The following is a 72,089-nucleotide window of genomic DNA, read 5'->3' on the forward strand; positions in this document are numbered from 1 at the left end:
TTTCTAGATGAGCTAAATAAATGGATAAACAAATGGAAATGGAGAGAAATTCAAATAATTTGAATAAAGCCTGAAAAATCCTGAACTGTAGATCTTGGCGTGCTCACAATCCAATGGCCCACGTTAAAAGCATCAAAACGATGCGTTCCACTTAATGACTCAGCATGCCTAATCAGCGTGTCAACACTTGCATGGCTTGGTCAAGCGAAACGGAGCCAATCACTCAGACACGGAGGCGCACACATGGCAGCCAGCAAGGACTAAACCCTAGCAAAACCAGACGCCGGAGTTGTAGCTCCGGTCGTCTTCTCCGACCAACCAGGCGGCGGCGGCACAGTGCAAAATCCCAGAAATCACTCTAACCTATACCGTTCGAACCGCCTTGCAACGTAGGTTCCAAATATGCTAATGATTCTTCCTAATTCTCCATGAATTCTTCAGATCGAAGCAAAACTTTTTTGAGATCCAAATTTACATTTCATCATACATGTTCAATTCTAAACCAAAATCAAATCCAAACATATGTACGAGCTCTACTACATGAGATCTACACATCTATGTACGTAAAACAGCAAAAGGAGATGACGAATTTCAACTCACCTTGAAGTGAAGCTTGCTGAATTCGTGCTCTCAAGCTCTCAAAAGCTCCAGATCTTCTTCTTTAACCTTGCCTTGAAGCTTTGTGCAAGAATCACCACTTGAAACCACCTGGATCTTCCTCAATTTCAAACTTCCATCAACTTGAGAATATGCTTGAACTACTCAAATTATGGATGAATTTCACCAAATGAATGTTGATTCTTGATCAATGAAGCATAAGGATCATGAATATGTGATAATTTTTGGTGTTTGTGTGAAGAAAAATGAAGATTCGAAGAGAGAGAAAGTTGAGAGAATTTCTTAAATTTTGATCTCAAAAGTTAGTTATGGTGGTTATGGCTAGGGTTTTTGTATTTATACTTCATGCTAATGATGCTGAGAAGCAAATTAGACCTTCACTAATCATGTTTAAGGAGATATTAAGCCATTTGCAAAAAAATGAAAATGACACTTCATGGCCATAATGCACGTATAGTTTCCCATGCAAGGCTTTTAATTCACTCAAATATGATATATGGTCATGATGGAATTGGTATTTTACTTGTATCATAAGCCAAATTTGAATTATGGAAATTCCCTCCAAAATGAACACATGAGAAATGATGAGCATACACACTTTTCCCATGCATGGCAAAGGCTATTTTGAGATGTCTTGATCATGAGAAGCATTTTGCAAAAAGAATGGACCAAATTGGAGCTTTGTATCAAAAGTTATGCCATTTTAAATTTCCATGCACACCTTGTGATCAAATGACCATAACTCCTTAACTATTCATCATATGGACATGAATTAGGGCTTTTTGGAAAGGGGAGACAAAGATCAACAACTTTCATGTTCCCCAAAAATCCATTTGAAACTTCTTTTATATTGAAAAGTCAAGTTGAATGTGGACCAAAAACTTGCCAAATTTGGAAACTTTGAATTATAGGTCACTTTCCATTTTTGGTAACTTTTGCCATGACCTTTGAATCTTCAAGATGAATGTTTAAAATGATAAATGGACCCCATTTGAACATGATTTAGGTGTCTCAACTCATTTCCCAACCTCATAGCCCTCAGTTGACTGCACAGTTGACTTTTTGGTCCTCAGATGACCTTGAAATGCCTTGATCCACTTGAGCCTCTACCACTTGGGGAAATTGCTCAAAAATGAAACCCTAGCTCATGTAAGCTCCTCATAACAATCATGTGATCCTCACCCCAAGAAAATACCTCATCTCCTTGAGAAGCCCTGGTTGGAAGAATTGCCTTGATTAGGGTTGACCAGAGGTCACAACCCTAATCCAAAGGAACTTGAGAATGAACTATGAAACCCTTGATGCTGATAGAACCATGATGATGGTAATATATCCTTGCAAACAAGATGATACTCAAGACCCTTAAAGAATCAAGAAACCCTAACTGAAGCCCATGCCCCCAGATGGTTTATCATCCATTCATAGAGACCCTCAGGCTTGAATCACTTAACTTCTCCATCTTTTGAAAAGACTTTGGAGGATGACCTTCTCATTGTCACATGAGATGCAAAAATGCAATGCCTAATGCCCTAAAATATGAAATGCAATGTGTCAAACTAGTCTCAAGAAGAGGAGGGCAAATTTTGAGGTGTTACAGCTGCCCCTATTTAATCCACTATGAACCTGTCGATATGAACAGCCTCGACTTTCAGATGATCAGAGTGAAGAGTGGTTGAATACCAAGAACAGACGAACAACTTGCGCTCTGCTGGGAATTATTATTATTTTTTCTTTTCTTGAACCCCAAAACTTCTTTGATTTTTTTTTTGAACCCCAAAACAAATGTTTTTCTTTCGCGTGAATGATCCCTGATCACCGCATTTGAACCCCGACAATTCCATGTCACTCTTGCTGCCAAATAATGAACCCCGTTCTCCATTTGAACCCCAGTCGCCTGATGATAGCTCTCGATCATCATTGTGAACCCCATTCTCCAGAAAACACCCCGTGTCTCCTTTTCTCCATTTGAACCCCGTTCTCCATTTTCCCGTGCTAATTCCGTTGGCAACTCCGGAAATAACACCAACCACCACTCTGATGGCGACATATCAGAGGGTACACCTTCACAACAGGAAGGTAACATGTGCATTTCTTCCCTTGAAGACACCCATAACGACTTCTCTTGGCCTCGCCAAAGTCTAAGGTGGCACATGATCAGAAGACAATCCTGAGGACCTCATCCCGGATACAATCTTCAACTCCCATCTCCAGTTGAACCTCGTTCTCCAGAAAATACCCAGCACTTCCTTTTCTCCATTTGAACCCCAATTTTCGCGCTGATCGCGTAACGTTCTCCGATCTTCATTTCCATCTCCGCCCGACGGAAATTTTTCCCCCAACATCGCGCTACTGGGGAATACGGTTGATCCAACGTCACGATGGCAAATTCCTCAGAGTAACATCTTCACCAACCCTGCTAAACCAAATCTCAAACGGTAACCACGGCTCGAGACTAGCCTATGCTTGCAATGTTGATGCATGAGTTTTACAGCGTAATGCTCCATAACCATGGAAATGCTACGCAATTAATTATGCAATATGCTATGCTTCTCTAGATGATGAATGCATAAAAAATGTCCCCCTCGGGGGACAGCATGAGCAACTCTATTGAGGAACTCGATATCACTCCAATCTCCAACCCTGCTTGGGATAACACTACTGTTGGGGAAAGGATAATCCTCACTGGGGATGACCTCTACTGAACTCGATCTGCTTGGGGACTTCGCCGGGGAATAACCACCAACGCACACCCCTGCCAGGGGAACAACAACCTTCAGACCTGCTGGGGAAATATCAATCTCAACCTCGCTAGGGGAAACACGGAATACCTAGCACGGAACACCCGTCGACTCGTCGAACCCTGGTATTCACCATCTAACCACAGTGTCAACATTCCACTTTTGAGAGCTCTCAAACTCATCCGGTCTTTTCTAATTCATCACCTTGTATTCTCGACTTCTTTCTACTTCAGGAAAATCGACCTCCTTAGATTCGTGCCAACTCTCCGGGCCTCAGACTTTGAAGAGTCTTCTTGATTAACCCTCTAGGATCGTTGCGATTCTTTCGCCGTCTTTACACCATTCCTCAACTCCTTGTCCCTGATCGAACCTCAAAGGAATCTTTTGTCAAAAAGAAACGCTTCACACCACCACCTGCAAGTGAGTGAAAATAAACCAACAACACCTATAAAAGAGATCGTTAGATAAAACGTACCCCAGGCGTGCCAAAATTTCAACACCCAGGTCACTCAACCTTCCGAATAAGATTTCAAGTTTTCAATCCTATAAACATGCATTGGAAGGGACCCCTATGTCTCAAAATGCAAAGATTCTTTATCAAAATAAACGGATGTTTTTGCAATCAAAGCGGTAATGAAAACAAAAACAAAATTATTTGACTGAATATGCATTTTATTGATTGAGAAAGGTGGCTCGTAACTGAGCAGTACACAGGAAGCAATCCCTGAAAAGAGGTAATTGCGCATAAAAGGAAAATTTATCCTAATGGAAATGTGAACCCGTGATCTCATCGAGTTCCAACCCGGTTACAACCCATATGTCCTCAAGACTCTCCGCATTTTCTGCCTTCCGAAATAAGACGCTTCTGATCGATCTCTGCCGGGGATTATCCTCTTGTCTTAACCAAAGTACAAACGATCATGCTAGATGCAGTTGTTCGTTTTACTCCCTCTTTTGCCTGGACTGCCCTTTCGGGTTTTCAGTCCACCGGGATACCCTTTTTTGCCCATGCCGCCCTTGTAGGGTTTTCGACCTGCCGGGTGTACAGGTTTTTTCCTTTTTATCCCTAATTTTTGCCCGAACCTTTTCATTTTCATTTTTTTTTGTTCGCCGGGATGCCCATTTTTGCCTGGACTATTTTATTCTTTTCTTCCAGCGGGTCTCTTATACGAAGTATTTTTTAATTGCGTCCGCATTCACAGGGGATGGAAAATCCTCACCATCCATGGTCGTCAACAACAAGGCTCCACCAGAGAAAACCTTCTTGACCACGAATGGACCTTCATAATTGGGTGTCCACTTGCCCCAACGATCGTTCTGAGGAGGAAGGATCCTTTTCAACACCATATCTCCCACATGGTACACACGAGGTCGCACCTTTCGGTCAAAAGCACGCTTCATTCGCTGCTGGTACAACTGCCCATGACAAATGGCTGCCAGCCTCTTTTCCTCAATCAGGCTCAACTCTTCATACCGAGTCCTTATCCACTCAGCCTCTTCCAATTTCACATCCATCAGGACTCTCAATGACGGAATCTGGACCTCAATTTGTAGCACAGCTTCCATCCCACACACTAGCGAGAAAGGCGTTGCCCCAGTAGATGTACGCACTGAGGTTCGATACCCAAGATACAAGCTTCGTATTCAGCCATATTGTTGGTGCATTCGAATGTTAGCCGGGCGGCAAAAGGAATATGGGATCCCTTCGACGTAACCAAAACAGCACCAACTCCGCTACCATTCACGTTAATGGCCCCATCAAACATCATAATCCATTCGGACTCAGGGTCAGGCCCCTCCTCCGGGATAGGTTCCTCACAATCTTTCGATTTGAGAAACATGATGTCCTCATCAGGGAACTCAAACTTCATCGGTTGATAATCCTTAATGGGTTATTGGGCGAGGTAATCAGACAATACACTCCCCTTTATCGCTTTTTGCGAAGTGCACTAAATATCGTATTCAGTCAAAATCATTTGCCATCTCGCAACCCGTCCGGTCAATGTTGGCTTCTCAAATATATACTTGATCGGATCCATCTTGGAAATCAATAAAGTGGTATGAACCAGCATATACTGTCTCAGTGGGCGAGCAACCCATGCCAAAGCGCAACAAGTTTTCTCGAGCAGTGAATATCTTGTTTCACAGTCGGTAAACTTTTTGCTAAGGTAATAAATTGCATGCTCTTTTCGACCAGACTCGTCATGTTGCCCCTGTACACACCCCATAGACCCCTCGAGGACTGTCAAGTACAGGATTAACGGTCGTCCCTCCACAGGATGCATCAGAATCGGAGGCTCCTGCAAATATTCTTTTATTCTTTCAAATGCCGCTTGGCAATCATCATTCCACCTGACCGTTTGATCTTTTCTCAACAACTTGAATATGGGTTCACACGTGGCTGTTAGATGAGATATGAACTGTGAAATGTAGTTCAGTCTACCTAAGAAACCACGAACCTCCTTTTCTGTTCTCGGTTCAGGCATTTCTTGTATCGCTTTTACTTTGGCAGGATCAACCTCGATTCCTCTTTCGCTTACAATAAACCCCAGCAACTTACCGGATCGCACTCCGAAAGTGCACTTATTCGGATTCAACCTCAATTTGAATTGTCTCAACCGGTCAAACAACTTGGCCAAGTCTACCAAATGCCCCTCTTCTGTTTGGGACTTTGCTATCATGTCATCAGCATAGCATTCGATCTCATGATGAATCATATCATGAAACAAAGTCACCATAGCTCTTTGATACATGGCACCAGCATTCTTGAGACCGAATGGCATTACCTTATAGCAAAAAGTGCCCCATGGTGTGATGAACGTTGTTTTCTCCATATCATCTGGCGACATTTTAATTTGATTATAGCCAGAAAAGCCATCCATGAAGGAAAACAACGAGAATTGAGCTGTATTATCTACCAACACATCGATGTGAGGTAATGGGAAATCATCTTTCGGGCTAGCTCTGTTCAAATCCCGGTAGTCCATACACATCCTCAGCTTTCCATCCTTCTTCGGCACCGGCACAATGTTCGTGACCCAAGGCGGATAATTAGTAACAGCGAGGAAACCAGCATCCAACTGCTTCTGCACCTCCTCTTTGATTTTCATGGCCATCTCGGGTCGAGTTCTGCGCAACTTCTGCTTTACTGGAGGACAATCTTCTCTCAATGGCAACTTGTGTACAATGATATCGGTATCCAACCCTGGCATATCCTGATAAGACCAAGCGAAGATATCAACATACTCTTTTAACAATGCTACCATTCTGCTCTTGACATTCACCTCCAAAGCAGCCCCAACCTTTACTTCCTTTCTGACCTCCTCGGTACCCAGATTAACAATCTCAACTTGCTCCTCATGCGGTTGAATCACCTTCTCCTCTTGTTTCAACAACCTGGCTAATTCTTCCGGCAGTTCACAATCTTCTTCGCCTTCTTCTTCGGCATGATAGATCGAATTGTCGAAGTCATATAGGGGTGCAACAGGATTGTTATCAATGAGATCCGGAGAATGATCGCATCTGCATGAATGTTGATTCATACATTTCTTTAGAGCCGGAACGAAGCAAATTAAAAGGAAGAAAATGAAAATAAACATTGCCATTTTTATTTATTTTTATTAAACTGCAAAAATAAATGAAAAACAGAGAACACCGCTTTTAATGTGAAAACTTCCGTTTATTAATGATGCAAATGTTGCAAAATGAAACACATGAGGTGGCCCTTACAATGAACCATTACGTTTCGGGCAAAACGTATGGCTTTCATGCAAACAGAACTAAAAACAAAAATATTAATCTTCACGCAGAGCGACAGTGATGATCTTTTCGGCCTTCCAGTTCTGGATCTCCATCCCTGGTACGCATGGTTTTATCCACGAGTCGAGCTCGCAGTCACTGTCAGTCTCTTCACCCACCGCACAGATAAGGCCTACATCCTCAGAAATTACACTCACCTCCATCTGACCATGCGCTGACATGGGATTAGCATTAACATTCGGCGTCGGTGCGAAATTGATGGCCTTGGAGTCCACCAGGTCTTGAACCACATGTTTAAAAGCTTTACAACCCTCAATGTTGTGCCCGGGTGCACCAGAATGGAACTCGCACTTGACGTTCTCATCGTAACTTGCAGGCCTCTAATCTGGTCTTACCGGAGCCAACGTCCTCAGCTGAACCAACCCGAGATCCTTCAACTTCTTTAACAGAAAGGCATACGTCACGGGTGGCCTATCAAACTGACAACCTGTCATCCTTCCTCTCACTTGGTACCCAACTCTCTGTGTTCTCTGTTGAGGTGGCTGCTGTTGCTGTTGTACAGATTGATTACCAGCAGGAATCGTTACTGCAGCAGTGTGCTGGTAGTAATGATCCCTACCGTGTCCCCTTTGGGCATACACAGCACTCGATTCACCCTCCTTCTTGCGCTGACCATTACCAAAGGGATTCTTTACTCCAGACGACGGAGCATTTCCCTGTATCTCTCCTATTTTTAACCAGCTTTCAATCCTCTCACCAGCCCCAAAGAAAAGAGAAAACTGAGTTTCCTTCAAAATGTTGCCAACATGTCACGGGCCATTGCCTGCAGCAAAACCAAGACCACGACCATTGTTGATGAATACCCCAGCATCAATTGCCTTCTTTCTGGGATCAACACCACCCCTAGAACCACCAGGACCATGGTTGGAGTTACCCTCTTGACTATTGCCATTATTGGCAACCGAAGCCTGCTCAATCTTCTCCACCTTCTCAACAAGTGCTTTCTGCCCCAAGGCGAACCCTTCCATGACGTTGATCAACTCACTCATCTTCTCTTTCAGCTCGAGAATGTCAGCGTTGGGTGGATCCATCAGTTTGGGTTTGTTGCGTCTGGTAGGGTATCTGTGCGGATGAGCTACGTGCAAAGGAATGATTTTGCGTGCGCGAGCAATGATTCTTAAAACATTCAAACACGTTAGAAACCGACACCTTCAAAATAGAACACAAGTTATTATGATTCATGCATGAATGCAATGTCCATCCATATGAGGAACACTTTGTCTTTCGATCCTGGTTTCATTGAGACGGATAATAATTTGACAGCAACATTCTGACATCAATCATCTGGCTTCACCGTATAGAACAGAAAGTTGTGAAGATGTCTCTCAACCAGGATCTCAATCAAGAATGTACCCTGCATATGGATAAACATGAGTTAGATGCAGATGAATGTGAAATGGGAATGATGCAGATGCATGTAAATGGATAAACAAATGGAAATGGAGGGAAATTCAAATAATTTGAATAAAGCCTGAAAAATCCTGAACCGTAGATATTAGCGTGCTCACAATCCAATGGCCCACGTTAAAAACATCAAAACGATGCGTTCCACTTAATGACTCAGCATGCCTAATCAGCGTGTCAACGCTTGCATGGCTTGGTCAAGCGAAACGGAGCCAATCACTCAGACACGGAGGCGCACACATGGCAGCCAGCAAGGACTAAACCCTAGCAAAACCAGACGCCGGAGTTGTAGCTCCGATCGTCTTCTCCGACCAACCAGGCGGCGGCGCCTCCGTGCAAAATCCCAGAAATCACTCTAACCTATACCGTTCGAACCGCCTTGCAACGTAGGTTCCAAATATGCTAATGATTCTTCCTAATTCTCCATGAATTCTTCAGATCGAAGAAAAACTTTTTTGAGATCCAAACTTACATTTCATCATACATGTTCAATTCTAAACCAAAATCAAATCCAAACATATGTACGAGCTCTACTACATGAGATCTACACATCTATGTACGTAAAACAGCAAAAGGAGATGACGAATTTCAACTCACCTTGAAGTGAAGCTTGCTGAATTCGTGCTCTCAAGCTCTCAAAAGCTCCAGATCTTCTTATTTAACCTTGCCTTGAAGCTTTGTGCAAGAATCACCACTTGAAACCACCTGGATCTTCCTCAATTTCAAACTTCCATCAACTTGAGAGTATGCTTGAACTGCTCAAATTATGGATGAATTTCACCAAATGAATGTTGATTCTTGATCAATGAAGCATAAGGATCATGAATATGTGATAATTTTTTGTGTTTGTGTGAAGAAAAATGAAGATTCGAAGAGAGAGAAAGTTGAGAGAATTTCTTGAATTTTGATCTCAAAAGTTAGTTATGGTGGTTATGGCTAGGGTTTTTGTATTTATACTTCATGCTAATGATGCTGAGAACCAAATTAGACCTTCACTAATCATGATTAAAGAGATATTAAGCCATTTGCAAAAAAAATGAAAATGACACTTCATGGCCATAATGCACGTATAGTTTCCCATGCAAGGCTTTTAATTCACTCAAATATGATCTATGGTCATGATGGAATTGGTATTTTGCTTGTATCATAAGCCAAATTTGAATTATGGAAATTCCCTCCAAAATGAACACATGAGAAATGATGAGCATACACACTTTTCCCATGCATGGCAAAGGCTATTTTGAGATGTCTTGATCATGAGAAGCATTTTGCAAAAAGAATGGACCAAATTGGAGCTTTGTATCAAAAGTTATGCCATTTTAAATTTCCATGCACACCTTGTGATCAAATGACCATAACTCCTTAACCATTCATTATATGGACATGAATTAGGGCTTTTTGGAAACGGGAGACAAAGATCTACAACTTTTATGTTCACCAAAAATCCATTTGAAACATCGTTGATATTGAAAAGTCAAGTTGAATGTGGACCAAAAACTTGCCAAATTTGGAAACTTTGAATTATATGTCACTTTCCATTTTTGGTAACTTTTGCCATGACCTTTGAATCTTCAAGATGAATGTTTAAAATGATAAATGGACCCCATTCGAACATTATTGAGGTGTCTCAACTCATTTCCCCACCTCATAGCCCTCAGTTGACTGCACAATTGACTTTTTGGTCCTCAGATGACCTTGAAATGCCTTTATCCACTTGAGCCTCTACCACTTGGGGAAATTGCTCAAAAATGAAACCCTAGCTCATGTAAGCTCCTCATAACAATCATGTGATCCTCACCCCAAGAAAATACCTCATCTTCTTGAGAAGCCCTGGTTGGAAGAATTGCCTTGATTAGGGTTAACCAGAGGTTACAACCCTAATCCAAAGGAACTTGAGAATGAACTATGAAACCCTTGATGCTGATAGAACCATGATGATGGTAATATATCTTTGCAAACAAGATGATGCTCAAGACCCTTGAAGAATCAAGAAACCCTAACTAAAGCCCATGCCCCCAGATAGTTGATCATCCATTCATAGAGACCCTCAGGCTTGAATCACTTAACTTCTCCATCTTTTGAAAAGACTTTGGAGGATGACCTTCTCATTGTCACATGAGATGCAAAAATGCAATGCCTAATGCCCTAAAATATGAAATGCAATGTGTCAAACTAGTCTCAAGAAGAGGAGGGTAAATTTTGAGGTGTTACAGCTGCCCCTATTCAATCCACTGTGAACCTGTCGATATGAACAGCCTCGGCTTTCAGATGATCAGGGTTAAGAGTGGTTGAATACCAAGAACAGACGAACAACTTGCACTCCGCTGGGAATTATTATTATTTTTTCTTTTCTTGAACCCCAAAACTTCTTTGATTTTTTTTTGAACCCCAAAACAAATGTTTCTCTTTCGCGCGAATGATCCCTGATCACCGCATTTGAACCCCGACAATTCCATGTCACTCTTGCTGCCAAACAATGAACCTCGTTCTCCATTTGAACCCCAGTCGCCTGATGATAGCTCTCGATCATCATTATGAACCCCATTCTCCAGAAAACACCTCGTGTCTCCTTTTCTCCATTTGAACCCCGTTCTCCATTTTCCCGTGCTAATTCCATTGGCAACGCCGAAAATAACACCAACCACCACTCTGATGGCGACATATCAGAGGGTACACATTCACAACAGGAAGTTAACATGTGCATTTCTTCCCTTGAAGACACCCATAACGACTTCTCTTGGCCTCGCCAAAGTCTAAGGTGGCACATGATCAAAAGACAATCCTGAGGACCTCATCCCGGATACAATCTTCAACTCCCATCTCCAGTTGAACCCCGTTCTCTAGAAAATGCCCAGTACTTCCTTTTCTCCATTTGAACCCTAATTTTCACGCTGATCGCGTAACATTCTCCGATCTTCATTTCCATCTCCGCCCGACAGAAATTTTTCCCCCAATATCGCGCTACTGGGGAATACGGTTGATCCAACGTCACGATGCCAAACTTCTCAGAGTAACATCTTCACCAACCCTGCTAAACCAAATCTCAAACGGTAACCACGGCTCGAGACTAGCCTATGCTTGCAATGTTGATGCATGAGTTTTACAGCGTAATGCTCCATAACCATGGAAATGCTACGCAATTAATTATGCAATATGCTATGCTACTCTAGATGATGAATGCATAAAAAATGTCCCCCTCAGGGGACAGCATGAGCAACTCTGTTGAGGAACTCGATACCACTCCAATCTCCAACCCTGCATGGGATAACACTGTTGTTGGGGAAAGTATAATCCTCACTGGGGATGACCTCTACTGAACTCGATCTGCTTGGGGACTTCGCCGGGGAATAACCACCAACGCATACCCCTGCCAGGGGAACAGAAACCTTCAGACCTGCTGGGGAAATATCAATCTCAACCCCGCTAGGGGAAACACGGAATACCTAGCACGGAACACCCGTCGACTCGTCCTTCCGAAGAAGATTTCAAGTTTTCAATCCTATAAACATGCATTGGAAGGGACGCCTATGTCTCAAAATGCAAAGATTCTTTATCAAAATAAACGAATGTTTTTGCAATCAAAGCGGTAATGAAAACAAAAACAAAATTATTTGACTGAATATGCATTTTATTGATTGAAAAAGGTGGCTCGTAACTGAGCAGTACACAGGAAGCAATCCCTGAAAAGAGGTAATTGCGCACAAAAGGAAAATTTATCCTAATGGAAATGTGAACCCGTGATCTCATCGAGTTCCAACCCGGTTACAACCCATATGTCCTCAAGACTCTCCGCATTTTCTGCCTTCCGAAACAAGACGCTTCTGATCGATCTCTGCCGGGGATTATCCTCTTGTCTTAACCAAAGTACAAACGATCATGCTAGACGCAGTTGTTCGTTTTACTCCCTCTTTTGCCTGGACTGCCCTTTCGGGTTTTCAGTCCACCGGGATACCCTTTTTTGCCCAAGCCGCCCTTGTAGGGTTTTCGACCTGCCAGGTGTACATTTTTTTCCTTTTTATCCCTAATTTTTGCCCGAACCTTTTCATTTTCATTTTTTTTGTTCGCCGGGATGCCCATTTTTTCCTGGACTATTTTATTCTTTTCTTCCAGCGGGTCTCTTATACGAAGTATTTTTTAACTGCGTCCGCATTCACAGGGGATGGAAAATCCTCACCATCCATGGTCGTCAATAACAAGGCTCCGCCAGAGAAAACCTTCTTGACCACGAATGGACCTTCATAATTGGGTGTCCATTTGCCCCGACGATCGTTTTGAGAAGGAAGGATCCTTTTCAACACCATATCTCCCACATGGTACACACGAGGTCGCACCTTTCGGTCAAAAGCACGCTTCATTCGCTGCTGGTACAACTGCCCATGACAAATGGCTGCCAGCCTCTTTTCCTCAATCAGGCTCAACTCTTCATACCGAGTCCTTATCCACTCAGCCTCTTCCAATTTCACATCCATCAGGACTCTCAATGACGGAATCTGGACCTCAATTGGTAGCACAACTTCCATCCCACACACTAGCGAGAAAGGCGTTGCCCCAGTAGATGTACGCACTGAGGTTCGATACCCAAGATACAAGCTTCGTATTCAGCCACATTGTTGGTGCATTCGAATGTTAGCCGGGCGGCAAAAGGAATATGGGATCCCTTCGGCGTAACCAAAACAGAACCAACTCCGCTACCAATCACGTTAACGGCCCCATCAAACATCATAATCCATTCGGACTCAGGGTCAGGCCCCTCCTCCGGGATAGGTTCCTCACAATCTTTCGATTTGAGAAACATGATGTCCTCATCAGGGAACTCAAACTTCATCGGTTGATAATCCTTAATGGGTTGTTGGGTGAGGTAATCAGACAATACACTCCCCTTTATCGCTTTTTGCGAAGTGCACTAAATATCGTATTCAGTCAAAATCATTTGCCATCTCGCAACCCGTCCGGTCAATGTTGGCTTCTCAAATATATACTTGATCGGATCCATCTTGGAAATCAATAAAGTGGTATGAACCAGTATATACTGTCTCAGTGGGCGAGCAGCCCATGCCAAAGCGCAGCAAGTTTTCTCGAGCAGTGAATATCTCGTTTCACAGTCGGTAAACTTTTTGCTAAGGTAATAAATTGCATGCTCTTTTCGACCAGACTCGTCATGCTGCCCCAGTACACACACCATAGACCCCTCGAGGACTGTCAAGTACAGGATTAACGGTCGTCCCTCCACAGGATGCATCAGAATCGGAGGCTCCTGCAAATATTCTTTTATTCTTTCAAATGCCGCTTGGCAATCATCATTCCACCTGACCGTTTGATCTTTTCTCAACAACTTGAATATGGGTTCACACGTGGCTGTTAGATGAGATATGAACTGTGAAATGTAGTTCAGTCTACCTAAGAAACCACGAACCTCCTTTTCTGTTCTCGGTTCAGGCATTTCTTGTATCGCTTTTACTTTGGCAGGATCAACCTCGATTCCTCTTTCGCTTACAATAAACCCCAGCAACTTACCGGACCGCACTCCGAAAGTGCACTTATTCGGATTCAACCTCAATCTGAATTGTCTCAACCGGTCAAACAACTTGGCCAAGTCTACCAAATGCCCCTCTTCTGTTTGGGACTTTGTTATCATGTCATCAACATAGCATTCGATCTCATGATGAATCATATCATGAAACAAAGTCACCATAGCTCTTTGATATGTGGCACCAGCATTCTTGAGACCGAATGGAATTACCTTATAGCAAAAAGTGCCCCATGGTGTGATGAACGTTGTTTTCTCCATATCATCTGGCGACATTTTAATTTGATTATAGCCAGAAAAGCCATCCATGAAGGAAACCAACGAGAATTGAGCTGTATTATCTACCATCACATCGATGTGAGGTAATGGGAAATCATCTTTCGGGCTAGCTCTGTTCAAATCCCGGTAGTCCATACACATCCTCACCTTTGCATCCTTCTTCGGCACCGGCACAATGTTCGCGACCCAAGGGGGATAATTAGTAACAGCGAGGAAACCAGCATCCAACTGCTTCTGCACCTCCTCTTTGATTTTCATGGCCATCTTGGGTCGAGTTCTGCGCAACTTCTGCTTTACTGGAGGACAATCTTCTCTCAATGGCAACTTGTGTACAACGATATCGGTATCCAACCCTGGCATATCCTGATAAGACCAGGCGAAGATATCAACATACTCTTTTAACAATGCTACCATTCTGCTCTTGACATTCACCTCCAAAGCGGCCCCAACCTTTACTTCCTTTCTGACCTCCTCGGTACCCAGATTAACAATCTCAACTTGCTCCTCATGCGGTTGAATCACCTTCTCCTCTTGTTTCAACAACCTGGCTAATTCTTCCGGCAGTTCACAATCTTCTTCGCCTTCTTCTTCGGCATGATAGATCGGATTGTCGAAGTCATATAGGGGTGCAACAGGATTGTTATCAATGAGATCCGGAGAATGATCGCATCTGCATGAATGTTGATTCATACATTGCTTTAGAGCCGGAATGAAGCAAATTAAAAGGAAGAAAATGAAAATAAACATTGCCATTTTTATTTATTTTTATTAAACTGCAAAAATAAATGAAAAACAGAGAACACCGCTTTTAATGTGAAAACTTCCGTTTATTAATGATGCAAATGTTGCAAAATGAAACACATGAGGTGGCCCTTACAATGAACCATTAAGTTTCGGGCAAAACGTATGGCTTTCATGCAAAAAGAACTAAAAACAAAAATATTAATCTTCACGCAGAGCGACAGTGATGATCTTTTCGGCCTTCCAGTTCTGGATCTCCATCCCTGGTACGCATGGTTTTATCCACGAGTCGAGCTCGCAGTCACTGTCTGTCTCTTCACCCACCGCACAGATACGGCCTGCATCCTCAGAAATTACACTCACCTCCATCTGACCATGCGCCGACATGGGATTAGCATTAACATTCAGCGTCGGTGCGAAATTGATGGCCTTGGAGTCCACCAGGTCTTGAACCACATGTTTAAAAGCTTTACAACCCTCAATGTTGTGCCCGGGTGCACCAGAATGGAACTCGCACTTGACGTTCTCATCGTGACTTGCAGGCCTCTGATCTGGTCTTACCGGAGCCAACGTCCTCAGCTGAACCAACCCGAGATCCTTCAACTTCTTCAACAGAAAGGCATACGTCACGGGTGGCCTATCAAACTGACAACCTGCCATCCTTCCTCTCACTTGGTACCCAGCTCTCTGTGTTCTCTGTTGAGGTTGCTGCTGTTGCTGTTGTACAGAGTGATTACCAGCAGGAATCGTTACTGCAGCAGTGTGCTGGTAGTAATGATCCCTACCGTGTCCCCTTTGGGCATACACAGCACTCGATTCACCCTCCTTCTTGCGCTGACCATTACCAAAGGGATTCTTTACTCCAGACGACGAAGCATTTCCCTGTATCTCTCCTATTTTTAACCAGCTTTCAATCCTCTCACCAGCCCCAAAGAAAAGAGAAAACTAAGTTTCCTTCAAAATGTTGCCAACATGTCACGGGCCATTGCCTGCAGCAAAACCAAGACCACGACCATTGTTGATGAATACCCCACCATCAGTTGCCTTCTTTCTGGGATCAACACCACCCCTAGAACCACCAGGACCATGGTTGGAGTTACCCTCTTGACTATTGCCATTATTGGCAACCGAAGCCTGCTCAATCTTCTCCACCTTCTCAACAAGTGCTTTCTTCCCCAAGGCGAACCCTTGCATGACGTTGATCAACTCACTCATCTTCTCTTTCAGCTCGAGAATGTCAGCGTTGGGTGGATCCATCAGTTTGGGTTTGTTGCGTCTGGTAGGGTATCTGTGCGGACGAGCTACGTGCAAAGGAATGATTCTGCGTGCGCGAGCAATGATTCTTAAAACATTCAAACACGTTAGAAACCGACACCTTCAAAATAGAACACAAGTTATTATGATTCATGCATGAATGCAATGTCTATACATATGAGGAACACTTTGTCTTTCGATCCTGGTTTCATTGAGACGGATAATAATTTGATAGCAATATTCTGACATCAATCATCTGGCTTCACCGTATAGAACAGAAAGTTGTGAAGATGTCTCTCAACCAGGATCTCAATCAAGAATGTACCCTGCATATGGATAAACATGAGTTAGATGCAGATGAATGTGAAATGGGAATGATGCAGATGCATGTATGCAATTCATGGTGCCATCCTCCAAGTCATCTGAACATCAACTATACTGGATTCCGGTCTCTGAACTGACCACAACCATCTGAGGGACTAAGTAACCACAGATCCAACTCGGGAGTTCCGAAATAAACGGAATCGGAGGATATATCACCATCATCACAGGAAAGCCACAGAACGGATAACCACAAAACCATCTGAACAAGCAACCCTTAAATTCAACCCGGGGATCCGAAATAAACGGAACCCGCTGATAAATACCACGGACAGAACTCCGGCGTCTCAGAAATAAATATCCATAAATCCGACTTATAGATAGAGGTCAAATCACAAACCAAACCAAAGTCACCATCAAAGAGTCACCAACAGAACCTGTACCTGTAGGAACTAAACCCCCCCCCCCCTCACAGGTGAATTCTAATAAGGTCATCCTAAGGCAGATAATGGCATCGACAATCGGACAAGATACTCAACGGGTTTGCCCTTTCGGGTGTGCCGTGCAGCTCTCATAAGATCATCTAAACCAAAGATCCGGGAAAGAGCGGTCACCGAAGTCAACAGCTCAAAAGAGATAACTCAACCATAGTGGAGACTCCACCAGGAAGAGCTCTCTCAAAAGAACCTCGTCCAGCTGTGGTATGTCACGTTGCAACAACATGTTGATCCAACATGTGAGGAGACGTGAGACCACGCTAATCCTAGGTGTATACTCGGGCTTTGGGTTTTAGCCCCACTCAGAACACCCACCCCAAATCAAAGGAACCACACCTGTCCAAAATCCAGCACAGTGATAATATGATGCATGCAAACATATATGCAAATATATATAGTCACAGTATAATAATCACAAATGCAATAAATAAGCAGTAAAAATAACCCAAACTACTCTAAAACTACGCTAGAGAGCGCTAGGATTGACTCGCTTATGGAATATGGACCAGCAAGAGGTCAACAATATCCCCAGCAGAGTCGCCAGTTGTCGCAACACAAAAAACAACCGGCGGAAAAAATACAGAGCCGCCACCGACGCTATTCATCCTATGACGAAAAGGGAGCGCAGGACTAACCTAAGAAAGGGAAAGGAACGGTCTTACGACCAGAGATTACAAGGTACGGGAGTCGGTTACGCAAGGGGAAGGTATTAGCACCCCTCACGTCCGTCGTACTCAACGGGATCCACACTCAAAAGATAGCTCAAAGAATAGGAAAAGGTTGCTAATAAAACTGCTCAAAGAAATTGCACAAACTGGAATAATAAACAGGTGGATGAAGAAAGAAAACGGAGGAAGTGGACTCGGCAGGATGTTGCATCTTGGGCCTACGTAGTTTGTCAGAAACAAACATCAGAGTCAACATAGTTCGGGGAAAGGGAGGCATGCTCGCTAAGACATCGCGTCCTATGCCTATGTATCTTCTCTATCCAGAGGAGAATCAGAGCACCCGTAGCTCGGCTAACGCACGCCAAAACAAGGCACCTAAAAGAGACGCTGAGACGTCAAAAGAAACACTCAATAGGAAACAGAATGCCAATACATGGACTTACGCCTGACTCCCGACAACGACAAACAAACAGGAAACAGAATGCCAATACATGGACTTACACCTGACTCCTAACAACAACAAACCAAACAGGAAACAGAATGCCAATACATGGACTTACACCCGACTCCTGACAACAACAACAAACAAAAGGAAACAGAATGCCAATACATGGACTTACATCCGACTCCCAACAATAACAGACGCTGACCAGCAAACACCAAAGTGACTACCAATCGTCACAAATGAACCCCAAGATGAACCCCAAGTGATAACAAACGTCACAAATGAACCCCAAGTGAGTGACAACCGTCACAAATGAACCCCAAAGATGATAACCATCATCACAAATGAACCCCAAGTGAGTGACAAACGTCACAAATGAACCCCAAAGATGAACCCCAAATTAGTGACAACCGTCACAAATGAACCCCGAGATGATAACCATCATCACAAATGAACCCCAAAGATGAACCCCAAATGAGTGACAACCGTCACAAATGAACCCCGGAACGATAACCATCATCACAAATGAACCCCAAGTGAGTGACAACCGTCACAAATGAACCCCAAAGATGATAACCATCATCACAAATGAACCCCAAGTGAGTGACAACCGTCACAAATGAACCCCAAAGATGAACTCCAAAGATGAAACCCAAAGATGATAACAATCATCACAAATGAACCCCAATATGGTAACAGAAGAAATCCCCAAGGTATAAACATACCACACACGCCCACGCTGAACAAACAGGTACTCACACCAAAGACAAGAAAGAAGGAGAACACACAAAAAAAGAAAAAGAAAAGGGTTCCCAAAGAGATTGCTTACAACCTCCTGCCTACGTATCTCATCTGGTATGAGAATCAGGGCGATGTAGTTCCCCTGAACAGGGTACAACACTCTCCTAACCAAAGACTAGGGAAACAACAAACTAATAGGGAGACTAAGACTCGAGCCTAATAGTTGTCATGCCATCAATATCCCTAAATTGAGGTCTCTAACATGCATTCAGCTTCCTCAAAAATCAATCATACAACTCCTACAGAAATGGAGATGAGAAGAGGAAAGCAGATAAACACACCAGCACAAGTGAACAAGCATCACACGTTATATCCATACAAGAGGCCCAAACAATGGGTGGGCTTTAGTCAAGAGGGGTCATGTCAACCTCAACAAATAAGCCAAACAGTAATGGGTAATCTGTAGCTCTTAACCACTAACATTGAGAGTTAGGGTGAAGCTGATTAAAATGGAAATGAGGATGAGACCTCATGCTCTTAACCCTGGCCTGGGTGAGCTCATGACAAAGAAAGTGTGGGGATCCAGAAAGAGGGACCCTATTCCACTTGACAGACACTGGACAAAGATCTTGGGTACATGTTCAGAAGCATCAGCACGTAGTGCGAGGATAATGAACGACTCACTAAATAACGGGGGATTGGCTACTAATCCCTTTTATCCGTCAATTGCCTCTACTCTTGGAGGTCTTATCAAATGTCACATGCCTCATCTTGGAGGTCTTTGGCACAATTGTAAACAAACGCAAACAGAGCCTCTTAAGGAGGACTTGCCAGCAAAATGCCTGCCAAAAAGGTGACAGGACTTCCAGACTACATGGAGTAAGAAGATAACTACCTAAGTGGTGTATCAACCACAATCCAAAGCTCAAGCAAGAGCTAAAAGCAAGCAACTAATGTACCTGTACAAAAGCTAAACGGTTAGTATTTCAGTCAAAAAACCAACATACAAACAGTGAAACCAATCACAGTTACACAATCCAATGAACAATGCTCAAGCACTCAAATGAACTTATGAGCTCAAGCATATCAATTAGAATCCTACAAAACCAACACAAGTTAGAATTCAAATCATTTGCATCTCACAAAGTGAGAACAAATCAGCCATTAATGCTAAATGTCCAAACCTGAAACACAAAGCACAATTAGTTTATGTACAAAACACTAGTACAAAGACTAAGTTCAAAACCAAACCAAATGATCAAAACAGAACTCAATCTTCCATATAAAGCACATTCAAACATGTCACAAAATGCCCTCAAAAGGACCAGCATCAAATCAAAAAGCAAGTATCTCAAATGATCTATGCTATGCAATGATCACAAAATGTGCACAAAATGGACTTCCAAATTAGAAAATCCAAATCAAAACAGAAATACATGCAAAGGCTTTGAAATATTTTATGCAAGCTCCTTATGTCATGAACAAACATTATGCAAAAAATCAAATCCAGAAAAGTTCAAATGATAGGTGAACAAAAATTCACAAATGCAATGTCAAAAATGTGAAACAAATTGTCACATTCATCTTCATGTGTCAAAAACAATGATAGCATATGAGAAAAATTCCAAACCAGTGCTCAAAAATCATATCATGAGTGAAGATCAAGCATACAAAAAATCAGATCAATTGGATCAAAGATGAAGATTCCACAATGCATTGAACACAACATATCAATTTAGCATAATGTTCAATCAAAAATTCACAAATCACAAACCAGACATCAACAATTCACAAAAGTAATACCAAAAAAACTAGAGATCAAAACAAAACTATGAAAAAAAATTGGAGTTAATTTGGATCATTTTTCAATTTTTAATGAATTTTCTAAATGAGCTAAATAAATGGATAAACAAATGGAAATGGAGGGAAATTCAAATAATTTGAATAAAGCCTGAAAAATCCTGAACCGTAGATCTTACTGTGCTCACAATCCAATGGCCCACGTTAAAAGCATCAAAATGATGCGTTCCACTTAATGACTCAGCATGCCTAATCAGCGTGTCAACGCTTGCATGGCTTGGTCAAGCGAAACGGAGCCAATCACTCAGACACGGAGGCGCACACATGGCAGCTAGCAAGGACTAAACCCTAGCAAAACCAGACGCCGGAGCTGTAGCTCCGGTCGTCTTCTCCGACCAACCAGGCGGCGGTGCTGCCGTGCAAAATCCTAGAAATCACTCTAACCTATACCGTTCGAACCGCCTTGCAACGTAGGTTCCAAATATGCTAATGATTCTTCCTAATTCTCCACGAATTCTTCAGATCGAAGCAAAACTTTTTTGAGATCCAAAATTACATTTCATCATACATGTTCAATTCTAAACCAAAATCAAATCCAAACATATGTACGAGCTCTACTACATGAGATCTACATATCTATGTACGTAAAACAGCAAAAGAAGATGACGAATTTGAACTCACCTTGAAGTGAAGCTTGCTGAATTCGTGCTCTCAAGCTCTCAAAAGCTCCAGATCTTCTTCTTTAACCTTGCCTTGAAGCATTGTGCAAGAATCACCACTTGAAACCACCTGGATCTTCCTCAATTTCAAACTTCCATCAACTTGAGAGTATGCTTGAACTGCTCAAATTATGGATGAATTTCACCAAGTGAATGCTGATTCTTGATCAATAAAGCTTAAGGATCATGAATATGTGATAATTTTTGGTGTTTGTGTGAAGAAAAATGAAGATTCGAAGAGAGAGAAAGTTGAGAGAATTTCTTGAATTTTGATCTCAAAAGTTAGTTATGGTGGTTATGGCTAGGGTTTCTGTATTTATACTTCATGCTAATGATGTTGAGAACCAAATTAGACCTTCACTAATCATGATTAAGGAGATATTAAGCCATTTGCAAAAAAAAAATGAAAATGACACTTCATGGCCATAATGCACGTATAGTTTCCCATGCAAGGCTTTTAATTCACTCAAATATGATCTATGGTCATGATGGAATTGGTATTTTGCTTGTATCATAAGCCAAATTTGAATTATGGAAATTCCCACCAAAATAAACACATGAGAAGTGATGAGCATACACACTTTTCCCATGCATGGCAAAGGCTATTTTGAGATGTCTTGATCATGAGAAGCATTTTGCAAAAAGAATGCACCAAATTGGAGCTTTGTATCAAAAGTTATGCCATTTTAAATTTCCATGCACACCTTGTGATCAAATGACCATAACTCCTTAACCATTCATCATATGGACATAAATTAGGGCTTTTTGGAAAGGGGAGACAAAGATCTACAACTTTCATGTTCACCAAAAATCCATTTGAAACTTCTTTGATATTGAAAAGTCAAGTTGAATATGGACCAAAAACTTGCCAAATTTGGAAACTTTGAATTATAGGTCACTTTCCATTTTTGGTAACTTTTGCCATGACCTTTGAATCTTCAAGATGAATGTTTAAAATGACAAATGGACCCCATTTGAACATGATTGAGGTGTCTCAACTCATTTCCCCACCTCATAGCCCTCAGTTGACTGCACAGTGGACTTTTTGGTCCTCAGATGACCTTGAAATGCCTTGATCCACTTGAGCCTCTACCACTTGGGGAAATTGCTCAAAAATGAAACCCTAGCTCATGTAAGCTCCTCATAACAATCATGTGATCCTCACCCCATGAAAATACTTCATCTCCTTGAGAAGCCCTGGTTGGAAGAATTGCCTTGATTAGGGTTGACCAGAGGTTACAATCCTAATCCAAAGGAACTTGAGAATGAACTATGAAACCCTTGATGTTGATAGAACCATGATGATGGTAATATATCCTTGCAAACAAGATGATGCTCAAGACCCTTGAAGAATCAAGAAACCCTAACTGAACCCCATGCATCCAGATGGTTGATCATCCATTCATAGAGATCCTCGGGCTTGAATCACTTAACTTCTCCATCTTTTGAAAAGACTTTGGAGGATGACCTTCTCATTGTCACATGAGATGCAAAAATGCAATGCCTAATGCCCTAAAATATGAAATGCAATGTGTCAAACTAGTCTCAAGAAGAGGAGGGCAAATTTTGAGGTGTTACAAATAGGAGACAAATCAGCCTGGCCTCATCCCATATAGAGATTATGCGAGGAGGATTTCAACATTCTTCACTGAGGTTGACTTCCATCATATTCCTCGAGATGAGAATCGGATGGCAGATGCTCTCGCTACACTTGCTTCAATGATTGTGGTAAGACTTTGGAATGAAGTTCCCAATATCACTCTGATGCGCTTGGACAGACCAGCTTATGTATTTGCAGTAGAGGAGGTGCGAGATGATAAGCCATGGTATTATGATATCAATTGTTTTCTTCAGAGCCAGATTTACCCGCCTGGGGCATCTGTAAAAGATAGAAAGACTTTGAGGAGATTATCAGGCAGTTTCTACCTCAATGGTGAAGTGCTTTATAAGAGAAACTTTGACATGGTTCTGCTCAGATGTGTGGATAGACACGAAGCAAACCTGTTAATGACTGAAGTCCATGAGGGTTCATTTGGTACCCATTCCAATGGACATGCCATGGCTAGAAAGATGTTGAGAGCAGACTACTATTGGCTGACAATGGAATCTGACTGCTGCAAATATGTGAAGAAATGCCATAAGTGTCAAATTTATACGGACAAGATTCATATTCCCCCGACACTTCTGAATGTGATTTCATCACCATGGCCTTTCTCCATGTGGGGAATTGACATGATTGGCATGATAGAACCGAAAGCGTCCAACGGTCACAGATTTATTCTCGTAGCAATTGATTACTTCACCATGTGGGTTGAAGCGGCGTCATATGCAAATGTGACCAGACAGGTGGTTGTGAAGTTTATCAAGAATCAACTCATATGCCGTTATGGTGTGCCAGATAAGATCATTACTGACAATGGATCTAACTTGAACAACAAGATGATGAAAGAGTTGTGTAGCGAGTTCAAGATTGCACATCATAATTCTTCTCCTTATAGACCCAAGATGAATAGGGTTGTTGAAGTTGCTAATAAGAATATCAAGAAGATTATCCAGAAGATGGTTGTTAAGTACAAAGATTGGCATGAGATGCTGCCATTTGCTTTGCATGGTTATCATACATATGTCCGCACTTCAACAGGGGCAACCCCTTTCTCTCTTGTTTACGACATGGAGGTTTTGCTCCTAGTAGAGGTGGAGATCCCATCAATGAGAGTCTTGATGGAATCCAAGTTGACTGATGTTGAATGGGTTCAGAGTCGTTATGACCAACTGAATTTGATCGAAGAAAAGAGATTGACTGCTATGTGCCATGGTCAGTTATATCAGCAAAGGATGAAGAAAGCCTTTGATAAGAAGGTCAGGCCTCGTGTGTTCCGAGAAGGTGTCCTTGTGCTCAATAAAGTCTTGTCTTTCGCACCCGATTCCAGGGGTAAGTGGACTCCAAACTACGAAGGTCCATATATTGTCAAGAGAGCCTTTTCAGGTGGTGCTTTGGTACTTACAACTATGGATGCGGAGGATTTCACTCGTCCTGTGAATTCAGATGCAGTCAAGAAATACTTCGCCTAGAAATAAAAACAGAATAGCTCGCTAAGTTGAAAACCCGAAAGGGCGGCTTAGGCAAAAATGAGCGTCTCGGTGGATTGAAAACCCGAAAGGGCGATCCAGGCAAAAGTTAGAGACATAAAAAATGAATATGCATCCCTCTAGATTGAGTACCTCACCCCAAGGCAATCTAGGAAAAAATTAGGGATTTGGCAAGTAACTGCATCTTGACAAGACTTAATTCTACAAACTGTAAGCTGTCAGAAATTCTCGCTCAGTCATCGTCAACTGAAGCGTCAAATACATTGGATTCAGAGTTGGTGGAGAAATGGTCATTATGTTCAATGTAGCCCTTTTCCAATATATATCACCAATTTCAAATTTGTAAAGATCTATGGAGTCTCGCCATTTGCAGACTACTATTCCATCAAATAAATTTGAGTCTTTATCCAATTGTTTTGCACTCTTATTTGGTTCTATTCAACAAATGTTTTGCATGTTTTAATTGAGAAATATCATTGTTTTATCCCAAAGGAGGGAAAGGAAACGCTCGAAGTGAATATTCACAATTGTCGCAACCTGAAAAAGGAGATGCGAAAAAACAACCGGCGAAAAAGAAATGACAGAAGAGTCACCACCGTGCGTTATTTATCCCAAAGGAGGGAAAGGAAACGCTCGAAGTAAACCTGGAAAAAGGAAAGGAAAAGACGAGGTCTCGCAACCAAATCTTGGGTTCGGGAGCCGATTTTGCGACGGGAAGGTATTAGCACCCCTACGCATCTGTAGTACTCTACGGGATCCACTCTTGTTGTTCTTGTCTAAAGGGTGTGGGTTTATCTAATGTACTATTTACTAAAAGAGGGGTCAAAAGAAAATGGCTCGCACGGATGTCGCATCCACTGCATACGTATCTCATCTGAATATGAGAATCAGAGTCTTCGTAGCTCGGCTACCTATGGGTTAAAGAGGAGTGTGCTCGCTAAGAAATCGCGTCTTATGCCTACGTATCTCATCTGGAATGAGAATCAGAGCAAGCCGTAGTTCGGCTAACTACGGGTTAATGGTTGTGTTTTTGGATGAACGACGTTACTACGCAATCTACCGGATGCTCGACCTTTGGAGACTTACTCGCCTGTAGTAGAAGGAGTAAACGTGTTCTTAGGAGAAGAAAAATCGATGAGTTGTTGGTGTTTCAGGGATGCTCATGCAAAAGGGAAGTCCTAGACGACGGATCCGTGCTACCTAATTGACATGCAAACGAGAGACTATACGAAGCCTAGCAATCTTATAGGGAAACGATCACACCACACAAAACATGTATCTTAAAGTAAACGCGCCAATAGGAGGGCTCAAACATACATGGGTAGGGCTTTAGTCAAGAGGGGTCATATCAACCTCGACAAACAAACCATGGAAAGGTAATCAAATGGGCTCTTAACCACTGACATTGAACGTCAGGGTGAGCAGATCAAAAGGGTAATGAGGATAAGACCTCATAGCTCTTAACCCTGGACAGGGTGAGCTCATGACAAAAAGTGGGGATTCAGAAAGGTGGAACCCTCTCCACTGACTGACCGGACAAAAGATCTTGGGCTTTTGTTCTGAAGCATCGACACGTAGTGTGAGCATAAAGAACGACACACTAAATAACGGGGGATTGATTACTAATCCCTTTTATCCGTCAATTGCCTCTTCAGGGAGGTCTTTAGCACTGATGCCTCTTCTTGGAGGTCTTTGGGCACAAAAGTAAACAAACAAAAGAAAACATTGCCTCCTATTGAGGTCTTCCAGCTAAGAAAGCGGTAAAATACGGGAAAGATAAAGGATCAAGAGATCTACCACACGGATAAAGATCCGAAGTAATAACAGCTAAAGAAATAAGAAACCCAGAGATCTCTCGAGCTGGCACCATCAAAGAAAGCAAGTCAATACAGGTAATCGGAATAAATCTCCAAATGGTATCCCACAAATAAAGTGGACTGCCAAGCAAGCTATCCTTTCAGAAGTCATGTGAGCCCTCACAAAAAACTCAACAAACAGGTTAGAGTGACAAGATGGGGCGCAATCAAGAGTTGACCCAAATCAAAATGTAACCACATGAATCATGCCATTAAAATTCACAAAAAGCAACCAAGGGTAGGAGGCCTATACCTCTTGTCAAACACATGCATCAAAAGGGTATCAAAATTCAAAGTCAGGGGGCAAGGATCCACACATCAAGGCATGACATACATACTAAAACATGTGCCCACATACAAAACCTAACGATAATACCTCATACATTCAGAGCATTCAAATTGAAAGTATAGAGTAATGGAAATAGGGCAAACCTTATTGGAGAGATCGAATGAAATTGAATTTCCCCGTTGGCTTTGCAGAACAATCTTAGGGTTTATATGAGAGGGAATTGGTTCTTTGCAGATGAGTTCCCTTCAGTCTCTAGAGGTTGCTCTGAACTCTGTTAGCTCTTCTCTCACTATCTTTTTCCCAGGGTTTTTTGGGAAATGGAAGTCTAGAATTTATAACCTGATTTTTGTGACTTTGTGGGCTCAAAAGAGAGAGGTCCAAGTCCAAGATTTTTCTGTTATACCTTATTTATTTATTTTATTTATTTATTTATTTTCGTTTTTTTTTTCAAAACGCGTGGGCTTCGCCTAGCGAGCATGACAGTTCAAGAAATTCCTCTGAGCGTAGGTGATTCTGGTGGCTTTTCTTGGGACTCGCTAGGCGACCCATTCTGCTCGCCTAGCGAGCATGACAGCTCATGAACAAACTTTTGCTCCTTCAAGATTAACGTTTTTACTGATGAATAGACCCCATTTAAACATGTTGGAAGTATCTCAAGCCATTCCTTTGTGTTGACTGATCACCCAGATAGGACCCATAAAGTGTCTTGGATGATATTCAAGCTTCTTGGATCTAATTCTGATTTACATGATGAAATGCAATATGAAATGTTAAATGACCTAAAAATGAATGCATGAATGAGGGGGGCAAATTTTGAGGTATTACAGCTGCTCCTATTCAATCAACTAGAGACCCGAAAAGAAGATAGCAGCGGCTTTCGCACTTTCGAGGTATCAAGGGATTGAATACAATAAAAGCCCGAAAATTTGCACTGAAGTGAAGTGAAGTAACAATGCCTGTCAGCATCGGCAAAGAGGTGGTCTTGAAAGAAGAATCTGTCTGGTACGGTGAGAGTCAGTCTGAATACCGAAAAAGAATGTTAACCTGGATACCAAAATAAATGATAACACAGAAATAACCATGGCCTGAATGCCGCTCATCAGTCTGAATACTGGAAATGACTTCGATCCGAACATCGGAAGATATGAGATTATTAATATCAGTCTGAACACCGAGAGGCTGGCCTGAATGCCACAAGTTGCGTCGACCTGAATGTCGGAAACTTCTTCGATCTGAACATCGGAAAATTGGCCTGAATGCCACTTCGATCTGAATATCGGAAAATTGGCCTGAATGCCACAAGTTGCATCGACCTGAACGTCGGAAACTTCTTCGATCTGAACATCAGAAAACTGGCCTGAACGCCACTTCGGTCTGAATACCGGAAACTGGCTTGAATGCCACTTCGGTCTGAATACCAGAAACTGGCCTGAATGCCACAAGTTGCATCGACCTGAATGTCGAAAACTTCTTCGATCTGAACATCGGAAAACTGGCCTGAACGCCACTTCGGTCTGAATACCGGAAACTGGCCTGAATGCCACAAGTTGCATCGACCTGAATGTCGGAAACTTCTTCGATCTGAACATCGGAAAACTGGCCTGAACACCACTTCGGTCTGAATACCGGAAACTGGCCTGAATGCCACTTCGGTCTGAATATCGGAAAATTGGCCTGAATGCCACAAGTTGCATCGACCTGAACGTCGGAAACTTCTTCGATCTGAACATCGGAAAACTGGCCTGAACGCCACTTCGGTCTGAATACCGGAAAAACTTCATGCCTGTCAGCATCGACAGAAATAGGGAAAGATAATAGTGGCGGCGCATGGGCCAATGACACTTTTTGGGGATAATAAAGGTAAGTCATGAACAATCTTCAGTCTGAGTACTAGAAACAACTTCTGGCTTATCACTTGGGATACCGAGAATGTTTTATGCTTACATGCGTATGTTTGAATTTTTCAATGGCGTAATGCTCCATGAAAATGGAAATGCTACGCGATTTGGGAGGATGCAATGCAATATGATTCTACATGCAGGGATGCGAAATGCTGGGTAGAATGCCAAGCCGAGGAAAGGAAATCTGCTGGGGAAATGATCACCATCTTCTGGACCCTGACAAGGCTGTTGGAGATGCACAACGCAAAGAACTCTGTGGGGAAATGACCCGCCACACGGTGTTCTAGCAATGACGAAATACCGAGACTCTGACTGGGGAGAGAACGGCACTGAAAACCTGCTGTTGGGGAAAGCGATAGTGGTTCTGGCAACCATAACGAGAGAGACGACTTAGTAGGGGAAGCAAACACCGATACGGTACCGAGATTCTGCTTCAAGGAAAGAGACCATGGATCTGGCATCGAGATCATCGATCTGGCATCGAACCCTGATGAGCAGCCGCTTCTGTTGGGAAGATACAGTCTGGCACTGTCAACTCCGCTGGGGATATATAGTCTGGCACTGTCAACTCTACTGGGGAGTGTATATTCTGAAACAACTGCTTAGGGGAGTACAGTAGTGAGAACCTGCTAGGGATTGAAGAATCCAATGCTCTAATCAGCTCTGCAGGGATAAGATACCAACTTCGACTGTTGGGGGAAAACATTCGCGATCATCGGCTGGGAACCTTAAGGAAATGCCCCGAGGGTACCTGTTCTGAATAGACGATCTAAAGCACTTAACATTTACAACAATTTTAAATGTTTATTAAGCATGTACCTGTAAAGCTCTTATGTTTCATGATGCAATGTTTATCAAAAATTCGGACGTCATTTTTGCAAACAAAACAATAAAATGAAAATGAAAATAGAGATATACTGAATAACATGATTTTATTGATTGAATGGCCTCTGAATGGGCATTTATATCAGGAAGCAATCCCTGGAAAGAGGTAATCGCACAAAAGATAAAAACAGAAATTAATCTAATGGCAATGTGAAATGGATTTCTATTGGGTTCCAATTCTGCTATGACTTGCTCGTCTTCAAGATCCTCCAGATGATCAGCTTTCTGAAAAGAGTGATTGGACTGTTTCCTATCCTTCAAAAGTTTCCAGTCATTGACACGAGATGAGATTCAGAACTACTCAGAACGCAGTCATTCGTTTAATCCCTAACTTTTTCCTGGATCGCCCTTTTCGGGATTTCAATCCACCGGGATACCCATTTTTGCCTAAGTTGCCTTTTCAGGTTTTCAACTTACCGGGTGTACGATCTTTTCATTTTTAATCCCTAATTTTTGCCCGAACCTTTTCATTTTCTTGGTTCGTCGGGATGCCCATTTTTGCCTGGACTATTCTTTTTACTGTCCAGCGGGTCTATTTTATGCGAAGTATTTTTTAACTGCGTCTGAGTTCACAGGGGAAGTGAAGTTTTCACCATCCATAGTTGCAAGCATTAAGGCTCCACCATCAAAAACCTTGGTGACAATATACGGTCCATCATAGTTAGGAGTCCACTCGCCCCTGTGATCTGTCTAAGGAGGAAGGATCCTTTTCAACACCAAATCTCCGACCTGGAAGTATCGAGGACGCACTTTCTGATCAAAGGCTCTCTTCATTCGACTCTGATACAACTGCCCATGAAAAATGGCTGTCATTCTTTTCTCTTCGATAAGACTCAACTCGTTGAACCTTGTTCGAATCCATTCAGCTTCGTCTAACTTGACATCCAACAGGACTCTTAGAGAAGGAATCTCCACTTCAACAGGTAGGACTGCTTCCATGCCATACACAAGGGAATAAGGGGTTGCCCCGGTCGATGTACGTACTGAAGTACGGTACCCATGTAAGGCAAAGGGTAGCATCTCATGCCAATCTCTGTACGTGACGACCATCTTCTGCACAATCTTCTTTATGTTCTTATTTCTTGCCTCAACAGCGCCGTTCATCTTAGGACGGTAAGGGGAAGAATTGTGATGCTGAATGTTGAAGTTCTGGCACAACTCCTTCATCATTTTGTTGTTGAGATTAGAACCATTATCAGTAATGATTCTTTCGGGAATCCCATAGCGACAAATGATTTCTTTCTTGATGAAACGGGCAACCACATGTCTGGTGACATTCGCAAATAATGCTGCTTTGACCCACTTGGTGAAATAGTCAATGGCAACAAGGATGAAGCGATGCCCATTGGAGGCGGTCGGCTCAATCTTTCCGATCATATTGATGCCCCACATAGCAAAAGGCCACGGTGAAGACATCACATTCAAAGGATTTGGCGGCACATGTACCTTATCAGCATAAATCTGGAATTTATGACACTTCCGAGTATATTTGAAACAATCAGATTCCATGGTCATCCAGTAATATCCCGCTCTCAACAATTTCTTAGCCATTGCATGTCCACCGGCATGAGTACCGAAGGAGCCTTCATGAACTTCCTGCATTAACATGTCTGCTTCGTGTCTATCCACGCATCTAAGCAGAACCATGTCGAAGTTCCTCTTATACAGCACATCGTCTTTGTTCAAGAAGAAACTGCCTGCCAATCTTCTCAAAGTCTTTCTATCATTGTTGGATGCCCCTGCAGGGTACTCTTGATTCTTCAGAAAGCGCTTGATGTCGTGATACCAGGGCTTGTCGTCAACTACCAGATCAGCAGCAAACACATACGCGGCCCTGTCGAGGCGCATCACATTGATCCTGGGAGCATGGTTCCACCGAATCACGTTAATCATGGAGGATAGAGTAGCAAGAGCATCTGCCATCTGGTTTTCGTCACGAGGTATATGATACAACTTTACTATCGTGAAGAAAGTCAACAACCTTCTCGTGTAATCTCTGTAAGGGACCAGATTGGGCTGGAGGGTGTTCCAATCACCATTCACTTGATTGATCACTAGAGCTGAATCTCCGAAGATGTCCAAAGTCTTGATTCTCAAGTCAATGGCTTGCTCAATACCCAAGATACAGGCTTCATACTCAGCTTCATTATTTGTGCACTCAAAAGTCAGACGAGCGGTGAAAGGCATGTGGGCACCTTTCGGAGTAGTAATGACAGCACCAATTCCACTTCCTCTGGCATTGACAGCCCCATCTAACAACAAAGTCCACTTTTCATCTGGATCAGGTCCGTCCTCAACAACTGGCTCTTCGCAGTCTTTCATCTTGAGGAACATGATGTCTTCATCTGGAAAATCAAACTTCATCGGCTCGTAATCTTCAACCGGCTGTTGAGCAAGATAGTCTGACAGAATACTCCCCTTGATGGCTTTCTGGGATGTATACTGGATGTCGTACTCTATCAGTACCATTTGCCAACAAGCAACCCTTCCGGTGAGAGCTGGCTTCTCAAATATATACTTGACTGGATCCATCTTGGAGATCAGTAAGGTTGTGTGAGTCAGCATGTATTGTCTCAAATGCTTAGCAGCCCATGCAAGTGCACAACATGTCTTTTCAAGCATCGAGTATCTCGACTCGCAATCTGTGAATTTCTTACTCAGGTAGTAGATGGCATGCTCTTTCCTACCTGTCTCGTCGTGTTGACCGAGAACACAACCCATGGAATTGTCTAGTACTGTCAAATACATAATCAGCGGTCTCCCTAGGACCGGAGGCATAAGGATTGGAGGATCCTGCAAGTACTCTTTTATCTTCTCGAAAGCCCTTTGGCAATCATCATTCCACCTGATAGCCTGATCTTTTCTCAGCAATTTGAATATTGGCTCGCACGTGGCTGTTAGGTGAGAGATGAACCTTACAATGTAGTTCAACCTCCCTAAGAAACCACGGACTTGTTTTTCTGTTCTTGGCTCAGGCATTTCCTGTATCGCTTTCACTTTGGCCAGATCCACCTCAATCCCTTTTTCACTAACAATAAAACCCACCAGTTTTCCAGATCTCACCCCGAAAGTACACTTGTTCAGATTAAGCCTCAGCTTGAATTTTCTCAAACGCTCAAACAATTTCTGCAAATTCATCAAATGTTCTTCTTCCGTCTGAGATTTGGCAATCATATCATCAACATAAACCTCGATTTCATGATGAATCATATCATGGAACAAAGTCACCATCGCTCGTTGATATGTTGCCCCGGCATTTTTCAGACCAAACGGCATCACCTTGTAGCAGAAGGTGCCCCATGGGGTTATGAATGTTGTCTCCTCCATGTCTTCTGGTGCCATCTTAATTTAATTATAGCCAGAAAAGCCATCCATGAAGGAGAATACCGAGAACTGAGCTGTGTTATCCACCAAAACGTCGATGTGAGGTAATGGGAAATCATCTCTAGGACTAGCTCTGTTCAGATCCCGATAGTCAACACATATCCATACCTTTCCATCCTTCTTAGGTACTGGAATGATATTTGCAACCCATGGCGGATAATTTGTGACTGCTAGAAACCCTGCATCCAACTGTTTTTGCACTTCTTCCTTTATCTTGACAGTCATCTCTCGTCTTGTTCTTCTGAGCTTCTGCTTGACTGGAGGACAACCTTCTTTGAGAGGCAAACGGTGTACCACAATGTCTGTGTCAAGCCCTGGCATGTCCTGATAAGACCAAGCGAAGATGTCAACATATTCTTGCAGCAATTCAATCAGCCCTTTCTTCACATTATCTTCCAAAGCAACCCCTATCTTGATTTCTCTCTTGGCGTCCTCGGTGCCGAGATTAATCACTTCAACAGACTCTTGATGTGGTTGAATGACCCTTTCCTCCTGTTTTAATAACCTGGTAAGTTCTTCCGGGAGTTCACAGTCTTCATCACCCTCTTCTTCAGCTTGAAAGATTGGATTTTCAAAGTCGAAGCGAGCCATAGCAAAACCGTTATCAATAGGATTCGGTGACGTGCATCTGCATGAGTGATGGTATGTGCTTATGAGTGTGAACAAGGAGTGAAAACTAAACAAAACATTGCCAAATATTTTTTTATTTTTGAAAACTGCAAAAATAGAAAGACAGTGAACAAAATATTTGAATGCAAAAAGACGTCCTTTATTTATGATAAACAATGTAGGTATCCACATAGATGAGCCCTACAATGAGTCATTACGCCCTGGGCGGAACGTAAGACTTGGATATGCATGAATAAACAAAGAAAATTACTCCTCCAGAAAAGTGACTTTGACAATCTCCTTAGAGGACCAATTGTTGAGAACTTCACCCGTGACCCTCGGACGCACCCAGTTATCGATGTCGCAATCACTATCCCCATCTTCTTTATTTATTCCTTCGGGTACCATATCGGTGAATTCCTGAGTCATCTATCCTAGTGGAGCACCAAACAAAGTGAGGACACTGCGGCAGTACCTGTTATGCAAGACATGATATGCAAATGCAATGACATGTTTATCAATTCCAAAGGGTATTCTAACCCCCTTGATTCCAGTCTCTCATCAGATAAAATATCCCTTTTAAAAAGTACCAGAAAACCCCGACTAGAATCAAGAAGAAGATATAAACCCCACAGAAATGGATAAACATGTGTTAAATGATATGAATGCAGAATGATGTGATGCAATGCAGTGATGTGCAAATCAAGGTTGTTATATCTGCTTGAATATCTGTTGGGTTGCACTATCTGAAGAGAAACCCACTGAAGAATGTAATACGAGATCAAAACTCTGCTCCAGAAAACCGGGTTGGTTGTATATCACGAGGCACAGGATCAGAACTTCAGCATGAATTCTGAACCGGGAACCATAGAACACAGTCATCGAATTAGAACCCATACTTCAGAACCAACGGTCACCAACAAGAACCAAACAAAAGTCACCAATAGGACATGGTCACCAACAGAACAAGTCACCATCAGTACCTGTAAATGATCATTCCCGCCCCTCTCACAGGTGTAATCTAGGCCAGGGTAAGGTCAAGAGAAACGCAGGATAAACAATCCTTTCAAGAATATCATCATATGCATACCAGGTGTATGCAACGATAATACCCCATCAGAATCTGAATTGCTCGTGATACCATGTTCCGCTAAGTGGTGCCATACCACCCGCTTCCCATGAATCACTCTTTTCCTAGGTGTCCTAAAGTTTACTCATAGCCTGTGTATTGGGCATTTTACCTCTTGTGACTCCCACCCAACAGCGAAACAGATACACAGCCAGCACAGTATGCATGAAACAGTAAAGCGCACATAGGATGCAATGCAGGCAGATAAGTATGCAAAGCAATAAATAAATAACACACCATAGACAATAACCAAACAAACCCTAGGAAAGGCCCACTAGGGAAAATGTATCCCCAGCAGAGTCTCCAGCTGTCGCAATCTGAAAAAGGAGATGCGGAAAAACAACCGGCGAAAAAGAAATGACAGAAGAGTCGCCACCGTGCGTTATTTATCCCAAAGGAGGGAAAGGAAACGCTCGAAGTAATACTGGAAAAAGGAAAGGAAAAGACGAGGTCTCGCAACCAAATCTAGGGTTCGGGAGCCGATTACGCAACGGGAAGGTATTAGCACCCCTACACATCCGTAGTACTCTACGGGATCCACTCTTGTTGTTCTTGTCTAAAGGGTGTGGGTTTATCTAATGTACTATTTACTAAAAGAGGGGTCAAAAGAAAATGACTCGCACGGATGTCGCATCCACTGCATACGTATCTCATCTGAATATGAGAATCGGAGTCTTCGTAGCTCGGCTACCTATGGGTTAAAGAGGAGTGTGCTCACTAAGACATCGCGTCTTATGCCTACGTATCTCATCTGGAATGAGAATCAGAGCAAGCCGTAGTTCGGCTAACTATGGGTTAAGGGTTGTATTTTTGGATGAATGACGTTAATACGCAATCTACCGGATGCTCGACCTTTGGAGACTTACTCGCCTGTAGTAGAAGGAGTAAACGTGTTCTTAGGAGAAGAAAAATCGATGAGTTGTTGGTGTTTCAGGGATGCTCATGCAAAAGGGAAGTCCTGGACGAAGGAACCATGCTACCTAATTGACATGCAAACGAGAGACTGTACGAAGCCTAGCAATCTTATAGGGAAACGATCACACCATACAAAACATGTATCTTAAAGTAAACGCGCCAACAGGGGGGCTCAAACATACATGGGTAGGGATTTAGTCAAGAGGGGTCATATCAACCTCGACAAACAAACCATGGAAAGGTAATCAAATGGGCTCTTAACCACTAACATTGAACGTCAGGGTGAGCAGATCAAAAGGGTAATGAGGATAAGACCTCATAGCTCTTAACCCTGGACAGGGTGAGCTCATGACAAAAAGTGGGGATTCAGAAAGGTGGAACCCTCTCCACTGACTGACCGGACAAAAGATCTTGGGCTTTTGTTCTGAAGCATCGACACGTAGTGCGGGCATAAAGAACGACACACTGAATAACGGGGGATTGATTACTATTCCCTTTTATCCATCAATTGCCTCTTCAGGGAAGTCTTTAGCACTGATGCCTCTTCTTGGAGGTCTTTAGGCACAAAAGTAAACAAACAAAAGAAAACATTGCCTCCTATTGAGGTCTTCACGCTAAGAAAGCGGTAAAATGCGGGAAAGATAAAGGATCAAGAGATCTACCACACGGATAAAGATCCGAAGTAATAACAGCTAAAGAAATAAGAAACCCAGAGATCTCTCGAGCTGGCACCATCAAAGAAAGCAAGTCAATACAGGTAATCGGAATAAATCTCCAAATGGTATCCCAAAAATAAAGTGGAATGCCAAGCAAGCTATCCTTTCAGGAGTCATGTGAACCCTCACAAAAAACTCAACAAACTGGTTAGAGTGACAAGATGGGGCGCAATCAAGAGTTGCCCCAAATCAAAATGTAACCACATGAATCATGCCATTAAAATTCACAGAAAGCTCACAAAAAGCAACCAAGGTTAGGAGGCCTAAACCTCTTGTCAAACACATGCATCAAAAGGGTATCAAAATTCAAAGTCAGGGGGCAAGGATCCACACATCAAGGCATGACATACATACTAAAACATGTGCCCACATGCAAAACCTAACGATAATACCTCATACATTCAGAGCATTCAAATTGAAAGCATAGAGTAATGGAAATAGGGCAAACCTGATTGGAGAGATCGAATGAAATTGAATTGCCCCGTTGGCTTTGCAGAACAATCTTATGGTTTATATGAGAGGGAATTGGCTCTTTGCAGATGAGTTCCCTTCAGTCTCTGGAGGTTGCTCTGAACTCTGTTAGCTCTTCGCTCACTATCTTTTTCCCAGGGTTTTTTGGGAGATGGAAGTCTAGAATTTCTAACCTGATTTTTGTGACTTTGTGGGCTCAAAAGAGAGAGGTCCAAGTCCAAGATTTTTCTGTTATATCTTATTTATTTATTTTATTTATTTATTTATTTATTTATTTATTTATTTATTTATTTATTTTCGATTTTCGTTTTTTTTTTCTTCTTTTTTTTTTTTCAAAACGCGTGGGCTTCGCCTAGCGAGCATGACAGTTCAAGAAATTCCTCTGAGCGTAGGTGATTCTGGTGGCTTTTCTTGGGACTCCCTAGGCGACCCATTCTGCTCGCCTAGCGAGCATGACAGCTCATGAACAAACTTTTTCTCCTTCAAGATTAACATTTTGATTGATGAATAGACCCCATTTAAACATGTTAGAAGTATCTCAAGCCATTACCTTGTGTTGATTGATCACCCAGATTGGACCCATAAAGTGTCTTGGATGATATTCAAGCTTCTTGGATCTAATTCCGATTGACATGATGAAATGCAATATGAAATGTTAAATGACCTAAAAATGAATGCATGAATGAGGGGGGCAAATTTTGAGGTATTACAACAATGATGAAAGGATACTTGCGATGTCTTCAGTGCTTTCCCAAAGATGGTACGACTCCCAACAGGGTGAGACATTGGGTCCTATTGCCAACGTGATTGTATCCTCTTTTTTCGGAGCCTGTTTGTGTTTTTCCTCCTAAGCAGAGTGGTTGGTAAAGGTGTCCACCCTTCTTTCTTTCAGCGGAGTAATGATTCTTCCTCCTCATCATACGTGATCTCTTTGGTGGTGCAGTATGTATAGTGGTGACCCTGAAGACTTCTGATTGGTGGTTGTTCCCCGTAGAGTTCCATTATCTCCTCTGATAATTTCCCCAGTAAAGTTGCTTCTACGGCGGATCCTATCTGTGTGTTGATCTTGTCCCCAGCTGGAATGACTGATGCTCATTCCCCTGCAGAGATCTTTGTTTCCTGGTATCTTTGGTCCCCGTCAGATAGGATGTTCTTCAGTGGGCCTGGCTTTCTCTTTCGAGATGTAGTAACAGATGTTTGTTCATCGATCGTTAGACCTGTTTGTGTTAGATATGTCTATTTTATCAGCATTCATCATACACAAACCACGCATATATGCATATAATTTTAACATTCAAACATTCATGTCACTTTATTTGTCATAAATACCTTTGTTTGTTGTCTCTTGCTATTCGGTGATACATATTTCACCAAAGCAGACGTGATGTCTGATCTCACCATGTAGAGTCAGCCCCATAAGCAGAAAGTGTTTATCCTTTCTTCCATATTCCCCACTGAGTTATGTCCTCGTGGATGATTGTTGTTTATGTTCCCTCCCAACACATATATTGGGATGGAATTCCCCCTGAGTTATATCCTCATAGGGATGAGTCTTGTTTCATCGTGCCTCTCTAGTTTGTTCCTAGATTGGCTTCTCGCGATTTTCCCTACGCTTCCCCGTAGTTTAGATGAATGATTGCTCAGTAACCAGTAACCATCCAATCTTTTCCCCGACGAAGTCTGTGGTTTTCTACCCTCATACCGGTAGTTGTAAACCCTATTTCTATCCCCTTGCAGAGTTAACCTTATTATTGTTTATCCTAATCGATGACGGTTACTCTCCCGAGGTTTTCTACCCAGTATCCGGTAGATGTAATCCCCTCCTTGACGGTCATCTTTATCCAATATTCGGTATCGATGTTCCTTCACCTTTTAAGTATGACTCCCAGTAACCGGTGATATATCTCCCGGATCATTGCCTTTGTCAATGAATCCCCCAGCGAGTCATCTTTCATTAACCCTGGGTTGGTAATGATCATTTCTCCCTTTGATTTGGTCATCATTTTATACCTAGTTTTCGGTATCCCAATGCCCTTTTCTTTCGGTAGATTTATCCTTTATTAACCCAGTAACCGGTTGTGGATAATCTTCCATGCGAGTATGTTATCTACGTTCCGACGGTAATAGATGATATATCTCATGCGCTTCTTGGTCGAAGTCTTTTGCTCTTCCCCAGTCGAGTAAGATTCGTATCCCCTTTGCGGAGTCGAATGTCCATCCTATAATCGAGTTTGTTTTTTAGCCCTCTTTTGGATGATGAGTGTCTTGGAAATATTCCCCAATTCACGCTTGGTTGGTCACCTATTATATACCTAGTAACCGATGTCCCTGGTGTTCCTTCCTCTCTGCTCCCTATTATGACTTTTGTCCCCTGTGGAGTCAGATTTCCTGAGTTGAAATACACCTTTTTAGGTCTTCCTCAGATGATTTTGGATGTTTGATATCTCTCACCTTTGTACCGGTATTAGATACTCATTCTCCCTGAGCGTGTTGTTCTCTCACCCTTATACCGGTGTTTCAATCACATGTCTCCTCGAGCTTATTACCCAGTAACCGGTAATACCTCATCCTGTTGTTTCCTCAGATGATTCCTGGTTGGACCTTCCCCAGTGAAGTCCCTTAGAGGATGTTCCCCTTTTGAGTCCGGATTTTCATCCGAAGTATCTTGTGTGGATAATTTTATTGTATTAGCACGTTCCCCAATACATGCGCCTTTGAGTCAGCTCGAGTCTCTCCATTGATTTGTTTTCATGGAACTCTTCTCTTGTCTCTCAGCAAGTTCTAACTCGTGACCTGCTCACGCATTTTATTCCCTTTCTTATCCCCATTAGAGTCCCCAGAGTCTCTATTCCGTTGAGTGTATTACTCATATGGATTGTCAGTTTCTCCTGTTTTCTTTTCTTCTTTATGGACACATATCTCCACGGAGTATTATCTTTTGCATACATACATTTGCATTATGAGGTCTCTTAGGGACCAAAATTCGTCTCTTTGTTATTATTTAAGTCCATTCTACCTCGTCGAGACGAAGATTTCAACCTTCACTTCTCCGGCTAGAATGACCTTAAATAGGGGCATCTATAAGACCCTAATTTTGACCCTAAGATCCCTCATGGCATCATAGCATTGCATTTGCATAGCCTCAAGGATCATAAGCACCTTGGTTCCCTTTGCCTTTGGGTGGGACCTCTTGTGAGTTGGTTTGAGATCACCAAGCATGTTTGAATTGTATATTATTGCTTTTCTCATTTTATTTACTAACCAAAAGCACAAAAATATGTGACTAACATCTCTTGTTTGTAGCTTGAGCAGTCACAAGGTCAAAAGCTTCTAGGAGATCCCATGTGCATTGATATGGCCAAGAGAAGATGAAGGCAAACATGGCAATGATTCCCAAATCTCTCATTCATCAAATATTCCTTCCAAGTATCTCAATTCATCATTTTGGTCAAAGCAAATTAAAGGGTTTGAGGTTTCTTTCCCAAGGAAACCCCAATTCATCTGCTCATCATCTGTGCCTTGCTCATGAAGCAACCTCAGCCCATGGTCAAATACAACCAAGGGAAGTTCTTTAATTCATCATTTCATGCATATTTGAACTTATTTGAGTGTCCTAAATCATCAATTCATCAAGATATGAGGTTTGGACTTGAGAAGTTGATCAGTCAATTCATCTGACTATTTTGAACCACATTGAGACCTAACATTTTATGTGTTTGTCAAATGGAGATGACCCCAAGAGAAAAATTGTTCTTAAGGATGATATGAACAACTTTCATGTTCATCAAAAATTGGTTTGAATCGTGGAAGCTCATCATCCATTCCAAGACATTATAGGTCATTTTGACTGAAACCCTAATTTTGGGTCAACTTCCCAAGGACATAACTCATTCATTTTTCATGATTTTAAAGTGAGACAAAATGCATTGGAAATCTTAAGATGTATACTTCAAATTTTATGTTGAGAAAAATTTCAAAATCTCAAAATAAGTACATGTGATAATGCAAAACATTATAGGTCACTTTGGATCAAATGCATTGAAATATGAAAAAGTCCAACTTCAAGTGCCCATAACTTCTTCATCAAAAATCCAAATGATGCAAAATTTAAGTCCAAATTGATTTCCTTGAAAATCTCTACAACTTTCGTGTTGAAGGTTTTGTCATTTGGAGCTTTCATCATTAAGACAGAAGGGCTTGAACTTTGGCCAATTTTGAAATTTTCACTTATGCATGTTTTGCACCCTACACTTCAAGTTCAATTTTCATTAATTTACAAGGACCAAATGGAGTTTTGATCAACATAACATTTGTTCCTAATGAAATAAGCTTTCCAACCATTACTCATAAGGTTGCATTTTAATTTTGGACATGGCATTTTCGAAGACTTGAATGTAATAGTGCATTTTGTAAAAATCATTTCAATTGCCATGCATGAGCTCATACAATCCAATCTGCACGTCCATTCTACTTACATCATGCATAAGCTTTCATTTCCAGTTGGAATTGGGCCCTCCATGCGCCTGTACAGGCCCATGCATGGAGGCCCTTTCCATTCATGCAAGTTTTGATTCATGCATTCAGCATTGCTTCAGCTATAAATACAATGCCTTGGCCTCTCATTTTAGCAACCTGAAGGCACCCCAATTGCTGCTTAATTGAAATCCTAGCCATTACTAAAGGAACTATTTCATTTCTCTTCCAATTTTTCAGATCTGAATTTTGATTTCATTGATCAATCTTCAGATCTCAAAGTTCCTAAACCTTCTCTACTTGATCCATAGTGCTTACTGTTTGCAAAAGAATCCAAAGATCTTGACTCAAACCCTTGCAATTCAAAGGTTTACTTCAACTGTTATTTGCTTTGAACCAGCTTGTATATTGCTCTATTTGCTTTGTTCTTGTGTGATCTGAAGTCCTCTACATAGAGGCAACATTGCTATGCTTTCAATTTTTGAAAATCATTAAGTTCATATGAACACCACAGAATTTCCACTTCTGATTTCTCTCAATCTAGAGATCTAGAATGGAATTGAGTGGTACAGGGGTGATGTACATCACCCCAGCATTCGAATGATACCTGGATCGTGCATTTTGGTTAACATTTTTTCCTCTGCAAATTTTGAACCTCGCCGGAGCTGGCCGGAGAAGACGGTGGCGCTGGTCACCGTCTGGTCTCCAGATGCAATCAGGACCTTCCATTTGTTTTTCCAGATTGAATCTCGTAAATCCATTGTTATGACTTCATTAAAGGCTGGGTGTATCTCGTTTGACTCACGTGTTTGGTGAACGCGTCCTTCTAGGCCGTGTGATGATCCACGTCAATTAATGAAGGATGATCCAATGGCTCACGCTTTTTCCTATTTTCTAATTTCTGATTTTATTTTCTTTTATTTCTTTTAATTCCATTTTATTTCTAAAATTCATATCTCTCTCATTATTGGTCCAAAAATTATGGGACCAATTTCATTCTTCTCCTTTTATTTTCTACTTTCTAAAAATGATTTTTAATGTTTTTTATTTTATCATTTGATATTTTTTAGTAATTTTCTCTTTTCTGGTTATTTTTAATTCATTTAAAATAGTTTTTGATATCCAAAAAATACAAAAATATTTTTCCAACCTCTTTGAATGATGATAGATCTATGAAACATATTCTCATCAATTTATTAATTGATTTGAGATTTATTTGAGATTTTAGTTTAATTAAGTTATTTTTATGCATTTTTAATTGATTTAAAATAGTTTCTGACTTTTAAAAATGCTAAAAAAAATTGTCAAACTTTGTTTGACCTTGTTGAACTTGGGATAATTCACTTGGACTTTTCAAAGTTGATTTGAAGTGAATTTGAAGTTTGACCTTTCTTTATTATTTTAATTAAAGTTTTATTTTAAATATTAAAAACGCCAAAAATATTTTATTTGTTTCTTGACCTCTAATTCTCATTTTGCTTCTGTTTTCTATTGTTTGACCTTGATCTTCTCTATCTTTGGTCAACACTTGTTGATTAGTACATACCATTTCCATTAATGCACTTTAATTCTTCTTCTTCTTCTTCTTCTTCTTCTTTTTGATCAATGAGTTAAAGGTTGATGGTTAGCATTGATACATGGAGGTTTAATCTTCCTTGATTCAAATCTAATTCATCTTGATCATGGATCAAGTGAGTGGCTTTGCATTAAGGATAGATTGCTTCCTAAATCATGCAAAGGACCTAAATCAATACAAGATCATTTCTCATCTTCTTTTTTGGCATGACAAGTTGTTGGAGTTTGATTCACTAATCAAGACCTCTAACTTATGTTGTTTCCTATATTATTATTGACCGGCCTCAGATAGTTGTGACTTCTACATAAGTCCAATTACGATTGCTTAACATAGCGCTAAATTTGCCTTATGGCACACTAACTCTTAACACTAACTATTAACCATTAACATTTAATTCTTGATCTTTACATTTATGCAATTTACTATTATTGTCCATATTATTCATTTGCTTTTTTTCCTTTAATGCAATTTGCCTTTTGCTCACTTGAGCACATAATTGTGTATATATTATTGTGTTTGTGTTTTGTTTTGTTTGTTGTGGACCAAATGCAAAGAAATGGACAAATGGACTTAGTTTCTAGGATTTTCCCTATGCAAAATTGGAGTAAAAGGACCTTAATGTTGAAGATGGATTAGGAGGACCAACTCTCTAAACTCACTCTTGTCCATTCTTGATTTGCTTCATAAAACTCTTTGATGTGTGTGCTTTTGTGCTAGGGGGTCCTATGAAAGTTCAAATTGAAGAACCATTGCCATGTTCATCCAAAAGTGAAAGATACAAGAGCCATTGGGGATCTTCTAAAAGCTTGTTTGATTATGTTGATTGCTTGAGCTTACAATTATTTTGCTTGCATATTCCAAAGGATGAGAGCTACTTGGATCATCCATATGATCTCAAGAGAGGAACTTCATTTGTGGTCTTGTTTCTTATCCCTCATCTCTTGTATGATTAGGACTTTAGCCATTCTTCTTCTTCCCTCCACTCTAACCCAAGTCAAAACTTTTTGTGCAAACATTAACACTTCTTTGCAAACATTAGAAACCTAAGCCTTATGCTTTTGATTTTCAAACTTTATTTTCATAATACTTATTTTGAATTGAACTTTTAAATCAACTTTAACCATATTTTGTAAATACTTTTCATGGGTAAATATAACTCATTCAAATACTTTTGTGGTTTCAATGGCCACTTTCTTATCAAAAACTTTTCATAACCTTTAGCTATTAGGTTTGAGTTATCCTTGAGGTAGATGTAATACTCACCTATATCCTTAGTGATAGACCCTTGAGTCTTCCATGCTTATTATAGGGTTAACCCCTCACTAGCATGTTGAAGCTATCCTCACATGGTGGATTTGTGGTTTTGGGTTGAGTTTTCTCCCTTGGATAACAAAAGACCTTAAGGCTTTTGGACCAATCGATTCACCAACTTTTTTTGAGATTTTCTACCCCGAACTACGAGGTTTTGATCCTAATATTTTTTAAGATGGTACGTAGGCAATGGGTTTATCCATCCAAACACAAAATGTAAATAACTTGTATATTCTCTTCTCATCTCTTCAATCATGTTTCACGAACAAATTTTCATAAAATACCAACCTTACAACAAGTATGAAAAGGGCTCCCTAGGAGTACCTAGGATGTTTTGGGTGCTTAAAACCTTCCAATTGCATAACCAACCCCCTTACCCCGATCTTTGACATTTTTACTAGTTTTTGATTCGATAAAACTTTTAGGTTTTTGTTCGCTTTCTAACCATTCCTTTGGATAAATAGAAGTGCGGTGGCGACTCGACTTGTATGGTTTACCTTGGATTTAGTCAATATCTCTAATGGTAACGAATACCTCGCTACACCTACGTACCAACATAAAAATGAGGGATCAAAACCTCGTAGTTCGTGTTATAAATTTCCAAATGAGTGTGTTAGTTTTAACAAAATTTAAGTTTGAAAGGCACAAAGGCCTAAAATGGTTTGAATGAGTTAGTTCTTTTTGGCTTTTTTTGAAAGTTTAAGTCAAGCATATTTATGTTTATTTACAAGTTTGATTTAAGAAAATAAGTTTGAAAATGCAATGGCATAAGGCCGAAGTTTCTATCATTTGCAAAAGTGGTCAAAGTTTAAAACAAAAGTAGTTCACACAAAGAAGGTTTTGAAAATTGAGGGAGAGATTTTGAAATTAAAGGAATGGGGAGAAGATGAAGAGACTACCCTATATACAAGAATTTAAAAGTTTAAAGTTGAAAAGATCTGACCAAGTGGGAGTAATCCAATAGACACATATGTCAATAGAAACCCAGAATTCCCTTGGACTTTTAGATTTAAGCAACACACGAATGCACAATTATATCAATCTTGAATAGAAAAGGCATCAAATAAAGATGGCATCATCCAATCTTATCCACTTCAATGATCTTCCTCAAAATAGCCTATGTAGCAAATGAATTCCACAAGTCACAGGTTCAACATAACAGCTTCACAATGATCAATGTTGCAGATGAATCTGGAGAGATCTTGAATGATGTATCAGATGACTTCAAATTGCAAGCACTTGGTTCTTCATAAATTGGCATTGGCCAAGTCCATTAGCAAAGGAATGTTGCCTAATTTCTAAGTCCAATTGGGCAAGATCAAAGCAACAGTCCACTCAAAAGTCTTTTAGGGTTTTTGTTATTGTTATGTGCATTAATGGTCAAAGACCACACAAACAATAAAGGTATACACAAACAAAATAATATCACACAATATGGTCCAAGTGGACAAAGTGAAAATTACATTAACATAAACAATTAGAATGATATGTATAATGGAAAATGAAATGAAGTGCTAAAAGTAAATTACGTTAAAGTAAAGACTTTGAAATTAAAAGTTAATAATTAGTAAGTTAGTAGTTAGTTTTGTTTTGCTTTTTGATTTCAAGACATTCTTTGAGAACACTCAACTCACTTGCCACAAGCATGGATCTTGAACCAAAACATCTTCCAAAGGAAGGAAAGAAGGCCAAGTTTCGACACAATACCATGGAAGAGGGTAGACTTACAATCTCACTAACTAGAATGCTTATGCCTTTTATATCACAAATTTCGCGCTATGTTAAGCAATCGTAATTGGACTTATGTAGAAGTCACAACTATTTGAGGTCGGGCAATAGACTTTTAGTGTTAATGCATGTTGGAGACATAGTATTATGAACTATGCTCATTAAACATATCACACACAAAAAATATGCAAAAGGTGTGGCCTAATCTCATCCATACTCATGTTAATCTTTCAATCAACTAGCATTAGGACTTTGAGATGTCATTGGCCAATTGAAATGAATGGATGAAGAAGGGGAATTAGATGAAGAGGGAAAGGGATGAATGAGATCACAAATTGGTCAAAGGAGGACTTTTACCAAATTAATATTATTCATTCATTTTGGGAGATGGAGTGTACATTCCATTAATCCCCTAAATCCAATAATATTAACTTGACAAAGTCAAATCGACCTTGACCAAGGCCGAACAACAAATAAGAAACTCAATTAAGTCAATACAAATGGCCAACACAACTAAAATGGCATTTATTCAATTAAAAATAATAAAATAATGCATTAAATTCAAATATGTTTTGTCCAAATCCTAAAATTTCATCAAAACACCAAATAAATGGCCATGAGATTTATCATAGGTCAAACAAGGTCAAAGGACCTTGGAGAAAAAATTTCATAATTTTTGGACACTTGAAAATATTTTTAAACAATTAAAAACAAATGAAAAATCAATTAATTCATGAAAAATATTAATAATGATCCAAAAAATAATTTTAATTCAGAATATGAAAGAGAAAAATATTTGAAATTTTTTAGTGAAAGTCTCATATTTTTTGGATCAATATTGAATTTAATATGAATTATTGAATAAAATGGAATTAAAATGAAATTTAGAAAATTCAAAAATACGTGGACCATCATATCTCCCTCATTAATTGAGGTGGCAGATCTGATGATCCAAAATACAAAACAGGGACATGATTCTCTGGTGAGCTTCACCGGACTGGTTAACATGAACCATCACCAAAATACAAAACAGGGACATGATCTTAAAGAAAAAACATCACTGAGCACGAATATCACCTCCAATTCATCCAATTCCAACTATATTAAGAGATATGTTGAATTGAAAAATGAGGTTCATGATTTGAGTCGCTTCGATTTGGCCTCAAAGCAACTCAATCTTCTTGCCTACATTGGTAGGACTTCAGACAACTCAAGAATCAATGGAATTGAGCAACAAATTGAGAGAATCGAAGAGTTTAAAATTTCTGCAAATTAACTTCAATGGAGGTCTGAGCTTACTAGATCTTGATCTAAATTATGCTTGGCTTCACTTCAATTGCTTGTAGGAGAGGAATGGAAAGGTTTAGAAGCAATGGACTCCTGGAGAATTGAATTCCAAAATAGTGGAGATTCAAGCTCAAATTCAAATGAATTTATTAGGGTTATCCTCTTAGAGTGAAGGGTTTTCAATGGGGATTCAAAGCTGGCCCAATGTGTGTGTTAATTCTGAGCATAAGGGCCTCAATTTATAGGGAAATCAAATGATATTTGCACACTCTTTCCACTTTCCAAATTTGTTAAAATGATGATGCCATGTTGCATTGGCGCGCAGAGGCCCATGGAATGATGGTTTGAAAGTCCAAATTGAAGATCAGATGCTTTGAAGATGGATTGGATTGCAAGGTACATGTGCATTGTCACTTGAAGATTGATCCATGCCAAATGATATCAGCATGTTTAAGCCATGCGCAACCTATGCATTTCTCATCCAAAATGAATGAATTTTAGATCTTTGGAAAGGTGAGATCAAGAGGAACAAGTTTTATGTTTAACACTTTTTCATTTGGAGCTTGGATCTTGGAGATATTTGAGGTGGAAGTTTGGAAAAAATTGACATATCAAAATTTTTCTAAGTGTCAAGCCATACGTCTCAATATTCCACCTTGCTTAACATTTTATATGAGCTTTAAATGAGAAAAGTGTCTTCATCAAAGTTTCATATCTCTCAAAGTCATTCAAAATGGTCACCAATTTCATGTCATTTGGATTTGAAATGATAGAGTTATGCATTTTTTAAGTTTGTAAAAATCACTTGATCAATGGTATAGGTCAAAAGTGACCTATAATGTAGCCTCATATCACATGTTCAAAGAAGTTGAATTAGCTCCCACTCCAAACATCAAAGTTTAAGTAGACACGTTGAATTTAATTGTGAAACTTTCAAATCTTTCATGTCATAAAAATTGAGCAAGTTATGGCCTTGGGAAGTTGACTTTCAAATTAGGGTTTAGACAAAATGACCTATAATGTTTCAACATAGAAAATGATTTTATAAGCAAAAATAGCTCTATGTCTCAACACGAAAGTTGTTTATAATGTCATTTAGAGTAAGTTTTCTCTTGGAATCACTTTCATATGGTGAAAATTGTAGGATATAGGGTCTAGGGAGACCCAGTTTTGATCAGATGAATCCATCTGGCCAACCACCATCAACCAACTTGCTAATTTCCAATTCTCTTGACTTTATTGGATCATGGTAGATCATATATGCATAAGATGATGAAATTTGAAGTGTCCCTTGAGAAATTTGATCAATTGGTGAGATAGCTTGTTGGAGAAGTTACTCAAGATACCCAGTCAAACTAGGGTTTCCAAGGCAAATCACCCTCAAACTCTTGAAGCAAACTTGATCAATATAACATGTAAAGAACATTGGGACTCATATTTGATGTTCATAACCATTGTTGAATCAATTCTTGGTTGTGCTCTTTGTTCATGAGGGTCTCAAACCCTAGATGTGATCAATGAATCAATGAGATCATGCCCTACCTACAAAAGAGTTAGATAGATGCAAAGACATATTTTTGGCATTTTAGTTAGTAAAATGATAATATACAAGTATAATATAATCACAAAGTGCTTGTGATCTCTCCCCAAACAAACCCAATGGAGGAGGGGTAAGGAGAATGCCAAGGTATGGTCCCAATGCTTATGCTTATGATGGAATTGCATGAGGGATCTAAGGGTCAAAATTGGGGTCTTACAGAATGCGTCGAATCTCGGTCTCAAAAGAAGCCTTCATCTGAGTCTTCTCGAGGACAAGCTGATCAACAATCTTCTTCCAAGCAACGGAAGGTTGAGGCATGCTAGAGGAAGATGAGACCTCCGACACTCTCTATCTCTTTATCACTTGGTCAAGTAGCTCAATAAGTGCATCTTTGTCCTTAGACTCCAAGTGCAACTCTTCATGCTTGTTGCCTAAAGCACGGAAACGCTCTTCCCACATATCTTTCTCTTTCTTCATCTTGGCGAGTGCGTCTTCCAACTCCTCTACATCTTGGTTAGGGAGAGTTAATGGCTCAACCACAACCATAGACATAGGTCTCTCACAAGGATAAGGCATCTTCAACTCCAAATCTCTCATGTTCACCCAAAGAGTGTAAGCTTCCAAAGCTACACAATTGCGCGGACCAAGCTCGGATCTTCCTTTCCTATGCACATTATGCCAAGCATGCACAATCTTCTGCTTCAAATGTTAGGGATATTTACCCTCTTGATAGAAAAGACCTTCTAACGAAGTGTTATTAGGTTTGTCTCTCAAGGGTAACCCAAGTTGACAGTGAGCCAAAGCAGGATTGTAGTTAATTCCTCCTTGTGTACCAATGAGAGGCACATTAGAGAATTCACCACAACTGTCAATAATATCCAAATTGCTCAAAGAAGGATCATACCAAACTATATCGTCATTAGTGAGAGACATAAGTCTCTAAGACCACCATAGACATTGTTTGTTCTCTACAAAGCAGGTGCCTGAGGCAAGTGCGAAATAAACCACTTGTACAGAAGAGAAATGGAACAGACAATAGTTCCACCACCCTTAGAATTCCTTAGATGCAAAGAGAAATACATATCACCCAACAAAGTAGGCACATGGTTCCCAATCAAGAAAAGTCTAATGGCGTTAACATCAACAAAATCTTCAATGTTAGGGAACAAAGCTAATTCATAAATTAGCAACACAAAGATAGCTTCAAAAGCATCCACACTACCGGCTTGAGCAAAAGCAGTAGCTTCCTTGATGAGGAAATTAGACGACAACCCAAATAATCCTCCTTTCTTCACCCAATGAGCCTCTATCTCAGACTTCTTCAAGTGAAGAGCTTAAGCAATGAGATTAGATCGGGGAATCTCTTCCAAGCCATTAAAAGGCAATTTGCTAGAAACAGGTATCCCCAAGAGATGAGAATACTCCTCCAATGTAGGCACAAGCTGATAATCTGGGAAAGCGAAACAACGATAGAGAGGATAATAGAACTACACTAATACACTCAAGAGTCCTTCAACCACATCAGCATACAAGATAGAAAAAAGCTTCCCATGGCGTTGTTTAAAGTCCAAGGGATCTAATACAAAAGATGCTAGCTTCCTTAACTCTTTCAAGTCGGGACATCTGAAACTGTACTTAGTGTTCCTTCGTCCATAATCCATGGTCTGAAAATATTTGTAAATAATACCTCAGTTCCTTGAAATTTTCGTGTGATGAATGTTATGATGCACATGAATGCATGAATGCAACAATCACAAATAAGGGATCACACACAAGGCAAACAAACAAAGATCAAGGGATGAATCAAGTCATTGTCAAGATCAATCATCCATTTTGGTGGATTATGGTTTACACCTTATCAACACCCAAGTTCCATTGATATTAACAAGACTTGATTGGATCAACCAAGAATCAAGGGTTTGTTGTAAGTCACGAGTATGGAGTCTGGGTAAGAACCATCCCAAAGGAGTGTACTAAGGATAAAAACCTGTAGATCATGTTCTAAAAAGTTCCCAGAGGCTTAATTCCATCTATCGAATATTACAGGTTAAGATGACTGACTCATCGACCCATAATATTCTCAAGAGAAACTCGTATGAGTGTAGTATCACGTAACAACTGTTATGAAGTCTACACTTGAACAGTTTTCGCACTATGTCCTAAATAGGCCAAGAGGGGGTAAATGTTCTACGATCCTCAACTTCTCGGACCCAAATTAGAGATAGTAATGCCTAACCATAAATACTTGTGTGACATTTCCAAATCTAAAAGAGTCTCCACTAAGCAGATGGATCTCAAGCCAACTTGTTAAGGGCTACTCCACACAAGTCGAACATGACTATACCATCCTCCTATCTTAATAGCACTCAAGTTCGGGTTAGAACTTGTCTCACCACTCAGAGATCACCAAGCACAACAAGCAGATTATATCATACAAACAAATATACATACATCACATATATACAATTATATACACACACAAAAGTAGGCTAAACCCACTAGAGACTACTCCCCAGTAGAGTCGCCACTTAATTTTTGTATCAGTAAATTCATGATCATCAAGCTATGGATAAGCTAGACATCAAATAACAAGAGTCACCACCGTGCTTTTATTGTTTCCAAGGGAAAAGGGAAAAGTACGTACAAAACCCAAAGAAAATAAGAAGTTTTCAAATCAAAACTAAATAAATGTCAGAGATTACATGTAAGGGGGTTGGTTACACAGAGGGAAGGTGTTATAACCCAAAGTGTCCTAGGTACTCCTAGGGAGCCCTTTTTTGTGTGCATATGTATTTTGGTACAAATGGATGTATACAAACAAATAGAATGTGGGGATGAGAAAAGAATTCATTAATTATATTTTTGTGTTTGACAAGACCTTCGGACTTGTGTCTACGTACCAACATAAAAATGAGGGATCAAAACCTCGTAGTTCGTGATTCAAATTTCAAAGTGGATGCATTGCTTTTAACAAAAATTAAGTTTGAAAGGCATAAAGTCCTAAATATGGTTTGAATGAGTTAGTTCTTTTTGGCTTTTTTGAAAGTTTAGGTCAAGTATAGTTAAGTCTATTTACAAGTTTTGACTAAGAAAGAATTTTAAAAAAATGCAATGGCATAAGGCCAACGTTTGTATTTTGTAAAGTAGTCAAAGTTTAGAACACAACTATTTCAACCAAAGAAGATTTTAAAAAGAGAGGGAGATATTTTGAAATTAAAGAAATGGGGAGGAGATGAAGAGACTAATCCTATGCACAAAATTAAAAGTTAAGAGTTGAAAAGATCTGACCAATGGGTAGCAATCCAATAGACAAGAATGTCATATAGAAACCCAAATTCCCTTGAACATTAGAATCAAGCAATACACAAAGCATATTACATCAATCTTGAAGAGCAAGGCATCAAATAAAGATAGCCACATCTAAGCTTAGCCACTCCATGATCTTCTTCAAATTTTCTCATGTAGCAAATGAATTCCACATGTCACAGGTTCAAAATAACAGCTTCACAAGAATCATGTTGCAGATAAACTCAAAGGGATCTTCAAAGATGTGACAGATGAAGTTTCAAATTTCAAGCACTTGGTTTCATAAAAGTTGGCATTGGCCAAGTCCTTTAGCATAGGAATGTTGCCTAAATTCTAAGTCCAATTGTCCAAGATCAAGCCAACAGCCCACACAATTTTTTTAGGGATTTTGGTTGTTATTATGTACATTAATGGTCAAAGACCACACAAACAAACAAAATATACACAAGCAAGATATATCACAGAATATGCTCCAAGTGGACAAAGTGAAAATTGCATTAACATAAACAATTAGAATGGTATGAATAATGGCAAATGAATAAAGGCTAAAAATTAAATTTCACTAAAGTAAATGGCTTGAAATTAAATGTTAGTTGTTAATGAGTTATAAGTTAGTATTGCTTTGCTTTTGCTTTTCATTTTAAGTCATTCTTTGGAGAATACTCAACCCACTTATCACAAGCATGGATCCTTGAACCAAGACATCTTCCAAAGGAAGGAAAAAAGGCCAAGTTTCCACACAATACCATGAAATAGGGGAGCCTTACAATCTCACTAACTAGAATGCTATGCCTTTTGTGTCAAAATTTAGCACTATGTTAAGCAATCATAATCGGACTTATGTAGAAGTCACAACTATTTGAGGTCGGGCAATAGAATTTTGGTGTTAATGCATGTTAGAGACATAGTATAATGGACTACACTCATGAAACATACCACACACAAAAAGAATATGCAAAAGAGGTGGCCTAATCTCATCCAGACTTATGTTGATTTTGCAATCAACTAGCCTTAGGATTTAGAGATATCATAGGCCAAATGAGATGGATGCATAAAGAATGAGAAATAGATGAAGAGGGAGTGGAATGGATCAAAACTAAAATTGGTCAAAGAAGGACTTTTACCAAATTAATGTCATTCATTCATTTTGGAAGATGAAATGTACATTCCATCAATCCCCTAAATCCAATGATATTAACTTCACAAAGTTAAATCAACCTTGACCAAGGCCCAACAACAAGAGTCAAACTTACACAAGTCATCACAAGAGGTCAACATAATTATTTGGCATTTTTTAAAATTAAAAATGCTAAAATAAGGCATTTAAATTAAATATGGTTTGTCAAAATCCTAAAACCTCATCAAAACACCAAAGAAATGGCCATGAGATTTATCATAGGTCAAACAAGGTCAAAGGACCTTGGAGAATTTTTTTTAGAATTTTTAAAGACTTAAAAGTATTTTTAAACAATTAAAAATATTCACAAAATCAACTAAATCATGAAAAACATTAATAATGATCCAAAATATAATTTTAATTCAAAATATGAAAGAGGAAATTATTTGAAATTTTTTAGTGAAACTCTCATATTTATTTGGATCAATACTAAATTAATATGAATTAATGAAAATAAAACAAATTAAATGAAATTCAAATGATTAGAAAAAACGTGGACCACTTGATCTCCCTCATTAACTGAGATTGCAGATCAAGTGGATCAGCGTGTGCGTTCCACAATAGACCTAAGTTAATACGCTGTAGGGATGGTAATTAAAACCAACGCGTGAGATTAAAACAGTTTAAAAGAGATCAATGGCTCAGAACCTATCCAGCACACCACCGGCGTTGGACCTCCAATCACCTTCTTAGGCGAGGTCCACCGGACTGGTTCACTCATCGCCATCAAGAAAATGGAAAAGGAGGACATGATCTGAAAGAAAAAATGACATAGAGCACAAATCTGACCTCAATTTTAACTAACTCCAAATATATAAAAAGATATGAGGAGTTGAATTTTGAGGTGTGTCAACTATGTTGCTTCGATTTGACCTCTAAGCAACTCAATCTTCTTGCCTAAATTGGTAGGACTTCATACAACCAAGGATCCAAGAGAATTAATGAGAATTGAGTGTGAATCAAAGAGATGAAGTTTTCTGAAAATTACCTTCAATGATGTGCAGAACTTAGGGGTGGCAAAACGGGCTCGGCCCGCGGGGAATTCCCGTTTTGCCCGCACTTTTGTGCGGGGCGGGCCAAGGATTTAGGTCCTCACCCTCAAATGTGTCCGCCTCGCCCCGCCCCGTTTTTGTCGTGGGCTTTTGCGGGCACGTGTATTTACATATATTTTTGCATTTTTAGACTTAAAGAGTGCAGTGCCTGCGGGATTTCCCCGCCCCGCCCTCACTTTTTTGCGGGGCGGGTCTAAGTTTTAGACCCGCATCCTCAACTATGATCGCCTCGCCCCGCCCCGTTTTTTGTGGGCTTTTACGGGGCAGGCCTAAACGGGGCGGGCATGCCCGTTTGCCACCCCTAGCAGAACTTGATGTTGCTTGCTTCAAACTTGATCTGATCACACTTGAGAAGCTTGCAGGAGAGGTTTAGCAATGGTACAAAGCTTTGGATCCTGGAGTTCTTGAATCTCCAAACAGTGAGATTCAAACTCAATTTTCAAGTTGAAAATTCTCAGGTTTTCCTTTGAAATGTGAGGGTTTGAATTTGGGGGAAAAGCTGGGACACCAGGTGTGTTTGAATTGAGCTCCAAGGGCCTGTATTTATAGCAATTGGGACTGATATTTGCACACTTGAAAAATTGCTAATTTTGGACATTTCATGCACAAGCTTGCATGGGCGTGTACAGGCCCCATGAATCAATCCAATTTGATCCATATCCAACTGTTCTGAAGTTCAAATGAGGCTTAAGTGGCAAGGCAATGATATGTAGAGTTTTGGACATTTGATTTTCTCCAATGATGCAGCTCTGTTAAAGCCATGCGCAGACCTTGCAAACTTCATCCAAAATGCATGGACTTGGGTTCTTTAGAAAGCTTAGATCAAGGGGAACAACTTTGTTGTTGAACACTTTTTTATTTGGAACTTGGATCATGGTGAATTTGAAGGTGGAAGTTTGGAAATTTAAACACGTTGAAAAAATTTCTAAGTGTCAAGCCATATATCTCAATATTCCACCCTGCTTAACTTTTAATGTGAGATTCAAATGAGAAAAGTGTCTTTATCAAAGTTATATCTATTTCAAAGACCTTAAAAATGGTAACCAATTTCATAGCATTTAGATTTATAATGATAGAGTTATGCATTTTTGAAGTTTGGAAAAATCATTTGTTCAATGGTATAAGTCAAAAATGACCTATAATATATCCTCATATCACATCCTCATAAAAGTTGAATTAGCTCTCACTCCAAACATAAAAGTTGAGGTAGTCATCTTGAATTTAATTGTGAAACTTGGAAATCTTTCATCTCATAAAAATTGAGCAAGTTATGGCCCTGGGAAGTTGACTTTCAAATTAGGGTTTAGACAAAATGACCTATAATGTTTCAACCTAAAAAATAACTTTCCAAGCAAAACTAGCTCTAGGTCTCAACATGAAAGTTATTTGGAATGTAATTTTGAGTAACATTGCTCTTTAAATAGGTTTCATATGGTAAAAAGTGTAGGAGATAGGTGTCGCAACCTACCTGCGAAAAAAAAATAACCGGCGAAAAAGAAAAGACAGAAGAGTCGCCACCGTGCGTTATTTATCCCAAAGGAGGGAAAGGAAACGCTCGAAGTTAACCTGGAAAAAGGAAAGGAAAAGACAAGGTCTCGCAACCAAATCTTGGGTTCGGGAGTCGATTATGCGAAGGGAAGGTATTAGCACCCCTACGCATCCGTAGTACTCTACGGGATCCACTCTTGTAGTTCTTGTCTAAAGGGTGTGGGTTATCTAATGTACTATTTACTAAAAAAAAGGGTCAAAAGTAAATGACTCGCACGGATGTCGCATCCACTGCATACGTATCCCATCTGAATATGAGAATCAGAGTCTTCGTAGCTCGGCTACCTATGGGTTAGGGGGGAGTGTGTGCTCGCTAAGACGTCGCGTCTTATGCCTACGTATCTCATCTGGAATGAGAATAAGAGCAAGCCGTAGTTCGGCTAACTATGGGGTTTGTTGTGTTTTGGGGTGAACGACGTTACTACGCAATCTACCGGATGCTCGACCTTTGGAGACTTACTCGCCTGTAGTAGAAGGAGATAACATGTTCTTAGGAGAAGAAAAATCAATGAGTTATTGGTGTTGAGGAACGCTCATGCAAAAGGGGTAATGAGGATAAGACCTCATAGCTCTTAACCCTGGACAGGGTGAGCTCATGACAAAAAGTGGGGGTTCAAAAAGGTGGAACCCTCTCCACTGACTGACCGGACAAAAGATCTGGGGTTTTTGTTCTGAAGCATCGACACATAGTGTGATCTTAAAGAACGACGCACTGAATAACGGGGGATTGATTATTGATCCCTTTTATCCGTCAATTGCCTCTTCATGGAGGTCTTTAGGCAAAAAGTAGTAAAATGCGGGAAAGATAAAGGGGGTTAAGAGATCTACCACACGGATAAAAATCCGAAGCAACAGCAAATAAAGAGATAAGAAACCCAGAGATCTCTCAAGCTAGCACCATCAAAGAAAGCGAGTCAGTACAGGTAATCAGAATAAACCTCTAGGTGGTATCCCACAAATAAAGTGGAATATCAGGCAAGCCATCTCTGCAAGAGTCATATGAGCCCTCACAAAACAAAACTCAACAAACAGGTTAGAGAAACAAGATAGGGTAATCAAGAGTTGCCCCCAAATCAAAATGTAACCACATGAATCATGCCATTAAAATTTGCAAAAAGCTCACAAAAAGCAACCAAGGGTAGGAGGCCTAAACCTCTTGTCAAACAAATGCATTAAAAGGGTATCAAAAATTTCAGGTTGAAAGTATAAAGTAGTGGAAATAGGGCATACCTGATTGGGGAGGATCGATTGAAATTGAATGGCACGGTTGGGTTTGCAAAGCACTCTTAGGGTTTATATGAGAGGGAATTGGTTCTTTGCAGATGAGTTCCCTTCAGTCTCTAGAGGTAGCTCTGAACTCTGTTAGCTCTTCTCTCACTATCTTTTTCCCAGCCAGGGTAATAGGAATAGAATGGCCTTTTGTTTCACTGAAACTCTGAATTTATAACATGATTTTTGTGGACCCGTGGGCTCAAATGAGAGAGGCCCAAGTCCAAAAAATTTCTGTTATATTTTATTTATTTATTTATTTATTTATTTATTTATTTTTATTTTTTATTTTATTTTATTTTTTTAACACGTGGGCTTCGCCTAGCGAGCATGACAGTTCAAGAAATTCCTCTGAGCGTAGGTGATTCTGGTGGCTTTTCTTGGGACTCGCTAGGCGACCCATTATGCTCGCCTAGCAAGCATGACAACTCATGAACAAACTTTTGCTCCTTCAAGATTAACGTTTTGACTGACGAATAGACCCCATTTGAACCTGTTGGAAGTATCTCAAGCCATTCCCTTGTGTTGACTGATCATCTAAATAGAACCCACAAAGTGTCCTGGATGATGTTCAAGCTTCTTGGAGCTAATTCCGATTGACATGATGAAATGCAATATGAAATGATAAATGACCTAAAAAATGAATGCATGAATGAGGAGGGCAAATTTTGGGGTGTTACAGCTGCCCTTATTCAGTCATCAGCTAACCCGAGCAGGATGAAAGTGAACAGCTTATCAGACAAACAGGGTGAGCTGTGATTGAATACCAAAGACAGCCCGAAAATTTGCGCTCTGAGAACACCACAAAAATGCTGAAATACACCGCGCTGTTTATTTCTCTTCCGATCCTCTGGCTGAATCTGAATCATTCTTCTGACTTAACCTGGAGTTTCGATCCTCTGGCTGAATCTATACTCAATTTAGTCCTCTGGTTGGATGTTAGTTTTGATCCTCGGGCAGGATACGATTTTGATCCTCAGGCTGGATATGATTTCAATCTTCTAGCTAGATCTTCTTTGATCTTCTGGCTAGATCTGAATCTATTTCCGGTCTTCGGGCTAGACCTGACTTCGATCTTCTGGCTAGATCCACTTTGATCTTCTGGCTAGATCTTCTTCGATCTTCTGGCTAGATCTTCTTCGATCTTCGATTCTCTGGCTGAATCTATTTCGATCTTTGGGCTAGATCTTCCCCGATCTTCTGGCTAGATCTTCTCTTTGATTCTCTAGCTGAATCTATTTTCGGTCTTCGGGTTAGACCTGACTTCGATCTTCTGGCTAGATCTGGATTATTTTGATGGTAAATTCCCATCATCAGGATCTCGCATCTGAAGCATGCGCTGGTTGACCCTCTTTCGAGATATGCAGCTTCGAGAATATTCCGCTTTCTGGGCTTCGTACATATTCTTCAGGCTAGAACATGTTGTAACGACTCTTCAAATAGACCCTTTTTTAAATCGCGATCCGCGGGCTGGATCCTCTTGTAGGTTGATTTTCTATTGAATTGTCAATCTACTCCTCTAGCTGGCTTGCTGGGGAATAACGCTTGTAGGCGACTCTCTGGCTGAATCTTCAAATTGAACCTCAGGTTGGCTCATTGGAAAACGATTCTCAGGCTGAATCTTCGAATTGACCCTCATGCTGGATCACACACACTTGATCCTCTGGCTGAATCTCATGACTTTGGTTGTAAAGTAATTCTTCAGTCTGCTTTGAAGAAACCGTTTATCAGCTTATGTGTATGCTTGATATGCATGCAAATGCAAATGCAAATGTTATGCATGGTGCAAAAAAGAAATCTGCTTGGGGAAGCAAGCTCCGGTAGGGAACGGATCGTTGTATCAATCCTTGAATGCGCTGTGGGGAACGATCCGTCTGCCGGGACCGGGGAGCCACCGAAAATAAATCGGCTTTTTTCTGGAAAGTTGACCTTGATGGGGAAGTATTAACTATGGAAACTTTGTTTGGCGAGGCTCTGTGAGGAGAGTCTGTGGGGAAAGCACTTCCTGGGGAAATGTCGTAGGAATCGACCTTTGCTGGGGATATGAACTTGCTAATCGTCCTCAGGCTGAGGATCAAAACAAATCTGTTAAAAATAATCTGTTGGGGAATGAGATGAACACTGGGAACACCACCCTCTTGTCTGTTGGGTATGCAACTACTCTGCTGTTGCTGTGGATACAAGGTGCAACTCTACTGGGGGACATGCTCTGTTGAGGAGAGACTTTGTCAACTGCTTGGGGATGAGGATTCATGACTTGGCATCCAGTTCCTGTGACCTGCAATCACACACGTATGTCTTGGGGGAATTACTCGGTTTGAATTCACCGTCCGGGATTAGGCACATTCAAAGCAATTTTAAATGTTTTCCTGTGCAAATCATCTGCAAAAGCCACCATTATATTCATATGCAATATGTTTCATCAAGAATTCAGACATCTTCTGCAAACAAACTGATAAATGAAAAATAAAGAGGCTCTTTAACTGAAAAATTTGTGCCAGGAATAGGCGAGTACATCAGGAAGTTGATCCCTGAAAAGAGGCGATCGCTATAAATTGAACGAAAGAAACTATCCTAATGGCAATGTGGATACGGGGTCCCACTGAGTTTCGGCTCTGCTATGGCTCGTATGACCTCAAGACGCTCTGCTCATCTTGCCTTCTGAAGTGGATGATTAGTCGATCTTTTAACCTTCGAAGATTGTCGGATTGAATGAAACGGTGATATAACACAGATGAACTCAGATTGCAGTCATTCGCTTATTCCCTAACTTTTGCCTGGATCGCCCTTTTGGGTTTTCAATCCACCGGGATACCCATTTTTGCCTGAGCCACCCTTTCGGGTTTTCGACTCATCGGGTGTACATTTTTTATTTTCATATCCCTAATTTTTTCCCGAACCTCTTTATTCTTTTTTTTGGTTCGTCGGGGTGCCCTTTTTTGTCTGGACTATTCTTTTTACTGTCCAGCGGGTCTATTTTATGCGAAGTATTTTTTTACTTGCGTCTGAGTTGACAGGGGATGGGAAGTCTTCGCCATCCATGGTTGTTAGCATCAAAGCTCCGCCAGAAAACTCTTTTAACCACGTATGGACTCTCATAGTTCGGTGTCCATTTGCCCCTGTGATCTGTGTTGGGAGGAAGAATTCTTTTGAGTACCAATTCACCGACTTGGTACTCCCGAGGGCGCACTTTCTGATCAAATGCTCTCTTCATTCATCTCTAATATAGTTGGGCATGGCATATAGCTGCTAGTCTCTTTTCCTCAACTACATCCAGGGTTTTAATCCGTAGGTTGATGGCTTCCTCAAGACCTAGGATATAAGCTTCGTATTCGGCTTCATTGTTGGTGCAGGGAAAAGTTATTTTGGCACAAAATGGCATATGAACCCCCTCCGGCGTGATCAATACTGCACCAACTCCGCGACCATTGATGTTGACCGCCCCATCAAACATCATAATCCATTTGGATTCAGGGTCAGGCCCCTCCTCCGGGAGTGGTTCCTCGCAATCTTTCGATTTGAGAAACATGATGTCCTCATCAGGAAACTCGAACCTCATAGGTTGGTAATCATCAATCGGTTGCTCTGCAAGATAGTCTGATGGGACACTTCCTTTGATGGCTTTTCGTGAAGTGTATTGGATGTCATACTCCGTCAGTATCATTCGCCACCTAGCAACCCTTCCGGTAAGCGCTGGCTTTTCAAAAATATACTTGACTGGATCCATCTTTGATATCAATAGAGTCGTGTGAGTCAACATATACTGTCTTAGTCGGTGAGCAGCCCACGCCAAAGCGCAGCAAGTTTTCTCGAGCAGTGAGTATCTTTGTTCACAGTCGGTAAACTTATTGCTAAGGTAGTATATTGCATGCTCTTTTCGACCTGGCTCGTCATGCTGATCGAGCACACAACCCATTGACCTTTCTAACACAGTGAAGTACATGATCAACGGTCTTCCCTCTACTGGAGGCATTAGAATCGGAGGCTCCTGCAAATACTCTTTTATTCTTTCAAAGGCCTTCTGACGATCATCATTTCAACTGACCTCTTGCTCTTTTCTCAGCATTTTGAACAATGGCTCGCATGTGGCTGTAAGATTAGATATGAACCTTGAAATGTAGTTCAATCTGCCCCTGAAGCCACGAACCTCTCTTTCTGTCGTCTTCGGTACCAATGTTGATAGTCTCAATCACCTCCTGATAAGGTGTAAAAGCTTGGTCCTCCTGTTTCAACAACCTGGCTAACTCCTCAGGCAATTCACAATCTTCCTCAACACCTTCTTCGGCTTGATAGATAGGATTGTCGAAGTCATACTTGGCCATAGTAGTGTCGTTAGCAGTGAGATCCGGGTGATCGTCTATGCATGATGGAGGATCATGCTTTACCTTAGAGCGAGATTTTTTTTTGGGAAGAAAAACGGGAAAGAAACATTGCCATTTTTATCGTAAAAGTAAAAAATAATTGAAAGAAAGAGAACACAAAATTGTTTGCAAAAGCTGTCCTTTATTGATGATGAAAATAATTGCGAAATGCGACTAAATGGATGGCCCTACAAATGAGTCATTACACCTTGGGCAAAGTGTAAGACTTTATTATGCATGTAATAAAAGGAAAACAATAAAAATTACTCTTTCAGTAGAGTAACCCGGACAACTTTTTCGGACGACCAATTGTTGAGCTTTTCTCCCGGGACACACAGGCGAATCCAGCTATCTAAGTCACAGTCGCTGTCAGCCTTGTCTTCACTGCAGCATTGACGATGTGGGGAGAAACCAAATCCCCGTTGGAGAAAGTACCGGCTTCATTCTTCTGAGACCCCGGAGTATACCCCAATCCAAACTTGTCTTCTTTGATGATTGGCTCCACAAATTTGCCCCAGCCTTGGGCATTACCAGCTTTAACCACTTCGATAGCTTGCTTGTATGAAGAGATAGAAGCCCCGACCTCCTCAGAATTAGGTGAAAAGACAACTTTGGGCGCGACCTCGCAGATGTTTATGGCTTCGAAGCCCTGACACAGCATCTCATGCATCTCGCCATCCATCTCCACATACTTAAATGTAGACAGGTGGCTAACAAAAATATCCTCTTCACCACAGACAGTGACGACCTGACCTTCTAGTTCGTATTTGAGCTTCTGGTGGAGAGTAGAAGTAACAGCACCGGCAGCATGAATCCAGGGCCGACCTAGCAGACAGCTATAGGTAGGTTGGATATCCATCAAGTAAAAGGCGCTCTTGAACACCTGCGGTCCAATCTTAACTGGCAACTCAACTTCGCCAAAGACAGATCTCTTAGAGCCATCAAAAGCCCTCATAACTAAGTTACTTGGCTTCAGGATGATGCCATCGCAATCCAACTTCATTAAGGCTTTCTTTGGAAGAACATTCAGAGAAGAGCCTGTGTCAACCAACACATGGGAAAGCACCACCCCTTTGCATTCCATTGTGATATGCAAGGCTTTATTGTGATTCCTGCCCTCAGATGTCAGGTCATAGTCGGTGAAACCTAGCCCATGGCTAGCGTTTACATTTGAAACTACCGACTCCAGCTGGTTAACAGTTATCTCTGGTGGAACATAGGCCATATTCAGTACTTTCAACAAGGCTGCTCTGTGAGCCTCAGAGCACATCAATAATGAGAGAATGGAGATCTTTAAGGGTGTCTGATTTAGCTGGTCGACTACCTTGTAGTCACTTTTCTTGATAATCCTCATAAACTCGTCCACTTCTTTCTCGAATGCGGTCTTAGGAGGAGCCTCCTCAGTAGTAACCTCTTCGGTGGCTACCTGTTTTCCTTTAGCCTTGGCAGCTGCCTCAACTTCACTATTCGTACGCAATGTTGATGGTGCAAATAGGCGTCCACTACGGGTGAAGCCACCAACTCCTCCAACATTGTCTACAGCAGAGCTACCAATGTCAAAGTCTTCATCGTCAACTTTACGCCCCTGGAAGTAGACATCAGCCCCATAGTGCCACAGGATAGCACTGTCTTTCTCATACGGAACAGGTCCTGGCACCGTGATGGTGACCGGACTAACCAAAACCGGTTGAGAGCTGTCAAAGTGAAATGTAACTGGTGCTGGACTTTCGATGTTCACCGTTGCTGGTTTTGTACTTTCTGGGAAATATATTGTTGTCGGAGCGGGTCTCTCGGGAACATATATTTCTTCAGGAGTGAAATAAATCATCACTGTCGACACATCATTCTTCACTGGACGGGTCGGATCGAACTGAAGACAACCTTCATCTATCAGTTGCTGAATACCCCTTCTCAGACTGTCACATCCGTTCTCGGCAGCTTGACAATTTTTGCACTCTCCCCCACAGCCCGGGAAAATCTGTCCTTTCAAAAGTCGGTCTTTGACTACCGATAGCGAAGTCTTCACTTTAGTCACATCAGAAACCAAATTCAAAGTTTCCCCACTATCAACAGCATTAATCCTCTGCCCGCCGTGGGCTGACGTCTCTCAAATCTTGCACCTTTAGCTGGAGAGCCTTGCAATTATCTGTAGTATGGCCAGGTGCGTTGGAGTGAAAAGCACATCTGGCGTTGACATCATAACCTCTAGGCAAATTATTGGGTTCGATTGGTGGGCCCAGAGTTCTCAACGTAACCAGATTCATGTCAATCAGCCTGGGAAGTAACACAGAATAAGGCACTGGGATTGGCTCAATGACCCGGTCGGTTTGCCTTGGACGTTGTTGATAGTGTCTTTGCTGACCCGGATTACCTCTTTGTTGTTTATTGTTGTACCTGGGTTGCTGTTGAGGATGATACTGCGGTTGCTGTTGCGGTTGAGGAGCAGGTGTAGGAATAATGACTGCGGCCACTTGATCTTGATAATAATTAGGGCGTCCTCTGCCCCTGCCTACCGGCATACACAGCGCTTGTCTCGCCTTCTCTTCTTCGCTGACCTTACTAGCAAACGGTTTCTTCGAACCTAATAAGCTGGAAGCACTATTGTCTTGAATTTGGCCCATCTTCAACAGACTCTCGATCCTTTCTCCAGCAATTACTATCTCTACAAAGCTGATTGACGGGAAAGCAGCCAGTCTCTCAATATAATTGCCTTGAAGAGTGTTCATGAACATGTCCGTCATCTCCCTTTCAGACATAGGGGGTTGGACGGACGCAGCAATTTGTCTCCAACGCTGAGCATATTCTCTAAAGGTCTCCTTGGCAGTCTGAGACATTCCTTGCAACAAGGTCCGATTCGGAGCCAAGTCCAAGTTGTATTGATATTGCTTGACAAAAGCCTCTGCCAAGTCTTTCCAGCTCTTGATGGTAGTACGAGACAAATGAGAATACCACTCACGAGAAGCTCCAGTTAGACTGTCTTCAAAATAGTACATCCACAGCTTTTCATCTTCCGTGTGAGCTCCCAACCTTCCCAAGTAAGATTGGAGATGAGTGCGTGGGCAAGAAGCCCCGTTGTATTTCTCAAAAGTAGGGGGTTTGAACTTGTGAGGAATCCTCACTCCCTGAACCAGACCAAGATTTGTGACATCAAAACCTAAGGAATTTTGAGACTCCAAAGATTTGAGCTTTTCAGCAAGCTCATCCATACGACGAGTGGTCTCGTGAGCTTCGTCGTGCACAGAGAATTGATCATACTGATAATCTTCAGTAACGGGGCGCCCGTTAATCCGAATTCCTTGATTCACATTGTACCTTCCGCCAATACCATTTCCGACATTCCCCGTGTTACCAACATTACCCGGGTTTCTATCAGCATTCGCGTTACCCGCATTACCAGTGTTCACAGGGTTATCAGCGTTCCTAGGGTTACCAGGGTTTCCCTCAGCATTTGGTATCTCCACCTCTGGATCGGGCCTCGGTTGCTCAACCAATACCCTCAGCTTTTCCTGGCCTTCTGCCATACTAGTCATCAATGTCATGAACTGATCCATCCTTTCACGCATATCAGCCAGCTCTTTCTGTACCTGGTCCATTGCTAGTTGTGGACGATTTTCCTTTGTCGGGTACCTGTGAACTCGCTTGGGACCAATAGTGTCTGAAACATGGAACAAACTTTAGACACTGCGGTGACACCTGCAAAACAAACAAGGGTTAATATGCATGGTATGCGATGCGCTGCTTATTCAATTTTAAGGCACCCCCTTTAAAAAGGGAATACCCTGCAAATGAATAAGCATGAGATGTTGGATGCAAATATGCAGATGATGTTATGCAATGCAAAGGTATGTCAATCAGGATTGCTGGATCCGCTTGAACATCTGTCAGGTTGCACTGCCTGGAGAGAAACCCACTGAGTAATATAATACATGATCATCACTTCGGCATGAACTCGGAACCGGGAACCATAGAACACAGTCATCAACTCAGAACCCATACTTCAGAACCAACGGTCACCAACAAGAACCGAACAATAGTCACCAACAGAACAAGTCACCATTAGTACCTGTAAATGATTCATTCCCTCCCCACTCACGGGTGTAATCTAGGCCAGGGTAAGGTCAAGAGAAACGTAGGATAAACAATCCTTTCAAGAATACCATCATATGCACACCAGGTGTATGCAACGATAATACCCTATCAGAATCTGAACTGCTCGTGATGCCATGTTCCGCTAAGTGGCGCCATACCACCCGCTTCCCATGAATCACTCTATTCCTAGGTGTCCTAAAGTTTGCTCATAGCATGTGTATTGGGCCTTTTACCTCTCATAGAACATCCCATCCCAACAAACAGAACCAGCAGATATAGTAATCATACGTACACAATGCGATAAAGCAAGTAAATGCTGAAAAATAAGTAACTGTACAAAAGCATGAACACCCAATAAACAAGCAACCTACAAAAGCTAGGAGGGACTCGCTTAGGGAAACCGGGTCCCCAGCAGAGTCGCCAGCTGTTGCAACCTACCTGCGAAAAAAAACAATCGGCGAAAAAGAAAAGACAGAAGAGTCGCCACTGTGCGTTATTTATCCCAAAGGAGGGAAAGGAAACGCTCGAAGTAAACCTGAAAAAAGGAAAGGAAAAGACAAGGTGTCGCAACCAAATCTTGGGTTCGGGAGTCGATTATACGAAGGAAATGTATTAGCACCCCTACGCATCCGTAGTACTCTATGGGATCCACTCTTGTAGTTCTTGTCTAAAGGGTGTGGGTTATCTAATGTACTATTTACTAAAAAAAAAGGGTCAAAAGTAAATGACTCGCACGGATGTCGCATCCACTGCATACGTATCCCATCTGAATATGAGAATCAGAGTCTTCGTAGCTCGGCTACCTATGGGTTAGGGGGGAGTGTGTGCTCGCTAAGACGTTGCGTCTTATGCCTACGTATCTCATCTGGAATGAGAATAAGAGCAAGCCGTAGTTCGGCTAACTATGGGGTTTGTTGTGTTTTGGGGTGAACGACGTTACTACGCAATCTACCGGATGCTCGACCTTTGGAGACTTACTCGCCTGTAGTAGAAGGAGATAACGTGTTCTTAGGAGAAGAAAAATCAATGAGTTGTTGGTGTTGAGGAACGCTCATGCAAAAGGGGTAATGAGGATAAGACCTCATAGTTCTTAACCCTGGACAGGGTGAGCTCATGACAAAAAGTGGGGGTTCAGAAAGGTGGAACCCTCTCCACTGACTGACCGGACAAAAGATCTGGGGTTTTTGTTCTGAAGCATCGACACATAGTGTGATCTTAAAGAACGACGCACTGAATAACGGGGGATTGATTATTGATCCCTTTTATCCGTCAATTGCCTCTTCATGGAGGTCTTTAGGCAAAAAATAGTAAAATGCGGGATAGATAAAGGGGGTTAAGAGATCTACCACACGGATAAAGATCCGAAGCAACAGCAAATAAAGAGATAAGAAACCCAGAGATCTCTCAAGCTAGCACCATCAAAGAAAGCGAGTCAGTACAGGTAATAGGAATAAACCTCCAGGTGGTATCCCACAAATAAAGTGGAACATCAGGCAAGCCATCTCTGCAAGAGTCATATGAGCCCTCACAAAACAAAACTCAACAAACAGGTTAGAGAAACAAGATAGGGTAATCAAGAGTTTCCCCCAAATCAAAATGTAACCACATGAATCATGCCATTAAAATTCGCAAAAAGCTCACAAAAAGCAACCAAGGGTAGGAGGCCTAAACCTCTTGTCAAACAAATGCATTAAAAGGGTATCAAAAATTTCAGGTTGAAAGTATAAAGTAGTGGAAATAGGGCATACCTGATTGGGGAGGATCGATTGAAATTGAATGGCACGGTTGGGTTTGCAAAGCACTCTTAGGGTTTATATGAGAGGGAATTGGTTCTTTGCAGATGAGTTCCCTTCAGTCTCTGGAGGTTGCTCTGAACTCTGTTAGCTCTTCTCTCACTATCTTTTTCCCAGCCAGGGTAATAGGAATAGAATGGCCTTTTGTTTCACTGAAACTCTGAATTTATAACCTGATTTTTGTGGACCTGTGGGCTCAAATGCGAGAGGCCCAAGTCCAAAAATTTTCTGTTATATTTTATTTATTTATTATTTTTATTTTTATTTTTTTCGTTTTTCGTTTTTTTTTAACACGTGGGCTTCGTCTAGCGTCTGAGCGTAGGTGATTCTGGTGGCTTTTCTTGGGACTCGCTAGGCGACCCATTCTGCTCGCCTAGCGAGCATGACAGCTCATGAACAAACTTTTGCTCCTTCTAGATTAACATTTTGATTGACGAATATACCCCATTTGAACCTGTTGGAAGTATCTCAGGTCATTCTCTTGTGTTGACTGATCATCTAAATAGAACCCACAAAGTGTCCTGGATGATGTTTAAGCTTCTTGGAGCTAATTCCGATTGACATGATGAAATGCAATATGAAATGCTAAATGACCTAAAAAATGAATGCATGAATGAGGAGGGCAAATTTTGGGGTGTTACAATAGGGTCTAGGGACCCCAGTTTTGATCAGATGAATCCATCTGGCCAACCACGATCAACCAACTTGCTAAACTTCAATTCTCTTGACTTTATAGGCTCATTGTAAATCTTATATGCATAAGATGATTAATTTTGAAGTTTCCCTTGAGAAATTTGATCAATTGGTGAGATAGCTTGTTGGAGAAGTTACTCAAGAGACCCAGTCAAACTAGGGTTTCTAAGGCAAATCACCCTCAAACTCTTGAAGAATACTTGATCAATATAACATGTAGGAATAATTGGGGCTCATATATGATGCTTGTAACCATTTGTGGATCAATCCATGGTTGTGCTTTTTGCCATGAGGGTCTCAAACCCTTGATAGTCATGCTCTACCAACAAAAGAGTTAGGCAAATATAAAGACATATTTTTGGTATTTTGGTTAGTGAAATGATAAAATACAAGTATGATACAATCACATGGTGCTTGATGATCTCTCCCAAAACAAACCCAATGAAAGATGGGTAAGGAGGATGTCAAGGTATGATCCCCATGCTAATGATGAAATTGCATGAGGGATCTTAGGGTCAAATTAGGGTCTTACAATAAGTACAACGGAGTTCTGGCTTGTACCACCATGGAAGTGCTTCAGGGATTTGCGGAGGATTTCTTGGTTGTAGCAGGTTCTTGAGAACCAATGATGGGTATAATTCTGGATATGTCATCGGAATCGGGTCGAAAGAGACCTTCTGAAGACGATTGATTTTGAACTGGTGCTGATTGATTTGCTGAAAATACAGGAATCACGGAAGATATTTGATGATGATGTTGACGGGGTGGTTGACTTCTTCTGATCTGAGGGCTCCTCTACCTCCCACTTGAAATTACGTTGGCTTCACTGTCCTTCTTCTTACCAAAGTTGTTGTTGTATCTCTTGCTAGACGATACCTCCTCCTTAGACAATCGTCCTTCTCGAACACCTTCTTCTAGCCCCATCCCCATTTTTACCATTTTGGTAAAATCACTGGGGGCACTGGCAATCATCCGCTCATAATAAAATGATCCTAGGGTCTTTAGAAAATTTTTGGTCATCTCCTTTTCCTCTAAAGGAGGGGTGATCTGAGCAGCAAGTTCTCTCCACCTCTGAGCATAGTCCTTAAACGTCTCTTTGTCCTTCTGAGACAGGGATCTCAACTGATCTCGGTCGGGAGCCATATCAATGTTGTACTTGTACTGCTTTGCAAATACTTCACCCAAATTGTTAAAAGTGCGGATGCTCGCACTATCCAACCCCATATACCATTTTAATGCAACGCCGGTCGGACTGTCTTGAAAGTAGTGGATCAAGAGTTGATCATATCCGTTTGGGTAGAAATTTTATGGGCATACATCACCAAATGACTGAGTTGACATGTGATCCCTTTGTATTTTTCAAAGTCAGACACTTTGAATTTCACTGGAATTTTCACATTTGGCACCAAGCATAGTTCAACAGCACTTTTCCCAAATAGGTCCTTATCTCTCAAAGTTTTCAACTCCTTACGCAGCTCAAGAAATTGATCTTTCATTTCATCCATTTTCTCATAAACATTCGGGCCCTCAGACGGCTCGGAATGATAAATGGTGTCTTCCACACGAGGCAATGTATGCACGACAGGCGGCGGCACAGACATGACCGGGCTAAATGTCGACATAGAAGCAAATGTAGGCGCAAAACCTTCACGCACGAAGTTCGGAGGCATTCCCCACGGGAAATGGCAGGCATATTGGATGCGAAATGAGCAGCAGTTGCGGGAATGGTAGAGGTAGTTGATCGTGTGAATTCGCAAGTGCACGAATCGCGTCAAAGTAATATAAAAGAATATCTATCCCACAGAGACCAAATCGTCAATCTATCGATTACTATCATTACGGTGTTTATCTAAGGCGGTATAAAAGAGATATTGCGTTTGCAAAATAACGGTAAATAATAAATGCAGGTAAAGACAGGTTGAATGTATTTCACGTCAGTTAAGTGATGTTTCGATTGTCTAAATAGAACTACTTATGAGGAAATATTTTCTACTCTTGAAAAGAATCCATTTAACAGGAACTGTTGCTTTCGCGTATTCAGAACCAAGTTTACCCTTAAATTAAGGCCTTTTATTGTCACTTATAAAAGGTGCGCAGAACGATAAAGTAGTAAACTTATTTTTAAGAAATAAGACTCATAAACTTAGTTGAAAAGTGATTTTGATTTCGAAAGTTTTACCCAAGGAGTTTCCTGATTTTAAATCTATCAACGCGTCCGAAAACAGTTTCAAAAATAGTTTTTCCTTAAAGTGATAAAAATTCCTAGTTAACTAAGCCAGGGTGCTTTCGCACTCCTTGAATAGTTAAAACTAACCAAGTTTATTTCAGAAAACTTGAGTTAAAAATCAAAACAGCCTTTAAAGTATTTCTACATATTCAATATGTGAAACATCTCTTTAACTGTGATCCTTACATTCTAACCTTTAAAAGATTTAGTCAGACATGGTAATACCAACAAACACAACGAGATTGATCATGATGAAAACTTGTTTTAGAATGTGAGGCGTAAGGGACGAGTAAAGCGTGTAAAAATAAAGCGTAGACAGAAAGTAAATAAAATAAAGCGTAGACAGAAAGTAAATAAAATAAAGCGTAGACAGAAAGTAAATAAAATAAAGCGTAGACATAAAGTAAATAAAATAAAGCGTAGGCAGAAAGTAAATAAAGTAAAGCGAGACGGAAAATAAATAAAGTAAAGCGAGACGGAAAGTAAATAAAGTAAAGAGAGACGGAAAATAAATAAAGTAAAGCGAGACAAGTAAATAAATAAATAAAAGCGATAAATAAGAACCTGCTCCAAACGGAGGGCTTTAAATCTGGTACAAGAAAAATAAACCTCCGACTCTAAAGATAAAGATGACAGCAACTCGAAGTGACCCAACTCAATCTCACTAAGGTGCGATAACCCCCCGATGTGACGGATTACCGCTTTTACAAATGATAAATATAGGCTTAGTGTTGTAAACTAAGTTGGATGATTTGGAAATGAAATGGAACGAACTATTTATAGAGGATTTCAGCAGCTTGCAAAGACCATGGTGCCCTCCAACTTCTCCTTAGTGGGAACGTGATTTCCAAAGGTGGCACCCGCCATCCCTTCATGGCGCCCTCCATGTGTGTAAATGGGAAAGATCATGGGAACGTGGCGGTTACCTCCTGGTTGAGGGCTGATGAGTCATGGATTCTCCTATAGCGGCCGCCATGTGCAACATCATGTGTACAATTTTCGCTGAAAACCCCTAATTTTAGGTCTTTTTGCTTCGTTTCTTCTAAAAGGGTCCGAAAGAGATAAATATCTGAAAACAACATAAAAGAGAGCATAATACAAACAAAATGATAATAAAGTCCTATTAAACATGTGAAATCCGAGTCAAAAACACGGTGTGAATCAGTGTGATCAAATTCTCCCACACTTAAACCTTTGCTTGTCCTCAAGCAAAATTTTTTATGGTTTATGCAAGAAAAAAGTATCAACTAGAGTTAATTCAAGGCAAAAAGACTTATAAGTTCATTCAAGGAATGTATCGATAGGTACTAACGAATCGAACTAAGGATATTGTAGTGACACTTCCCGCAAATGCGATCGTAGGCTTCGTTCCTATACAAATCAATCCATATTACCCCACCATACCTAGGCCTTCTTTTCGTTTTCTTAAAGTCCTTTTCATTAAGGTACAATCACATTAAGCCCGTTATCCGTACATACTCATAGTAAAGTGACCGGTTAGTGATTATGATCTTAAGCATGGGGCTCTGGTACATAAGTTGGTGTAACCCCTTTACTTAACCCAAATTGCAGTTGTGGGGGATTGAATCGTAATCCACCCTACCAAGTTCAACACCAGGTACCTCTGAACCAACCTGTTGTACCCCTAAATTTGCCTTCCCCTTTCTCATCTATGTATCTAATCACTTGATCAGGAAATGACTTGCATACATCCATGACTCATCTACATGCATCATTCCTCATGGATCCAAAAGAAACTTGGGCCCAGGAAGCTAGGGCTCACACAGGTATCAAAATCCAAAGGCATGGGTTGATCACATCATCAGCATAAGGGATGTGAAAC

This window comes from Lathyrus oleraceus, chromosome 5 (assembly GCF_024323335.1).
Source record: "Lathyrus oleraceus cultivar Zhongwan6 chromosome 5, CAAS_Psat_ZW6_1.0, whole genome shotgun sequence".
NCBI lineage: Eukaryota > Viridiplantae > Streptophyta > Magnoliopsida > Fabales > Fabaceae > Lathyrus > Lathyrus oleraceus.